The sequence below is a fragment of the Pipistrellus hanaki genome (genome assembly GCF_964339955.1).
Source record: "Pipistrellus hanaki genome assembly, chromosome: X".
NCBI classification, from domain to species: domain Eukaryota; kingdom Metazoa; phylum Chordata; class Mammalia; order Chiroptera; family Vespertilionidae; genus Pipistrellus; species Pipistrellus hanaki.
This window is the reverse complement of record NC_140524.1, coordinates 76,443,827-76,515,915: the sequence shown is the minus strand read 5'-3', so window position 1 is coordinate 76,515,915 and position 72,089 is coordinate 76,443,827. Positions and strand designations below refer to the sequence as shown.

The 72,089-nt window shown below is 37.2% G+C and overlaps 1 protein-coding gene across 5 annotated transcripts; it reads right to left on the bottom strand.

The window, feature by feature from the left end:
- Positions 1-33,167: 33,167 nt before the first annotated feature.
- Positions 33,168-71,863, bottom strand: GPR174 (G protein-coupled receptor 174). Of its 5 annotated transcripts, XM_084869726.1 has the most exons (4): positions 71,837-71,863; positions 71,547-71,681; positions 60,208-60,300; positions 33,168-36,551 (listed from the first exon to the last, which is right to left on the bottom strand). In XM_084869726.1, exon 4 carries the CDS (start codon positions 36,064-36,066, stop codon positions 35,065-35,067), a length of 1,002 nt encoding a protein of 333 aa, XP_084725852.1. In that variant the 5' UTR covers positions 36,067-36,551; positions 60,208-60,300; positions 71,547-71,681; positions 71,837-71,863; the 3' UTR covers positions 33,168-35,064. The 5 variants fall into 5 exon arrangements, with proteins under 5 accessions (XP_084725852.1, XP_084725853.1, XP_084725851.1 ...); XM_084869727.1 differs by having other exon boundaries at positions 60,204-60,300; positions 71,547-71,846; XM_084869725.1 differs by having other exon boundaries at positions 71,547-71,846.
- Positions 71,864-72,089: the final 226 nt, after the last annotated feature.

Genomic DNA, 72,089 nt, shown 5'->3' with positions numbered 1-72,089 from the left:
CTTTAACATATAAATGCCAATCGTACAAATACAAGGCATCAGTGATCAATTTACAATAAAATTTTCTCAGATGTATCCCTTCTCAAATAGCAAAATATTCCACCTGTTGTCAGTCTTTAATTTGTACAAAAGTTCATTGTCTCTGAACACCGTTCATACTATTTTAATAGCAAAGGTTGAAAGGGCAGAGTAGGACTGACTCCATTTTGTACTGTGTCCTCCAACTTGTGTAACTATAATATGTCCCCGACATGACCCCTTTCGGAGAAAAACTACAGAATGTGTTAGTTACCCAACCCACCCTTAAATCATTTAATAGAAATGCAGAAAGGCATAACTGGACCCTGGCCCTCACCCCACCAATCGGAACCAGCCAACTCAGTGGTCCGAGTATCACCCCACCACCCAACCCTAAGCCCTATAAAAAGGCTGTACTTTCAGAACTCGGGGCTCTTTGCATCCTGCCGCTACGTTGGTAGAGGCGGGGAGACCGGGCTCAAGATTGAATAAAGGCTCTTTGCTTTTGCATTGGACTTGGCTCCCTGGTAGTCTTTGGGATCTTGAAATCTGGGCATAACAAGGTCAAGATCAGAGCATGGATACCAAAGATAAAATTGCCACAAATATGGCAGATGCATGGCAGGGACCTACTCAGTTTCATACTGCATTTAAATTAATTGTAAAATAACAATTTAGCATTAATTTTCAATTTTCTACTTTGCATTCTCCTTTTGAAGCTATCCTGACAATTCCATTTAATCTTGCCAAACAAACTGGTGAAAAATTCTGTTGGCTCCAGTGCAAAATTCAACCAGAAGGTGGCTCTTTCAGCAAATACAAATCCCTTTCAAGAAATGAATCACTCCTCTCCTATACTCTTCAATGTTTGCTTTTGAAATAGGAATTTTAGGGGTAAGATAGGACAGGTTTAGGAAATATTAGAAATTTTGGAAATTATGGGGACCATGAAGGAAGCACAGGGCTGCAGAGCAGCAGAAGGTATATTTCCACAGAATGGGGGAGCTGGAAAGCTGCAACAGGTACATTTCCATAGAATGAGGAAGCTGGGAACAGCAAAAGGACTATATTTACAGAATAAAGAGAAGGAAGCCCTTCATTCAGAGGCAGAAGAAGAAAGTCCAAAGAGAATAGAAAAACAATAAGGAAAGAGGGGGAGAGGCAGGGTGAGGGTGGGGGTGGTGGAGAACCTCACATGTGAGGTTCAACCTTTGAGCCCAGGAGTTACTATAGTAACCAGTCTAAGGGAATAGTGACCAATCAGAGGGGATATCAAGGCACCAGGATCTGCAGCCTTTATAAGCCATAGAAAAAGGAACTCACTGGGACCCTTTTTCCCATCCCTTTGTGGGAGTTCATTCTGTGGGACTCTTTCTGTCTCCCCATGTGGGAGTGTCTGTACTTGTTCTTCAATAAATTTCTACCCTTACTATATCACTTTCTGTCCGTGGATTCATTCTTCGATTCCGGTGGACAAAGAATCCAGGTTCCAGTCCAAAAATTCCATATGATTTCTATAATAAAGAATATTTTAAAATAATGTGTTGGGGAAAGGCTATGTAACAGAAAATTAAACCATTGTGAATAATCTATAGATTTTAATGATTCATGGTCATGAACATAATCAAAAGCTTCCTATAAAAGATTTCTTTACACAAAAAAGAGTGTGCCTATCTATGATACTATACACTATTTAATATCTGCAAAGAAACACCATATGTAATGAACAGAAGCCCCTTAAGAAAAAAGCATAAACAAATAAACACAAACTAATAAATAAGCAACTCCCCTAGTTATTTGGTAAATTAAATATGCTAACAAGCAAAAAACATTAAAAAGATGGAATATAGAAGTGAGAGAGAATCATACTTTCCAAATCATTTTTGGAACAATTTTTCTGTGATTTTTTCTGGTACATAAGACAAGTGGATAGGAGAGTGACTAAGATGGGCTTACACTTCACGAAATGCAATATACTTCTCACCTTATATATAAATAGATAATTTGGCCTAAGCATATTAACATTCAAACCTATTGACACTATTTTTTATTTTCATATATATCTGGATTTCCATTTCTTCACCTTGAGTTTTTGTTTCAACATTCATACATTGTAAATTTTTATTTCTGTTTCTTGAAGAATACAGGGCAATTTGCCAAGAAAGAAACCAACTTAGCACTGAGTATTTGCAAAAAAAAAAAAAAAAATTAGCTGTTTTTATAAAGGCTTACGCTCTGCCCTTGAAAGAAGTTTCTGGAAAAACAATTGACATTTTAAAAACATTTTAAGAAAAATGTCTAGATATGGGAAAGTAAAGGTCACGAGGAGCACAGGGATTTAGAAAACCTAGCTTCTGCAGGCAGTGTAAACATGTTGAAATGTACAAAGATAAATGAAGCCAGGTGCATGAAAGAAAGACTGATGTCAGATCTGAGTTAGAGTTGAGTTACCAACTAAGGAGTCTAGTTTAGATTTGAGTTGGTATGAGGGCATAAAGCCAAAATACGAAGTCTTGGCTGGGAAAAAGCTAAATGAGTTTGATGAACTTAGGAACTCACTTTAATGTTTTAAATGTAAAACTGCAATTTCAATTTTAAAAGAAAGGCTTTTCACTTAAAAATGCTATGCATTTGCAAGAATAAATGCTTTCTAAAACAAATGTGAAACTGGGAAGTGGGAGAAAGAGAGAAAAAAACTGATGTCCAAACAGAATATGATGTTTAAGAATAGGATTATACTCACATTCAGGACACTTTTATTTTAACTATGTTCATAATTTATTTTTTCTTAACTAAATATTTTAATGGTTTTAAGTTTTCATTCCCTATATAGTAAAATATCAATAGACATACCTGCCATTCAAAGATGCCCTTTCCAGTTTTTAAAGTGTTTTTTAATCTTTATTGTTGAAAGTATTACATATGTCACCACCTTATTGTCTGTTTCCATGGGTTATGTATATATGTATACAAATTCTTTGGTTGAACTCTTCCCATCCACACACTCTCTGAGGTTATGAGTCTATTCCATGCTTCTGTGTCTCTGAATCTATTTTTTTCATCAGTTTATTTTGTTTATGAAATTCCAATATGAATAAAATCCTATGGTACTTACCTTTCCCTGACTGGATTACTTCACTTAGCATGATACTCTCCAGCTCCATCCATGCTGTTGTAAATGGTAAGAGTTCTTTTTTAACAACAGCATATTATTGCATTGTGTAAATGTACCACAGCTTTTTTATCCACTCATCTGCTGATGGGCACTTGGGCTGTTTCCATATCTTAGCTATTGTAAATTGTGCTGCTTTGAACATAGGGGTACATATATACTTTCTGATTGGTGTTTCTAGTTTCTAGGGATATATTTCTAGAAGTGGGATCACTGGATCAAATGGGAGTTCAATTTTTTATTATTAATTAATTAATTAATTATTTTTAATATATTTTACTGATTTTTTTTTACAGAGAGGAAGGTAGAGGGATAGAGGGCCAGAAACATCGATGAGAGAGAAACATCGATCAGCCACCTCCTGCACACCCCCCACCAAGGATGTGCCCACAACCAATGTACATGCCCTTGACCGGAATCGAACCTGGGACCTTTCAGTCTGTAGACCGACATTCTAGCCACTGAGCCAAACTGGTTTTGGCCCATTTTTTATTTTTTGAGGAAACTCCATATTGTTCTCCACAGAGGCTGAACAAGTCTGCATTCCCACCAGAAGTGTCTGAGGGATTTATTTTCTTCACATCCTCACTAACACTTGTTTGATGATTTGTTGACAGCCATTCTGACAGGTATGAGGTAATACCTCATTGTTGTTTTGATTTGCATCTCTTGGATGATGAGTCACTTTGAGCATGTTTTCATATGCCTCTTAGCCTTCTGTATGTCCACTTTGGAGAAGTGTCTATTTAGGTGCTTTGCCCATTGTTTAATTGGATTGTTTATCTTCCTTTTGTTAAATTTTATGAGCTCCCTAAGTATTTTGGAGATTAACCTCTTATCATTGGCAAATATGTTCTCCCATACAGTGGGCTTTCCTGTTGTTTTGTTGATGGTTTCTTTTGCTGTGCAGAAGATTTTTATTCTGATGTAGTCCCATTTGTTTATTTCCTCCTTAAGTTCCATTGTCCTAGGAGATGTTTTGGTAAACATATTTCTATGAGAGATGTCTGAGATTTTGCTGCCTATGGTTTCTTCTAAGAATTTTATGGTTTCATGTCTTACATTGAAGTCTTTTACCCATTTTGAGCTTATTCTTATGTATGGTGTAAGTTGAAGGTTTAGTTTTATTTTACTTTTTTTGTATGTATCTGTCCAATTTTCCCAACACCATTTATTGAAGATACTGTCACTGCTCCAATGTATTCTCTAGCCTTCTTTGTCAAATACTAATTGAGCATAATGGCATGGATCAATTTCTGGGTCCTCTGTTCTGTTCCATTGATTGATATACCTGTTCTTGTGCCAGTATCAGGCTGTTTTGAGTACAGCAGCTTTGCAGTATAACTGGATATCTGGTATTGTGCTTCTTCCAACTTTGTTCCTCTTTATCAAGATTTCTGCAGCTATTCAGGGTCTCTTTAGATTCCATATAAAATTTTGGAGAGTTTGTTCTAGGTCTGTGAAATATACCATTGATATTTTAATGGGGAGTGCATTGACTCTATAGATTACTTTGGGCAGTATGGGCATTTTAATGATGTTGATTCTATCAATCCATGAACACGGTATATTCTTCCACTTATGTTTATATCTTCCTCTATCTCTTTTTTCAATGTCCTATAGTTTTCTGAGTACAGGTCTTTTACTTCTTTGGTCAACTTTATTCCTAAGCATCTTAATTTTTTTGTTGCAATGATAAATGGGATTTTTTTTTTGTGCATGTGTTTTATTTTGTTTGTTTGTTTTAGTTTCCATTTCTAAGAGTTCATTATTGGTGTTTCAAAATGCCATAGATTTCTAATTGTTAATTTTGTATCCTGCTACCTGTTGAACTGCATTTGCAATATTAACTTGCTATTGTTGGCAAGTTTTATCCCTCTCTGGACTTTAGTTTCTTCATCTTATTATTTAAGATGGTTATAATAAATGGCCTTCCAAGTCCTTTGAAATTCTGCATTTCTAGTTAAAGTCATTCAGATTCAATTATTCACTGTATAATTGCTAGGTTTGACTAATTTTCATTTATAGCTAATGCAACTAATAAAGCCAAATATGCTAATACATTAATTTTAATTTTAGTTGGAGACTCTTGCTACCATTCTAATCATGTTGATACTAAAAAAAGGGTAATGCTTGGGTGGAAGCATTTTGCTGAGAACTGATTCTCACTGCCCATATTTAGAGATAGAAAAGGAGTAAGTATAGGGAATTGGGTTATTGTTTACTAAATCGAGTAAAACACACCCTGGTGCTACAGAAAACCAGAGAAGAACCAAGCAATACTTAGAGAGATGGAGTTATATTTTTTACACTCGGGTCCAGATGAAAATGTCTCTCAAATTCTGGGCCCCAACATGGAGAAATTTTCTCTACTTACATGTTTTTAACATCTTTGTCTCCAAAATATGGGGTGTTTCCGGCACCCTTTGCAAGTTCTTAAGGAGCCCCTATGTGCTGGGGCTTTGAGACCTCAATCAAAGGCTTGGCCTGATGCCAGCACTGATAATTTTGTCCGGGGAAGGTTTAATAGCCTCTCTGAAGTGGTAGTGGTCTTATTTTCCTTATTATTTAAGCAAGCAATCATTTACAGAAGCCAAATAGCAGGGTTAAAATTTCAAACAGCAGTTTTTATATAAGATGGATGCTTCACTGGAAGTGGCTGATTTGAAAATAAAACGTTTGACCACTAGGATTTTTTTTTTTTTTTTTGCATATATACTTCAAACTCCTTGGTCACTAAGATTTCCAGTTAAACCTGGTGTGCCTGCCCTAGTTGGCTATTGTGCTGTCTTTTTCATGAGCCTCTGGAAGTTATGCAGCTGTTAGGAGATATGATCAGTGTTTAATTTTCCCTTCTGTCTGTGGAGATTGACGCTTTGCCCATCTGAATCCACCCATATCAATATTTTTTTCTTGTGGGGATGTTCTTTCCCATATTTTAATTCCTTTGTTAAACTCTCATAATTGGGAATGAAAATAGAAGTATGCCAGTAAGTTTAAGAAGAAAAATTTATGTGATAATCTATTCATCTTCAAGTAATAGCTCTTCTTTCAAAGGACAGTTTAATGTGGAACTCATCTCCATGAAATATACAGAAAATAATTTACCTTTCAGATAGTGAACTATTATTGTAACCAGATCAGTCTCATTTTTGCCACATCTTTGTTCTATAACTTCAAAGAGAATCCAGCCTTTTGCCTTTCTGGGTAAGGGAAGTTCTTTTCTACGTACTCTATGGCTAAAAAGCAGGTGTAGAAGTGAACCCATTTGTCACAAGTAACATACAAATAATTTTCTGGAGATTTATGGACAAATATTTTTATAGTACTTAATTAATATTTATAATAGATTACCATTTATTTTTGCAATTACCATATTTTTATGTCAGATATGACTTGCTTTCCAATCATATTGTAATGTAACATTTCTTCTTAAATAAGAAATGAAGGCAGTTAAATAACTGTACATAAAGTTAAATTTAAATATATTAAAGAATTGTACATATAATACTATTTTATATATTAAATGGGGAAAAGCAGGTATGGAAAAATCATATGGTAGGTAAAAGAATGATTGAAATTTGGGAAGCACAGGATCAGATAACCTCAACATTTCTGTCAGCCCTTAGATTCTATGATTTCATCAATGTTAACTAAAAGAATAATTAAATTATGAAATTATTTTCTCTCTATCTCTCTTTATTCTCCTCTTTCCAATCAGTGCCAACTGTTTTAGTAATTTAGTGTCTGCTGAATGCTCGTTTGTTTCAAAAGCATCAGCATTGCCTTGTTCATTTTCACCAAGAGCAGCTTGCCTACTAGATGAAAGGTTGTCTTACCATATCTTGACATTGTTCTTCTCAGATATTACTTTAAGTCTATAAACACATACACTTTTTAAAAAGGATGTCAAACAGTGAGAGATAAGCCATAGGTTCTTTTTTTAGAATATATTTTTATTGGTTTCTGAGAGGAAGAGAGAGAGAGAAACATCAATGATGAGAGAGGATCATTGATTGGCTGCCTTCCGCACACCCCACACTAAGTATCGAGCCCACAACCCAGTCATGTGCCCTGACCAGGAATTGAACCATGACCTCCTGGTTCATAGGTCAGCACTCAACCACTGAGCAATACCAGCTGGGCAAGCCCTAGATTATTATTTCACCATAAACATTCATAAAAAATGCCATATGTAGCTTATGGTCAGAACAAAAGCCTCAAACAAGAGACTAGACTTTTGGACTGCATTGTGTTTTACAAGCTGAAGTATAGGTCCTCTATTATTGTGGGATATGGGCATCATGAATGGCAATGAACTATTTGAGCATTTGCAACTCAGAGTAAAACCAAAAGAACAAAAGCTCTATTATGGTCACCATACAAAAGCAATTTCAAATTTTCTTCAAAGTAAGCAACAAAGCAGAATCGTATACACATATACTATAGTGATTAATAAAGTTCTTTTTTATGTAAGTAGCACCTATACTTTTATTAACTTCTTGAGTTTCAAACAACCTAAGAAAGTATGTAGAGCTGGCATCACCCCGCTTTAGAGGAGAGATCTTTGAGAACTACTAGCAGAGGCACTTCTGATCTACCGTATATGATCTACATTGTACATTAGAGTAGATAGCATAATCATATATCCAAGGCATTTTGGCCTCTATCTAGACTAGGTTGTCACTGGGGGTAGCAGTGATATAGCATTTTAAATGATGAGGCAAAGGTAAGGGTGGGGGTCCTAAGCTCCCCCTTCAATGTCCAGAAACATCTTATAAAGCTGGCATGGACCCATACTCTTAAATTCTCCCAAGAGCTAAGCATCTCTGAAAGAATATGCTCTAGTGCCCTCATGTAAACTGGTAGAAGGAAGCATTCTGAGGTATGTTTATATAAGCATAACTTTTTACCTGCCTAGTTTATTCTAATTAAATTGATTTTTTTTCTTTTGTCTTCAAGTGATAAAACTTCTGGTTTCCTCATTAAAATAACATTTAACATGATAATAAATTTTCTCTAAACATTGATAAAGGCAACAGAGCTTTATGTATATATGTAGCAATTCTTCTGTCTCTGATAACAACAGATTTCAGAATATCACTAGAAACAAAGTGGAGAGAAGATGAGGCCAAAAATATAGATTTAAGAATAATCAGTGTTGAGGTAGCAATTGAAACAATAAGAGTAGAGGGAACCTATATTACTTATAATAATAAAGATAAATTTTAAAAAGTAGATGTGCTTGTCTAGCATGAATGGACAGCATGAGGAGAAGAAAAATGAGTCTTGGATGTAACATGGGGAAGAACAATATTTCATCGCTGAGCAAGGGGAAAGTTGTAACAAAAGGAAATAGACATGCCTTGCTGGTGTGGCTCAGTGGTCAAGCATAGACCAATGAACCATGAGGCCATGGTTCAATTCCCAGTCAGTCCAAATGCCTGGGTTGCAAGCTTAATCCCCAATAGAGGGTGTGCAGGAGGCATCGTACCAATGATTGTCATTATTGATGTTTCTCTCTCTCCCTCTCCCTTCTTCTATGAAATCAATAAAAGTGTTATTTTTAAAAAGGAAATAGATGTAAAGGTAGGAAGAAAATCAGGATAGCTATTGGCTTAAGAAAACTAAGGAAACAAAATTTCAAAAAGTGGTGGTGATGTGTGTCAAACACTTTAAAATGTAAAGGACAATGAGGACTTGAGAAATTATTTCATGTATTGATCAGGTCATTAATGACATTCAAGATAATATATTCATTAGAAAATAGGGAATCTGGGTTTTGAGAGAGACTGGGAAATAAAGATATGGATATAGCATGTAAAGCTCATTTGTAGTAAAATTTTGACTGTGGAAAAGTATAAAAATAGAATTTTAAATTGGTGAAAAGAATTATGCTGTTTAATAAAGACTTCTTACCTTAAAAATCAAAACAGAATGGTAGTCAGATGAAACAACAATGTTCATATAGCTTACATTTGTCTATCTTTAAGTTAGTAAATTTAAGTCAGTAAACAAAAACACCTAAGCATGTATTTTGCATTTGGTTATAACATAGGGGAATAGAGAAGTGAGCTCATTGGCACCTTAGGGCGGCATGCAACTATATATCCCAGTATTTCCTCCCTCGTTTGCCACCCACAATGTTTTGTGACTCTATGAAAAGATTTTAATAGTTCAAATGATACCATTTAAAAAACTGTTGTGAATGTTCTAGACATATATGTCACCCCTTAAAGACCCCTTTTTTCCGTTTTTATCTCTGTTTACAAGTTTCAATGAAAACAAGCGGTTCAGGGAAAGAAATAGTAAGTGCTGATGTGACTAATGAATAGTTCAGAGACTCTAATAGTCATGTCCAACTGAGACCAAATATCCTCAGTTGCTTTAGAAATCCATGCCTTTGCATGTATGTATATACATATACAGTGTATGCTTTATTGTTTAGAATATTTTCATAGAAGCTTCTCTCTGTAGTACTCCGTGGCAGAGAATCTCAAAATAGCAAGCTATTCATCATGAGGACCCGGGGAAAGTCTAAATAACACTGTTGGCAAGGTCTCAAGTTCCCTTCCCACCTCATACCTTCCCCTTTCTCTTCCTTGTAATTTTCCAGTCTTCTTTTTCAGGTTTAATCACCTAGTTGAATCATAGTCTTTCAATGTCTGCCAGTTCCCATTCCTTTCCTAAGTGTGGCTGCAATATCAATATACAGAATTCCCCAACCTAGGTACTAAGGCAAAATCCTTCCATCATTTCCTAGGGTGAAATGTGTACAAGGCCTGAGCAGTTGATCAGGTTATACTTCATCAGCAGCAGTGGGTAGCATTCAAGAATGTGATTCACTCATAAAGAGGATACCTTCATCTTAGCTTGAATTTTATAAGTGGATCCTCCATGGATTTAATGGCTTCTTTTCATTAGAAAATTATATGTGTTTGACATTATTAGTAATTCTCAAATGCTATTTATTAGTACTTGTTTGTTGAAATTCATTTGCTACTCAAGCATCTCAATAATTTCACTTAACTTTCAAACTTCCATTCATCTATAAATCACTGGTCCTACATTTTAATATTTGCAATTATTCTGCTTCATGTCTAGGTATTTTAAAATGGTAATATTTGACTTAACTTTTTTTATTGTTGCTTAGTTAACTCCAACCTTATTACATTACTTTACCATATAATGATTTAATGCACAGGAAATATTCTAAACACTTAATATTAGAAATTTAAATTGTTCAATAAAGACCCTTGTATCCACTTTCATGTATTAGTGATTCTGAAGGCAAATCTCTTTGGTAACTACAAGGCTCTTTAACCTGCAAAACGCGGATTCTATCTCACCTACTAATTCTCAGCACCTATAAGCAGGTCCAGGGTTGCACTCAGAAAAAAATGATGGAAGGATTTTGCCTTAGTATCAGAAATCTTCCTTTGCCCCTTGTACTGAAGCCATGGCTCAATTCTATTGACTTATATATACCTGTTATTGAGCTCTTCTGTTTAATCAACAGTTAGATCATAATACCTTTAAAATCCTTCCTCTTTTTTCCTCTGTAAGGTCCCAATTAAAATCCCATGAATATAAAATAAACAAAGCAATGTCTCAATAGTTTCTTAATTATCTCAATTTCTTGCAATAAAATGAAACAAAGAATATAAACATACCGTATGAACAAAGAATTAATAATAATAATAATAATAATAATAATAATAATTTAAAAAATTTGGCCCTTAGACAAAACCAACTTAATCTAACTACTTTGTGCAAGAACACTACCAGAATTGCCTATTTTTGGAGTGATGTATTTTTTGTCTAATCCATTATTTTACTGTATTTATGTAGATGGGCATTTAAAGAAAAAAAGATTTGTATGCCTATTTCACACATTTCAAAATGTCTATAGTCTCCATAGTGAAATCAAATCTCTCTGGAAAAGGAGTTTAAAGAAAGGTAAAAAACTTTTTTTTGTCGAAAGTCTTACTTACAAGTGAAAAGATGACCATTTGTAAATATTCAACTAGCTGAAAAAAGCTTCTTTGAGCACAGAAGAATAAGTAACACACTGGCTAAAACACTGCTTAATTTGTCTACATGAATGGTAATGCACCAACCATTTTAATCATGGATATAAAAATATTACAGAAAAATCCCAGTTTCAGCAAATTATAACAAAAGGTGCTAGACGACCAAGTTCTTGTTACGAACCAGGAAATAATAGTTTAGTGAGTGGAGGGAAGCCTTCAATATTTGCTTGAAATATTCTTGTCCCAGAATTATCCTGCACATGTATTTTCTCTTTTTAAGGAAAAGCAATCTAAAGCAAGATATAGACCATGCACAGTTTTACTAGTAAGAGGCTACCGGAGGAAGAGTCTCTGCTGAGTTCCTTACAAAGAGTTCATTTTCTCAACGAATAGTAATTACTTTTCAAATCACACATCCTTTCCAATCTAAAATATCTCTACCATTTCAATTCCCACCACCCGCCCACTAATTTAGAGCAGTAACTCACAAAAAATACCTAATTGCTTACAAGAGGAAAACAGTGGGGGTGGTTCAGCACCTACTTTTTCCTACTGGATTAACAGCACTTCTTTCCACTTGCTAACTACAATGGTGAAGAGCACAGACTTTGTTACAGACTGCCTAAGGTTAAATCCTGGCTCAAGCTCTTAATAGCAATCTGACGTTTAAAAAGTCTTCTAATGCTTTTTTGCCTTAGTTTCCTCATTTGTATAATGCAATAATAAAACATATATCATAGAGTTGTTGTGATGATTAAGAGAGGTGAAATAGTGTTTCATCTAAGCCCAGAATATTTATTTGTCTGATTGATTACAGTGAAATTCAAAGCACTCCTTGATGTGAGGCATGTTTGCATATGTTGTGTTCAACTGGGATATGCTAAAGCAGAACATTTTGTGTACTGGGTGTATACGAAGGCTTCATACAGGAACCAATCCATGTGTGTTTGTTTGCATATATGAATGTGCACTCCCTTAGCATGTCTATACCTGATGTTCTAGGCCAGTGGTTGGCAAATTCATTAGTCAACAGAGCCAAATATCAACAGTACAATGACTGAAATTTCTTTTGAGACCCAAAATTTTTAACCTTAACTTTTTCTAATGCCACTTCTTCAAAATAGACTCACCCAGGCCGTGGTATTTTGTGGAAGATCCACACTCAAGGGGCCAAAGAGCCACACGTGGCTCTCGAGCTGCAGTTTGACGACTATGGTTTTAGGCCAATTGATAAAGTTTACTATTTTTCACAAGAGTTAATATTTAAGATGATTCATATCTTTTCTCTCTCTATGGAATCTTCTACTGCAATGTTCTTTTTACAGATTCTCAGCAGGAACATGCTTTTAAACATAATTTAATTCAATTACTTTCTTTGCTTATTGTTGGTACATGTTCAAAAGTAAGCATAGCCTAGTGACATGTAAGTATTATTAGCTTATTTTTAGTTTTTCTTCAGTGTCCACACAGACTTCCACACCCCACTCCCATCCCCTATGGGTCCCCAGAGACTCGCATCTCTGTTTAATAGAAAGAAGGGGGTGTACATTTATCTCGCACTTGTGAAACAGCCCAGCACAAGTCACTATTGCCCCACCCTTGTCCCCCAAAAGCCAAGAGCAGAAAAAAAGTTGTTCCTTCTTTATTTTCTGATTTTGCCTTCTTTCATAGATAAAAATATATTTATTTAGCTTTGAAACTCCCAAAGGTTTTTCAGGTAATGTTTTATTACTGTGTATTTTTTTTTTTTTTAACTAACCACCATCCTGTTGTACATACAGAGGAAAGTAGATAAGTGGTGCCTGTTGAACAAATGGTAAAACAGTTCACAGCTGCTGTAACCAAGGTCTGCATTCTTGTGTGAATGCGGTTAAGCTGGGAAACTGAAGTGTGGGTGTCTATGGAAACAGCCGCCTAAGTTTATATGAGATGAGACATAAAGAAACTGACTTGTGAAGGGAGTGTGCTAGCACCAGCATCCTCCAGCAGTTACAAGTAATAACTCTTTGTACTACTGCAACTGGGGCTAGGAGGACCGTTTTCAAATTACCCTTCAAACAGACTCAGGTGCTAGGCTACAGCCTTTCTCTTGGATTAAAAAGGTGGTTCCGAGTACTTATGCTATAAGCCAATTTTTCTGGCTGCAATCTCTAGCTACCTATTTCCACAAAGACAATCCTTTTGACTATCATCTTTTGTAAGTGTGGCCACCCAGCTTCTTTGGTAGCTCGAGGAGCCTTCTGTAGTGGGTAATAAGAGAGGATGGAAAGAATATTAACATTATAGTTCTCAAGTCCTGGTCCACCCAATTAATAGCCATAACCAAGGAGGCTCCATAGCTTTTAGGAGCCAGACTGCCTGGTATATTAATTTAAATTCTGCAATTTTGTAGTTATGCAACATGGGAAAACTACTTAACCTATTTTTTTTTTACCACAATTTTCTCATCTATGAAATGGTTATAGTAATGTCCCATATCTCACCTCACAGAAAAAGAATGGTTAAGAGTTCATTCCTTTTTTAAACATGCCACATGATAATTTAATAAAATAATAAACATATCTGGTCTGAGTACAGATAGTCAGAATTTCAACAAATGTTATATGTCACCATCATCACCATCACCATCATGTCTATATCACTGCACAGGAAAAACCAAATAGCCTTGTTTCTCCTTAGAGGACTCATCTATAAATTGACAATAATGACCTGGGACTATTGAGACAAATCCCAATATTTACTAATTTTAAGCAAATGTGCCAGGTTCTGAAGTGCCACATGAATTGAAGGGTGATAATAATTGATTATTGATAATTATCCAATATATAACTAGCAAGTGACTACATGCCTCAGTTGAGGCCCCTTTTCTAGGGTAAAGTTGATTCTAAAATTAAGATAGGCACTATTTCCCAGCTGTTTCAGAGTAAAGTAATCCTAGTTGCCCCCTTCACTGGCATTTCTTTCATGATTCTTGTATACTTATTCACCACTAGATTCCAGAAATAGTGATACTTTCAAGAGTATCAGGTCAGTTGTCCTAGAGCACACAGCGCCTGGATAACATATCTCTTTATTCTTGGCATAACATATTATCAAAAATATTGGATGGTTTATTCTTCACGTCCTTTGATTAGCTAAGCCTGTATTATCTGGGGAATCACTAAGGAATTCCATGCAAACTTTAGGTTTGATTATTTTTTTTTCTATTTCTGTGAAAAATGCTACTGGAATTTTGATAGGAATTGCACTGAATCTATAGATGAATTTTGAGTAACATGGATATTTTCTCAATATCAACTCTTCTAATCCATGGAAACAGGGTGTTCTTTCAATTGTTTGTGTCTTCTTTTACTTTTTCAGCAGTCTTATACTTTTTATTATACAGATTTTTCATCTTCTTGGGTATGTTTATTGCCAGATATTTTATTGCTTTTTATGTTATTATTAATGGGGTATTTCTCATTATTTTTTTCAGATGTGTTATTGTTAGTGAATAGGAAAGTACCTGATTTCTGTGTATTGATTTTATATCCTGAAACTTTATGGAATCCATTAATCAGATCCAAGGTCAGTTCTTTAGTTGAGTCTTAGGGATTTTCAATATCTCATATTATCAGTGAATAATGGTAATTTTACTCTTCTTTCCAATTTGAATACCTTTTATTTACTTATTTTCCCTAATTGCTTCTAGATAGTACTTCAAGTAGGATATTAAATATGAATAGAGAGAGTGGGCACACTTTTCTTGTTCTTGATTTTAGAGGAAAAAATTTCAATTTTTTCCATTGAGTAAAATGTTAGCTGTGGGTTTGTCACATATGACCTTTATTATGTTGAGGTATGTTCTTTCTATCCCCAGTCTGTTAAGAATTTTAACCATTAATAGATATTATATTTTCTTAAAAGAATTTTTGCACCTATTGATAAATTTTATCTTTCATTCTCTAAGTGTATTGTATTACAAATACTAAATTGAGTATGTTGCAACATCCTAGCATCCAAAGATTATTTCTTGGTCATGGTGTATAATTCTATTAATGAGTTCTTAAATTTTTTGCTAATATTTTGTTGAAAATAATTGCACCTATGTTCATTGCAGATATTACCTTATAGTTTTCATTTCTTGTAGTGTCATTATCTGGCTTTGGTATTAGGGTGTTGCTGATTTTATAGAATGAGTTATGGATGTGTTCTCTCCTCTTCAATTTTTTGTGATTATTTGAAAAGAATTGGCATTAACTCATCCCAAAATGATTGGTAGAAATCACCCATTAAGCCATCTGGTTCTGCGCTTTTTTGTGTTAAGATTTTTTTTTTAATGTAGAAACTCTGTGCTTATTTGATTACTAATTCAATTCTTCACTTGATAGTTGCCTCTTCATACTTGCTATTTCCTCTTGGTTCAGTTTTGGTAGGCTGTATAATTCTAGGAAATTACCCAGCTTTTCTAGATTATATAATATTTTGTCATATAATTGTTCAAGCAGTCTTCTAAAATCCAATATGTGTGTGTGTGTGTGTGTGTGTGTGTGTGTATACATATATATGTACATACATATATATGTACATATGTACAATAACAGTTATTGCTTTTCTCCTTCAATTCTAATTTGATTTTTTTGAGTCTCTCTCTCTCTCTCTCTCTCTCTCTCTCTCTCTCTCTCTCTCTCTCTCTTTCTTTCTCTTGAGTCTGGCTAAAGATTTGTCAACTTTGTTTATCTTTTAGAAAAACCAATGACACTCATTGGTTCTTTTCTTTTTTTAGCTGGCCCTAACTTTATTTATTTCACTTATGCTCATTAATATTTCTTTCCTTTGTCTAACTTTGGGCTCAACTTGATCTTCTCTTTCTAGATTTTTGAGGTTTACAGTTTGGTTATTTATTTATAATTTTCCTAATTTTTTAAAATATTTATGTATTTATCACCATAAATTTTCCTTCAGAACTGCTTTTGCATTAAATGCATAATAGTTTTATTAATTTATGTTCTCATAATCAGTGTCTGAAAGTTCCCATTTATCCACATCTCTGTCAACATATTTTTAAATAAATATTGTTGGAAGTATTACATTTGTTTTTTTTTCCCCCATTACCCTCTCCCACCCCACCCCCAAGCCTTCACCACCTTATTGTCTGTGTTTATGGGTTATGCATATATGCATATGAGTACATTGGTTGATCTCTTCCCCCACCCTTCCAACCTCTCCTGCCTTCCCTCTGAGGTTTGACAGTCTGTTCCATGTTTCTATGTCTCTGGGTCTATTTTTGTTCATCAATTTATATTGGTCACTAGATTCCACATATGAGTGAGATCCTGTGATATTAATATTTCCCTGACTGGCTTATTTCATTTAGCATAATGCTCTCTAGGTCCATCCATGCTGTTGCAAATGGTTAAGAGTTCATTCTTTTTTAAACAGCTGCGTAGTATTCTATTGTAAATATGCATCATAGATTTTCAATCCACTTATCTGCTGATGGACACTTAGGCTGTTTCCAAATCCTAGCTATTGTAAATTGTGCTACTATGAACATAGGGATGTGTATATTCTTTCTGATGGGTGTTTCTGAGTTCTTGGGATATATTCCTGGAAGTAGGATCACTGGGTCAAACGGGAGTTCCATTTTAAATTTTTTGAGGAAACTCCATATTGTTTTCCACAGTGGCTGCACCAGTCTGCATTCCCACCAGCAGTGCACGAGAGCTCCCTTTTCCCCACATCCTCACCAACACTTGTTTTTGTTGATTTATTGATGATAGCCATTCTTACAGGTATTATCATTTTGATTTGCATCTCTCTGGTGATCAGTGACTTTGAGCACTTTTTCATATGCCTTTTAGTCTTCTGTATGTCTATTTTGGGAAAGTTTCTATTGAGGTCCTTTAGCCATTTTTCAATTGGATTTTTTTTTTATCTTCCTTTTATTAAGTTTTGAGTTCCTTGTAAATTTTGGAGGTTAACCCCTTATCAGATGTATCATTGGCCAATGTGTTCTCAAATGGAGTGGACACCCTTGTTATTTTATTGATGGTTTCCTTTGATCTCAGAAGACCTTCATTTTGATGTAGTCCCATTTGTTTATTTTCTGCTTGATTTCTATTATCCTAGTAAATGTATCCATAAACATGTTGCTATGAGAGATGTCTGAGACTTTGCTGCCAATTATGTCTTCTAGGATTTTTATGGTTTCATGTCTTACATTTAAGTCTTTTATCTATTTTGAGTTTATTTTGTGTATGGTCTAAGTTAGTGATCTAATTTCATTTTTTTGCATGTATCTATCCAATTTTCCAAACATAATTTTTGAAGAGACTTTCTTGACACCATTTTATGCTCTTGCCTCCTTTGTCAAATGTTAAATGAGCATAACGACCCCACAGCGATACAAAGGATAATGAAAATACTATAAACAACTCTCATCCAATAAACTGGACAACCTTGACTAAATGGACATATTCTTAAAAAAATATAATCTCCTAAAACTCAAACAGCAAGAATCAGAAAATATGAATAGACTGATAACTACTGTTGAAATCAAAGCAGTAATAAAAAAAAATTCCCCAGCAAAGAGAAGCCCTGGACTGGATGGTTTCACAGGGGACTTTTACCAAATATCCAAAGAAGAATTAACAGGCAAAAATCAACAAGGAGGGAGCAAAGAGACAAAAGAGTGAAAGAACCCCAGAAGAGCAGCTACTTGACATTTTTATGGAAGGAAAACTTCCCTTCCAAACAATAACATCCCTCTATATCTGCTCTCCATATCAGTAGCTCTCAACATTAAAGTTATTGCGAACTTCAAGATGTTGAAATGGCAGAGCTGGGAGAGGACATCTATGCCTTGTTCCTGATCTTAAGGGGGCTAGCCATGAACATTAGAGTGGAGGCAAGTCTGCTGATGATGTTACACAGAACTGGAATAAATTAAGCAATGCTCAGAGAGTTTGGAGTCACACTTTATTCACTGCAGTGGGCTCAGAGAAATGAATTCAAATTCTAAGCAAAGCTATAAGCAGAACTTCCCTTTTTACTAAAGAGCTAGCCCTATGTGCACTTAGTGGTTATCTCACTGCTGGCTTTGAAAACAGTTCTATCCAATTAAAAAAATACACCTGGCTTGGCATTGAGAGTATGGGCATATCTAGTCTCTGACCTACAAGGTCAGACAGATAAGTTTATCTTCCTCATTATTCAAGCAAGCTAAAGCAGGCTAGAAAGCAAAGTTATTTTATTATTATTATTATTTTAAGAATAAGAGGCCATCTAAAAAATAGAAGAAAATTCCAAAAAGTAGTTTTACAAAACAGGGGTTAGCCTTCTCATATCCCCACCTTGTCCCACAAGCTTTTCAGCTTTGAGGTACAATAACTATGGAATGTTATGGTGAACAGGAGTGCTGATCGCTCTTTTACTGCTTCCAGCTGAAAAGGACCAACGTTCAAGGTATTAACTTCCCATTTCTTCTTCTTGGAGAGGTTTGTAGAGAATTTTTCTGGCTTGTAAGACCATTTGAAGTTTAAAGGCATCTAGATGGGATGAGATAAAGCGAGTTAACAGATTTAGAAGGCATGGTCCTAGGGATATGACTATGAGTAGCATTAACAGTGTTCCTGTCAATGGAAGGAGCCATTTTCAGACCCCTTCCCCCCATGCATCTCAGGTCTCAGATAACTCCTGTCTTATTTTTGAAGCTCAACCAGCTAGTTTCTTGGCCCCATCCCTTACAATACCAGACTGGCTAGTATAAAAACAACACTATTCCTCAAGGAACAGGCACACACACACACACACACCCTTCCTCTGCTGTAAGAAAGTCTAGTCCTCTTCAATTCTGGAAAGTAACAGCTGCCAGTGAGTCAATCTGATCCTGTACTACAACAATACTTGGAGCTATTTCTTCTAAACTGTCAGCAAAGTCTTTGTACTGCTCTTTTAAGATGGAGAGGGTGAGATTCAACATTTGGTAGAGATTGTGAGGACTCAGGAGGGTCTAAGAGGCAGAGTATAGACCTGAGAGTGGTCCAGATTTAGAGAGTTTAGTAACAGTCAAAGAATTATCCTTAGCTTCATCTTGTTCCTTTGTCGTTAGGAAGCAGTAATTTTATGGTGCTTCTGTGTTCCAGCAAGGGCAGAAGAGTTCTCCTCCTGGGACTAGCCTCAGGTTTTGGCGGAACTCATAAAAAGACAAAATGAGAATTACTAGAAAGATAAAAACAATTATTATCCAGAAATACCAGAGCATCTTGCCTTTAAGAGAATATAAGAAAGAAAGATTAGTGTAAAGAAGAATTCAGCAGGGCATTTCTGAATTCTTAGGAGCAGGTTGCTCGGCCAGGTCTTCTGTCTTCTTGCGGGTGATCCACAGGGGGTGTTTCTGGTCAGAGGTCACCTTCTACTCAGGCTGGGAAGCACTTGGCTGGTGGGCTGCCTTCACCCAGGAGTGGTGTATCCAGGTGTTCAGTTCTATAACTTTGAGATCTGTGGGGGTGATTAGTATGACTGGATAGGGTCCCTTCCAAATGGGCTTAAGGGGCTCTTTTTTACAGTCTTTTCCCAAACCTGGTCTCCAGGTTTTTAAGGATGTACAGCTGTTCCTAGAGAGGTGGGTAGTTGTTAAATAACCCATCTATGAACCTCAAAGACAGTTTTTCCAAGTCCTTGTAGTTGTTTCTGGATTTATAAGTTTCCTATTCCCCCAAATCTCCCTTTGGCCGAATTAAGGGAGGGGGTCTACCATATAGAATTTCAAAGGGAGAGAAATCCACCCTGGCCTTAGGGGCACAGCATATCTGCTGGAGTACAAGAGGCAAGATATCTGTTCAGGGTAGGGTTGTCTCTTGGCATAGCTTAGCCACAGCCTACTTTAGAATCTGGTTCATGTGCTCTACTTTCCCTGAACTCTGAGGCCTGTAAACTGTATGTAGGTTCCATCTAATTCCTAAAGCCTTGGCTACCTGTTGTACTATTTCTGCTACAAAGGCTGGGCCATTATCAGACCCTATGGTCAGAGGCATTCCATACCATGGATTGTATCCTTCAGCAATGCCTTAGTGACTTCTTTCACCTTTTCAGTGTGAGTGGGATATGCCTCAACCCAGCCTGAAAAGGTGAAAAGACTAGTAGGTATTTATTTCCTCTGCTAGGGCCTATTTATGTAAAATTGACTTCTAAGTCCTCAAAAGGAGTTTGCCCACAGCGCTGAACTCCTATCCGTCCCACAGGACCCTGTTTGGCATTGTTCTGAGCACAGAAGAGGCAAATCTGAGAAACTGAGGCACACAAGGATGGAGGATAGGCAATTAGGTAGTATCTGCCTAACAACTCTTCTAGAGCAATCTTTCCTAAATGAGTAAGTTCATGCTGCTGGAAGACTACCTAATGGGCTAACTGTTCTGGGACATAGAACCTATGATATGGGAGCATCCACCAACCTTCTTTTGTTCTTTTGCCCCCTTCTTGCTGGGCCCATTTCTCCTCCTGAGGAGTGTACTTTGGAGGTTAAGGCAATTCAGGGACCAACATGATTTGTGTCGGTGCTGCTTGTTCTTTGGCAGCCTGCTTTGCTGCAGGGTCAGCATGCTGATTTCCTTCTGACACTGAGTCTTTCACTTTCTGGTGACCTTTATGCTGATGAAGGCTTTCTCCTGCTCAGGGACCCATTAAATGGGTGACTTCTCTTCCTCTTTTAAAGCTTCATAGAGGGGCTTGGACAGAACTGAAAACCCTGGGATCCAGATTCAATAGAACCCTGCTGTTCCCAGGAATTCTTGAATCTGCTGCCTGGATGGCACATACTGCCTGCTTCCTTTCAGTTCCTAGTCTTCATTTTTCTTGGGTGATTCAGAAGCCTCCTTTTTCTTGGACACTCTGTAACCTGTTTCAGTTAACAGTCTCAGGAGGACTCATGTCTCTTCCAAGCACTGAGCTCATGTGGAGCTGGCTAGTAGGAGGTCGTCTACATATTGAAGTAGAATGCACACCAAATCCTGTCCTGGGAATTTAGACAAACCAGATGCTAGTGCTCCACTAAAAAGAGTAGGGGAGTTTTTGAATCCTTGTGGAAGTCTGGTCCAGGTGAACTGCTCCTTGGCCCCCATAGTTGGGTTTTCCCACTCAAAAGCAAAAAGGGGCTGGCTGAAGGGAGCTAATCGGAGGCAGAAAAAGGCATCTTTCAGATCTAGGCATGTAAACCATTCCGATTCTGATGGGATGAGTTCTAGAAGCATGTAGGGGTTTGGCAACGCCGAATGCAAGGTTACAACAGCCTCATTAACAGCACACAAATCCTGTACTAGGTGGTAGTCACTAGTCCCAGGCTTTTTGACATGCAAGAGAGGAGTAGTCCATGGTGACTGGCATCTTTTAAGGAGTCCCCACTGAAATAGCCGGTCTAAGTGGACCTGAATTCCTAGGTATGCCTCTCTTGGAATTGAATATTGGCGGATTTTGACAGGCTGTGCCCCGAGCTTTAAGTCAATTGGTATTAGGGCAGGGTCTTTGGGCAGGCCAGGGGGATTTTCTTCTGCCCAGACCAGTGGGGATTCTTCCTCTAATTCAGGCTCTAAAGGTGAGATTTTTGACTGAGAGGCATAAAGTCTTCATTCTTCCTCCCGGGTACTGCTATGGACAGGATCATTGGAGAAGTCTCCTCACCTAGGTGCAGCTGTACAGAGCCATCTGGGGCAAAGGTGATCTCTGTCCCCATTTTGGCTAAAAGGTCTCTACCCATCAGAGGTACTGGACAATCTGGCAAAACAAGAATTCATGAATTACTCAGTGACTGCCAAGTTGGCGTCGGCGAGGCCAGCAGAATGGTCTATAGGTCTGGTCCCCAGTAGCTCCAATAATTGTGACTTCCTTTCCTGAGAGAGGTGCTACTTTCTGTGTGACTGCTGAGTGCTCTTCTCCCATATCAACCATAAAGTCCACAGTCTGGCCCCCAATTTTCATTCTGACCATGGGCTCGTGGGGGCCCAGCTGAAAAGAGCCAGGTCTGTCCTAGTCAGAGTTGGCTGCTGCCAGCCCAATAAGGTCTGCCTCAGGTGGTTCTGGTTGATAGCAACTGGGTGGAAAGGGGGGGCCAGTTTTTTTGCTCTGCCATTTGGGACATTCATTCTTCCAGTGTCCTGTTTCCTTACAATAAGCACACTGGTCCCTTCTCAGGCTTGCTCTTTCTTTCCGTCCTAATCTGTCTTCTTGCTTCTCTTTTTGGGCTGTCTGGGGGCCCGAATCTCTGAAAGCCTCTGCTATTACATTGGCACTTCTTTGCATTCTCTTTTCTTCCTCTTTCTTTCTTCCCTGTCATGGTTGGTGAAAACCTTGTTTGCTATCTCTAGAAGTTCACTAGCATTTTTTTCCTTCAAACCCTACCAGCTTCTGTAATTTTCTCCGGTATCAGGCTGGGCTTGGCCTACAAAAGCAACATTTACCATGGTTTGAGTGTCCAGGGCCTCAGGGTTAAAGGGGGTGTAGATCCAGTATGCCTCATACAGTCTCTCATAGAAAGCTGCTGGACTTTCATCAGGCTTCTGGAAGACCTCAGAGATTTTAGCCATATTGGTGGGTTTTCTTGGCTCCAGGCCTGACCCGTGGAGGAAAGCCAGCTGATATTTTTCTAGCCTGGTCCTTCTGTCTTCTGAGTTCAGGGACCAATCAGGTTCCTCATCTTTGAGGGCCTCCTTTGCTTATCTGTCTGTATCTAATGTTATTGCCGGGGCCTGGTCTGGAGCCACTTCCGAGCCTCTGTCATTACTCTTATGTGCTCCTCAGTGTTAAAGAATGCAAAAAGGAGCTGTTTGCAGTCCACCCAGGTGGGCTTCTGGGTCTGGAAGATCATTTCTAGGAGATCTACCATGGCCTGAGGTTTTTCAGAATAAGCTGGGGTGTGTTGCTTCCAATTCAGAATGTCACTTGTGGTAAAGGGCTGATAATAATAGACTGGCCTTCCTTCCTGTAAGGTACCATTTTTGCCAAGCACTTGCGCAGCCTGAATCTCCCCGAGAGGCATCTGGTGGTGCCGGTTGTTATTTGGACCTTTGATCAGCTGAATGCAGGTGCCGCCCAACCAGCTCTGGAGAGCCCAATTGAGGGGAGATGTAGTAGGGTGGTGTTTCCAGACTTTCAAGACCTTTAAGGCTAGCAGGAAGACCACTTGGAGTTTCCTGTGGCTCACATGGAGGTGGTAAAACTGATGTGACTTCCTCGGGGGGGGGGGGGGATGTCTTGTAGAATAGGGGGTTGAACTTCCTTCTGAGGGACCTGATTCTTTTCTTCTGCCTGCTTCTCTTTAGCTTGCTCCTGCCCTGCATGCCTCTCCTCAGCCTGCTACTGCCCTGCCTGCCTTTTCGTTCCTGCTACTAAAACCTTACTCTATCCCTTCTTACACATGCAGAACCGGACACAAGGTGGCAAGGTTTGAGCAATTTCTAACCAGCTGTCTATGTAGGAAAACTGATCTGGGTGTCCAGGGTCTCCTGTGACTACATTCCAGACCACCCTGACCAGTCCTTCATCTAAAGAGCCTTCCAAGGGCCAGCTGACCCTGAAGGCTGGCCATTCTAGTTCACAGAATTTCCTCAGTGTTTCAGAATTCATTTTAATTCTATAATCCCCATTGAATCCCTTTTAAAAATTTTTCAACATGCAATTGAGAACAGTGGGTTTATTCTATCCCCACCCCATCATGCTCGGTGGCAAGAGACAAACAAGGGAAGGGATGACCTGTTTTCATAGATCCTCACTCAGATGCTCGCCTGACCTCATCCCTTGGGAGCTTAGATTTATTTTAGCTAAGGTGCACCCATATAAACCCGGGGCCTGGTCACCTCCACGTGGGGGTGAGTCACCCTTATGCCATATGATAAATTGCAGAACCGCAGGTTGGGGCCCACTCAGACTCCATAACCAAAGTTGTGAAGCCACACAAAGGAAAGGAGAGGACAGGCCCTTTCCTTCCATACTCACACACATTCACCCATCATTCACTCAGAGTTTAAACAATCCACCCAATTTCTGACTAATTGCCTAAGGAAGCCCTATGGCTTTCAGGGAGGTGATTAAGCTCCCCCTTCCACTCACTTAGAGTGGGCCTAACTGACTGGGGCCCCTACATTACTAATTCTATCGACAGGTCCAGAAGTGTCCATCCACTCTCTCCAGATGCCAGCTGGGTCCTGGGCTGAAGTCTGGGAGTGCTGAGAGTCCCCCAGTTTAATTCTGTGAAGACCAGCAGAGTACGCGCCTCCCGGAAGCCTGTCCAGCACCCGTGGACCCCAAACCCGGTCCACTCACCAGAGGCTAAAAAGCCAAGCATGGGTTGGTTTTCCTGGACTCTCAGGGAACCAATAATGTTACATAGAACTGGAATAAATCAAGTAATGCTCAGAGAGTTATAAGTCAAACAATGCTCAAAAAGTGTGACTTCAGAGTCATACTTTATTCACTGCAATGGTCTTAGAGAAGATGAATTCAAATTCTAAAAAAAAGCTACAAGCAGAACTTCCCTTTTTATTAAAGAGCCATCCCTATGTGTGCTTAGTGGTTATCTCACTGCTGGCCTTGAAAACAACACAGTTCTATCCAAATAAAAATATACACCTGGAATGACATTGAGAGTATGGGCATATCTACTGTAGTCTCTGGCCTGCAAGGTCAAACAGTTAAGTTTATCTTCTCATTATTCAAGCAGGCTAGAAAGCAAAGTTATTATTATTATTATTATTATTATTATTTATTATTATTTTTTTTTTAGAATAAGAGGCCGTCTAAAAAATAGCAGAGAATTCTAAACAGCAGTTTTACAAAATAAGGGTTAGCTTTCTCAATGGAATCCTGCCAGATCCAGGAGCCTTGGGACTTTCTACTTACAGGATCCTATCATCTTAAAGGTAAGAAAAAAAATTGCTGCAGTTTATGAAGCATCTCTCCACTTGCTCCCAACACCAAACCACACTCGTGGCTAATCTGCAGATCATTCGACTTGAAATACGACTTGAAAAATGATGATAGGAAATACTGTGAGAGGACAGAAAAAAAAAATGTAGTGTAGAGGTAATGATAAGAGAATGCCAGCAACCTAGGCAGAGCTGAGGCATTGGAAGCAGTGGAAGCACCTGCCAACCCTTCCTACAAGCTATGGACAACACTACAAATCTGTTAAAATCACCCTGACTGGGACCAGATACCCTGTAGAGCCCAGCTCCATGGAGGAAGGGATAACAGACCAGAACAAGTATATTCAAGGGGTAAGCCCCACACACCGGAATACTTGGGGATTTTCCCTACAGGGCTTCAGCCAGGATGCCAAGGGCCAGACAAAGACAGCAACTCAGATTGGTCTGCACCACAGAATTGTCCAGGAGGCCTGGGACCAACACATCAACAGGCACTTACAACAGCATCAAAGCAAAATCCTGTGAGCTCAACAAACAGCAAACACAAAGTTTTCTAAAAAAAAATACATATTTTATTTCAGGGAAGAACGGTAAAGGAGAGAAAGCTAGAAACATCAATGATGAGGGAAAACCATTGATCAGTTACCTCCTGCACACCTTACACTGGGGATTGAGCCTGCAACCAGGGTATGTGCCTTGACTGGAATTGAACCATGACCTCCTGGTTCACAGTCATGCTGGCCAGGCTGTTTTGTGTGTATTTTTTCTGTGTGTCCGTATGTTTTTGTTTATTTTCTCTTTTTTGTTTGTTTGTTTTTGTTTGTTTTGGAATTCTTTCTCACTTTTCTTTCTTTTCCCCCACATTTTCTAATTGCTATCTTTTATTTTGGTCTATTTTTTTTTCTTTTTCATTCTCTTGAATTTCTGTTAATTCTTATATTTAATTCATTTTACCTCCTTTTCTTTTGCCTGAATGGAAGAAAAATGTATCGAGGTCCACATATAGCAGACCCAAAGTACCAGCATAAGAGTTTGCATGATGTAGTCAGGGTTGCAAATCACAGTCAACAACTCTGAAGGCTGAGCTCATCCACAAATGGAACAACAGCAATCAAGACACACATTCAAAGGGAGAACACACATAACTCAGACAAGGGTCATTCCTAGAGAACCCAGCTCAGAAGATCAAGGAGACTACACCACTGGGATCCACAAGAAAGCCACCCCTCCAAGACTGGGAGGCATAACAGTCTTCTCCTACACACAGGAAAAAACAAAACAAAACAAAACAAAACAACAAAAACACAAAGAAGCAGAAAATGGGGAAACAAAGAAACAGTTACCAAATGAAAGAACAGCCATAATCTCCAAAAAAAGAGAGTTAAATGAAATGGAGGCAAGTAATTTATCAAATATAGAGTTCAAAGTAATGGTTACAAGGATGCTCAAACAACTTAATGAGAACTTTGAGAAATTTAGTGCAAACTATATCAGCATGAAATAGATATAGAAACTATGAATAAGAATCAATTGGATGAGTAGACATGGCAGCAGGTAGGTGTGGATGAGAGTGAGTGGGTGAGTGTGTGTTTGAGAGGGAGAGTGTGTGTGGATGTGAGTATGGAAGGGCATCTGTTTGTGAGAGCACAAGCTTGGGGGGGGGGCGTTACTGGGGTGATCTAGATGGAGGAACTGCCACTATGAGGTGCTGCTCAGCCTGGCATTTCTCTCCACTTCAGGGGAGAGCATGCCATTTTGAGGGAGCTTCAGGGTCCCCAGTGGGATGAGGCTGTGGGGAGCAACCCTGTCCCAGCTCCCCTAGTCCACTGACAGATGCTCTAAGCCCCACTGCTGAGACCTGAAGTCCCGGCTAACACAGGCCAGTCATACTGGCTTATTTAGCCTGAACTGTGCACCTTGGAGGACCAGTTGGCTTATGTAACCAGCAGTGCAAGGGACCTGCCCCACCATATGGGTGAACTCAGTACCCAGCAGTTCCCCTTTGGTGCAGTGGAACACTTAAACAAATCTACCAACTGGCTGGCCCTGCCTCTAAGAAGAGACAGGCTTCCCTGCCATTTTGGCTAAGAAGGCACCCATCCTCACTCCTCTTTGGCAGTGGAGCACCCAGTGAGTACTCCAACACCAGTGAGTACTCAGCAACTTGTAGGCCCCACCTCCTACACAGGGGAGAGACAGACCTTCCTACCTCCTCCACAGCAGAGTGCTCAGCCTGACATAACCCCTTTGTGAGCATAGACACAGGCCAACCCTCCTCCTCAGCAAGTAGAATCCCAAGCCTTCACTAGCTCCTCTCTGAGGAGAATGACATGCCCATCCTGCCATAGAGATAAATGGGTAAGTCAACTTTCCCCCTGCAGCAGCAGAGTAGCACTTGGCCTGACCTTCTTCCCTCAACAGTGGAGTGCTGGCCCATCCCATCACCCAGACACTGGTCCAGCCTGGTCACAAGGACCTGCTGCCTGAAACTAGCACAACACTCCCAGGGCCCCTGGAAGATTGGCCATACCTCCTTGACATGGTGCACATAGCCGTGGCACCATAAGCCAACACCCCTAGATGCACAGACCTCACATTATGACCCACTGTATCTTACCCAATGCCCCTAGGCAAACAGCTTCACTGCCTGACACTGTCCATACTCCAGAAGACTGGACCTACAACAGGACCAGAAGTTCAGACACACGGCTATGACCCAATGTGACCAGTCACCTCTGAAGACACTGAACTACCAATGGGAATTCACCTGTTTCATCTAGGTCCACAGACTACTAGACTGCTAAAATGGGAAGACAAAGAAACAACCATCAAAAGAAAAGGAGAAATCACCAGAAAAGAAACGAAATAAAATAGAGGCAAGCAATTTGTGAGATAAAGATTTTAAAGAAATGGTTGTAAGGATGCTAAAACATCTTAGTGAGATTACAAGCAAATTAATGAGAATTATAAATAGCTGAATGAGGAGTAACCAACATAATTAAGAATAAGGATGAAATGAAGAATGATATAGATGTAACAAAGAACAACCTAAAACAGTGGTCGGCAAACTCTTTAGTCAACAGAGCCAAATATCAATAGTACAATGACTGAAATTTTTTTAAGAGCTAAATTTTTTTAACTTAAACTTCTTCTAATGCCACTTCTTCAAAATAAACTCACCCAGGCCACGGTATTTTTAGAAGAACCACACTCAAGGGACCAAAGAGTCACAGGTGGCTCGCAAGCGACAGTTTGCTGACCCTAGGATGATTCAACAGTAAACTAGAAGAAGGTGAGGACTGAATCAGCAAGTTAGAAGAAAAGGTAGGGAAAAAAAATACACAATCAAAGTAGCAATTGGAAAAAAGAATTAAAAAAGAAGAGTTTAAGAAAGCCTTGGGCCGGGTCCGGTTTTGCTCAGTGGATAGAGCTTCGGCCTGCGGACTGAAAGGTCCCGGGTTCGATTCCGGGCAGGGGCATGTACCTTGGCTGTGGGCACATCCCCAGTAGGGGGTGTGCAAGAGGCAGCTGATCGATGATTCTCTCTCATCGATGTTTCTAACTCTCTATCTCTCTCTTCCTCTCTGTGAAAAATCAATAAAATATATTAAAAAAAAAAAGAAAGCCTTGGGACATGAAATGAAACAATATCTGCATAATAGTGGTGCCAGAAGAAGAAGCTGTTCAAGGAATATAAAATACGTTTGAAGAAATAATGACAAAAAAATGTCCCTGACTTGGTGAAGAAAAAGGTAACACAAGTTTAGGAAACACAGGGAGTCCCAATCAAGATGAACCCTAAAAGACTCACACTAAGACACATCATAATTAAAATATCAAAGGTTAAAGACAAAGAAATAATCATAAAGACTGCAAGAGACAGACAGAAAGTTACCTGAGGGATCTCCCATTAAATTATCAGCTTATTGTTTTTTTCATAGAAACACTTCAGGCCAGAAGGAGGTGGCATGAAGTATACAATGAAAAGTATACAAAGTAATGAAAATCAAAGGGCTGAATCCAAGAATACTCTATCCAGAAAGGTTATTATTCAAAATTGAAGGTGAAATTATGAGCTACTCAGACAAAAAAGGATAAAGGAGTTTATTACCACCAAAGTAGCAATGCAAGAGGGATAAATGGACTAGTGTAAGAAAAATATATAGAAAGAGAGGGAGTAACATAGCATAAAGAATAAAAATTGCAACAAACAAATACCTATCAATAATAACCTTAACTAAAAATGGCTGAAATGCTCCAATCAAAAGATATAGGGTAGGACCGGCTCAGACACAAAGACCATGCCATCTTGAAGGGGAAATTGGATGTTATCGGAAGCCTGAAAATCTAAAACTGTGGCACCTACCAAACAGCTACAAACCCCAGAACACTGGTCCCCAATTGGCGCAAACACGCAGATTCAGAGGAGTTCTACACTTCACCATGTAAAGGTCAGATATCACCTGGGATAAGGAGAGAGAGAACTACATAACCAGACATCTGGAGAAAAGAGATCATGGGGAGACAAAGAAACAGCCCACATATGAAAGAAAAGTAGGCATCACAAGAAAAGGAAGTAAACAAAATGGAGGTAAGCAACCTGTCAGAGAAAGAATTCAGAGAAATGGTCATAAGGTGGCTGAAAAGAATGGAAGACAAATTCGACAATATGAATAAGAACCAAGAGGAAATTAAGAAGAAACAAGAAGAAATAAAAAAATGACATTGCTTCTGTAAAGAACTCAATAGAAAGCATCAAGCGTAGACTAGAAGAAGCAAAGGGCCACATCAATGAGCTAGAAGACAAGGTGGGAAAAAAATATCCAAGTAGAGCAGCGTCTAGAAAAAAAAAAATAAAAAAGCAGGAAGAGAGCCTAAGAGAACTTTGGGACAACACAAAACAAAACAACATCTGCATAATAGGGCTTCCAGAAAAAGAGGAAACTGAGCAAGGAATATAAAACCTGTTTGAAGAAATAATGACAGAAAACTTCCCTGATGAAGAGAAGAAAGAACTCACACAAATTCAGGAAGCTCACAGACTCCCAAGATTAACCCCAAAAGACCAATACCAAGGCAGGCACATTGTAATTAAACTAGAGGCCCGGTGTATGAAATTCGTGCATTGGGGGGTGTCCCTCAGCCCAGCCTGCACCCTCTCCAATCTGGGACCCCTTGAGGATGTCCAACTGCTAGTTTAGGTCCAATCCCAGTAGGATTGGGCCTAAATGGGCAGTCAGACATCCCTCTCACAATCTAGTACTGATGGCTGCCAACTGCTTGCCTGCCTGTCATCCTGATTGCCCCTAACTGCTTCTGCCTGCCAGTCTAATAACCCGCTAACCACTCCCATGCCAGCCTGATTGATGTCTAACTGCTCTCCTGCCAGCCTCTTTGCCCCTAACTGTCCTCCCGTGCAGGTCTGGTCACCCCTAACTGCCCTCCCCAGCATGTCTGATCCCCCAACTGAAAAACATGGTTGTAAAACCCACTTCTTCAAAATATTTTAACCTCCAGTCTGCTTCAGTATCTATTTCTTTAATTAAAAGTTAGGGATTAATTATTTGAGTTAAGGTTTATTCTTAAAGCCTAAAATTTAGATATCTCTAGGGAAATTAAATTAAGCTAACATGAATCATTAGTACCTTAGTGTGAATAAATTGATCAGCTTACTGATTTTAATAACAAAGGAATGAGACAGAAGACAAAACATATTGATAGAGAGGAGGGGTAGGTGAAGAAAATCACAGTATTGAATAAAAACTTAGATGGATAGGCCCGGGAAGTAGGGGCAGTCCTAGTTAAGCAACATAAGAATATGAGGATTTTTGCTAGCTTTGAATGATAAAAATGATCTGTCAAGGCTTCTTGGCTGCCTAATAAGTGGACTCTAGCTGGAACCATTTCTCTAAAAAGTTTAGTAATCTTCTGAAAATATTCTCTCTTCCGTTTAGAAAATATATGTTCTAAAAAATGGTGGCAGAGTAAGTGGGTTCTGCACATTCATGATCCCAGGGACAAACTGGAATCACAACTAAAATACAAAAAAAAAAAACACAAAAAAAGCCTGAATAATCAAAGGAAAACTCACAGGAGAGTACCTGATTCTTGAGGACTGATGTGGAGACCACACAAATACTGGTAGGAGGGGCAGAAGCATACAGGGCTGGCTGGGTGCCCACAGACAGCAACTGAAGTTCCAGTGAGTTATCTTAGCTGTGGGTGATTGCCACTGAGAACTCTGGGATATAATCACCAAGCTGGACCCTGCAGCAGAGAACACCCAAACTTAGAAGGGTACCTACATAATATATGGCTGTGAAAAGCAACAGGGGTTGCTGTCTGCCAGGGAGTGACAACTGAAAATTCAGGCACCCTCTTAAAGGGCCAAGGCACAAAATTCTGTGTAGAACCACCCACTTTGTGCTTTAGCAGGGGGAGGGCAGAGTGGACTGGAGCTGTGTGAGCAGAAGCCAGAATTGGGGACTCAGGAATTAGAACATGAAAGGCAGACACCCCCAGTTTCCTGTGCTGAGTCATTCCCTCATGCAGTGGAGAATATCTCTCTCACACAGATGTTTGGTATACCAGTGACCTTTCCTGGAAGGAGGAAGACAGTTTGCCCACCCTATCAGAAAACACCTTGCCCTGAAGCCACTTAAGATAATAATAATCACAATTAGCCTCTTGGCAGAACAATTGCCCCACTGTTAAAAAAAAAAAAAAAAAACACAAACACAACGCTCCACATACCTCAGGACTATTGTCTGGAGCCATTAAAATTGAAATCCTATCAGTTTGTAGTCAGAGGCAGCAACCCCCAAATGAAAGAACTAGAGAATTCCCAGAAGAAGATATAAATGAAGCATAGATAAGAAATTTATTTGAAAAAGAGTTCAGAGTAATGATGGTAAAGTTGCTCAACAGCATGAAAATAGATATAGTAACTATAAGAAAAGTACAGTCAAAAATAAAGGATGACATAACAAATAAAGAACACACTGGAAGGAACAGACAAAAGATAAGTGCTGAAGAGCCTGTGCAGAAAAGAGAACCTTAGTACACTGCTGGTGTGAATTCAGACTGGTATTAATACTTCTATTATGAAAAACAGTATGGAGTTTCCTCAAAAAATTAAATATGGAATTGCCATTTGATAGTGATCCCACTTCTAGGAATATGTCCTAAGAAACCCAAAGCACCAATCAGAAAGAATGTATTCATCCCTATGTTCATAGCAGCATAATTTACAATAGCTAAGATCTGGAAACAGCTCAAGTGCCCATCAGTAGACGAGTGGATAAAAAGCTGTGGTACATTTATACCAGGAATACTATGGAGCAGTACAAAAGAAGAATCTTTTACCCTTTGAAACAGCATGGTTGGACCTGGAGGGTATCATGCTAAGTGAAATAAGTTAGTCAGATAAAGACAAGTATCATATGATTGCACTCATATGTGGAATCTAAGTAACAAAATAAATTAATGAATGGAGTGTATCCAGAGACATGGAGACATGGAACAGAGTGTGGAATCTCAGAGGGAAGTTGGGGGGGTGGGGAGATAATCAACCAAATACTTTGTATGCATATATGCATAACCCCTGGACACAGACAACAGGGTGTTGAAGGCTGGAGCAGGAGGGCAGGCAGGGGGAAAACTGGAGGGATCAATGGAGGAAAAAGGACATATGTAATATTTTCAATGATAAATAATTATTTAAAATTTTTTTTAGAAGGCTATGTGAAAACAATTTTTGAAGTCCATATAGAAAACAATTTAGGCTTTTTGTTTTGCTCTTGATCAATTATAAAATCTCCAGATTGACGCACACAGTTTGAGGTTCAGCTACCTAAGAGTAATCATGGGCATCTCTTGGTGAGCACTTTGTTCCCTTAAAAAAAGAGAAATGTTCAAAGTGAGATTCATATGTTAATAAAATTAGATCAGTTGTCTCACCAAATAACAATAAGAAGTATAATCCATGCTTATGTAGAAAATAAACACATTTTGTATAGAAAACATTCTTCCTTTATAAGTACCCACAAATTCTTACTTGTAATCCCATTACAACACTGAATTATATACAAAAATGAATGACTGTAAGGTAGACAAACCAGACGTAGTTATAGTTACCCTTTTTAAAAAGACAATTTAACACTTATTTAACACATAAAAATATACAATACAATTAATAATTAGGAGAAAAATAAATATACCACAGCTAGCAGCACAAAGTCAGTCTTCTAATAGGGTATTATTTTAATAACAAAGTTCAAACAAAATTAACACTTGTCCAGAGAAAACATTAGATAATTTCTATTCATCTCAGATATTAGAATCAATTTTGATTCCACCAGTTCCCCAGCCAAACATACTAGTATCATAATACATATTTTGATTTAAACATTTTTCAGTTAGAAATCTTTGCAAGTATTGTAATATTTAGACCTCATGTTTAATTACTATTCATATCCTGCATTTATTTCCTGAATACTGTACCAAACAAGTAGCAGGCAAGGCATTGTAATGGGTGTCCAATAGTGCTAAAATCAATCTTATGCACTTTTTTTAAAAGGTGAAAGAGTTGACTTCTCCAGCAGAAAGGGAGATAACCTGAATAGACCTCAGAATGGTATGTATGAGGCAAAGCTGGATCATAAAAATTACTGAAGACTAGAATCCACATGCCTGGGTGATTCCAAACCTTACTCTGGCATGTGAATGTGGCTTAACAGTTGCCAACTAAATTAATGTAAGAAATACAATGTGGTGAAGTGTTAAGAGGTGTGCCCAAATCAACTTCATCTTCTTGCTCTGGCCTAATCTTAGTGATTACCTAGTGCACTACTTCTTTCATAGGCTCAGAAAATATAGTACTCTATTAGAGTTAACTCAAATCACTCTGGAAGCATGGTGGAAACTCTCTTACTAGGCAGGGTTTTTTTAATCTCTAGAGGTTCTTTGTAAATAGTTATAAAAGTATCTGTAATTGCCATCTATCTGCTGTCTCCTGGACATATAGAGGCAACTTGAGTCACACTATATGGACTTTTGCAAGCTATCTTCCCTGAGTATATTCAATATGGCAGCTTATACAGTAATAGAAAGTTATTTTATTTTAATATTTCTTGTCCTTACTTTTAACATACCAAAGACACAAGTTCAGATTTTCATTCTATGAACAGGTGTGACAGATGATGTTTCATATTGACACCAAAATGAAGGAAATAGCTATTTGAGTCTTCAAATGCTAGAGTGTAACCATACACAGGAGATAGAAATGGTCCCATGCTTATAGCACTTTATTTTCACAGAATAATATATGGTCCATCCCACTTAATACATAACCAAAATACAATATTGGAATATAAACTGAAATTACCAGTATAAATATAGGATGTCCCATAAATGTATATATACACTGTGAATAATTATAAAGGCAGTGTTTGTTAAAATGCATTTCATTTTAAAGATGGAGCTATCAGCTGTTAAAGTATATATACATTTTTGGGACACCCTGTAGATAACTACACTGACTATAAGTACTCAGTGTCCATTATAACAAAACTAAGTGCTTTTGATGACACCAAGGTAATCACTGCTTTGTGTTTGAGGTTCACAGATAAACTGCTGACTCTAGTTGATAGCATATGTGTATAGGTTTTCACTGAAATTTTATAGTTCAAGTCAAAGATTTGGTGACAAATTACTACATGGACATGTCAACATTAATGATGGTAGAGTATAATGCTCTAAATAGGCTCTGTTATAAAGATGTAAATTTCTCATATAGGTAAGACAGAGTATAACTAAAAAGTTCTTAGTGCCTCCTGTAATTACTTCCCAGGAGTATTAACAATGTGATCATATATATATATATATATATATATATATATATATATATATATATATATATATGTATTTCATTTCAGGCCACATTCAGTTAGCATAATTCAGTTGTCATAGTAGAAGTAGTATGTTTGCTCACAGAGGATTTCACATGAAGTTGGATGCTATCTTGCAAATCTTGTCTTGAAAGCCGTCTTCTGAACTCATTAGTGGTGAAGAAATATATGACTGGGTCAAGGCAAGAATTTAGACTAGCAAGACACAGGGCAACAGAATGAAATATCAGAATCACTCTTCTGGCTAAGCAGCTTTCAATTTCGTTGGACTTGACCAAGAAATCTAAAGGAAAACTGAAGTGATAAGGTGCAAAGCAAATTAAAAACACTGCTGCGCAGGTTAGAATCATCTTCAAGGCTTTCTTTTTTTCTCCAAGGTCTTGAGCCACAGGATATTTATCTTGCAATGATAAAACAGCCTTCCAGGTACAATAAAGGACAATCAGAAGAGGAGTGACAAACCCAATCAACTCGCCAATGGTCATCATGGCAATAGACTGGGCCAGACTGATGTTCCTGATAGGAAGATCTACAAAGCATTTGGTTCTGTTGCCTGGGGTGTCATCATTGATTCTCAGGAGAGGAAAGAGCAGACAGGCAAGGCAGATGGTCAGCCATCCAGCAATGCTTATATATAGGTCATATTTCTGTTTGGAGTTATGGAAGCGAAAAGGGTACATGAGAAACCAAAATCGTCGCACACTGATGCAGACCAAAAAATAGATGCTTGCATACATGTTGACATACTTCAGGTAGAAACAGAACATGCAGAGACCAGGCCCAAATGGCCAGTCATGATTCAAGTAATAAAAGATTCTCAGTGGCAGGGAGAGAACTTGTAGTAAGTCAGCAATGGCCAAGTTTATCATGAATATCACTGCTCGTTTGGTTTCTTTCATATAGCCATAAAATATCCACAAGGCTAATATGTTTCCTATGAGACCTGGCACAAGAATGACAGTGTATGTCACTGCATAGATAAAGTATCGAAAATCTCTATTGTCTCCTTCTGGCCCATCACATATGTTATTAGCAGGCATTTTTCTTCTCAGAGAAAATGTCTTTGCCAAATGATAGTTCAAAACCTAAATTTACAATCAACCACTGCTCTTAAAGATTAATCATCAATGGGTTAAAGAGACTGACAATAAAATAACCTCCTTCTTATTGTAAAGGTCTGAGCCTCTACACATGATTTTCAAAGAACTATCTGCATATTTCCTTTGGATTTGTCTATAGTAACTACATGGAAGTCTAGTGTGCAAGTATAGACAACAAGCTGTTATAATTTTCCCCTTTTGTTTACTCCATATAAGGCCTTCTGGGACATTACAACAGTTGATTATCTCCCATTTCAATCATTAATATTCCATGTAGCAGTTTTTCTAATTCCCATATGATGATAGCCGTCACTTTACAGGTGTTTGGAAGGTTTTCTTTTTATGGCTCCCATAGGAGAAAGGTTTGCTTTAGTACTCAGTGGGTCTGCAACTCTTCAGAGATGATCAATGTGGATAAGGCAGAACTGCAAGAGAAGAGAAAAATATTATTGTCTTGTACTTTTTGCAGAAAGAAGGAAGGAAGGAAGGAAGGAAGGAAGGAAGGAAGGAAGGAAGGAAGGAAGGAAGGAAGGAAGGAAGGAAGGAAGGGAGAGAGAGAGAGAGAGAGAGAGAGAGAGAGAGAGAGAGAGAGAGAGAGAGAGAGAGAAAGAAAGAAAGAGAGAGAGAGAGAGAAAGAAAGAAAGAGAGAGAGAGAGAGAGAGAAAAGGAGAAAGAAAGAAAAGGAGAAAGAAAGAGGGGGAAAAGCCCATGTATAGAAAAATCTATCCGTTTGAATAGGAAGTTCTGATGTGAGCAAGGGTGATATGCCACTGCTTCAATAAGCACATCAAAGCATAACTAGAAGGATTCTGAGAGATAATCTAGCCCTTTGCTATTCAAAATGTGATCTTGAACCAGCATTTCTTGAGAGCTTGTTAGAAACATAAAAGAATATCCTGCCCATACCCCCATGCCTGTTGACTCATGATCTACAGTTTAACAATAACTACAGGTTATTCTTTAAAGCATTTGAGAGGCTTTAATTTAGACTTTTGCTTCACAAACCTCACCAATCATCAGACTCTATTTCCAATTATATATAAGACCTCTTCTCTTGGATATGTCATCATCATCTCAAATTTACTATAACTATTAAAGTGAAGTTACCTTTTACATTCATTTAAAATGCCATCTCTTGTCAAACTATGTTAACTTTTTAATTAAAATCTCCTAATGACTTTTTAGCACACCAAGAAGACATATTAAAGTCCTTACAATGGCCTACATTGCCCTACATAATCTAGCCCCTGTTACTCCTCCAACCTCACCTCTGAAGATTCTCCCCCTTTTACTCTGTTCCAGTCATTCTTGTACTTTGTTATTCTTGCTGTTAGGTGAATGGACCAGGCACACTCTTGCATCAAAGCCTTTGAATTGCCTTACCAGTGTGGTTACATGATTGAGCAACTTATGAACAAGGAGGTCACAGTTTGATTCCTGGCCAGGAGGGCATGCAAGAGGCAGCCAATCAATGATTCTCTCTCATCATTGATGTCCCTATCTCTTTCCTCCTCTCCCTTCCTATCTGAAATTAGGCAGTCCAGAGATGGAAGACACTGATGATGCCTTGCCATGCTAGCAGTCAGCAGCTGTGTATCACTGCAAGTTGCCCAGGACCAAACCAGAGAGGGTCGTACCTGCATTACCAATATTTGTCCACCATCCAGAATTGAAATATCATTGCTGACATATACACATAAGGAACTGTTTGACATTGAAATTAGGTCTCAAAAGAACTGTTGGCCCAGAAAGAAACTCACTACAGACTGATTCATATGCCTTTCAGCATAACAATTATTGCTTGTCTCATTTTTTATTCTTATAAGTATATTTCCAGTGGGGCATGATCTCATTCACCATAGGGGAAATGGTGAACAACATAGACTGATGAACAAGAACAGGCCCAGAGATAAGGAGCCATGGGTCAGACTGTTGGACCTCAAAGGGAGGGTGGGGATAAAAGGGAGAGATCAACCAAAGGACTTGTGTGCACAAATATGAGCCTAACCAGTGGTCAAGGACAACAGGGGGCGTGGGGCCATGAGAGGGGAGAGGTGGGGGACTGGAATGGGTGGTTGAGGACAAATATGTGATACCTTAATCAATAAAGAAATAAAAAACCCACAAAAACTAATATATATATATATATTTAAAAAGAACATTTTGCATTGGCAGTTCTCAGTGCCTAAAATACTTTAGCCAAATTATTTTCGTTTTACTCCCTCACTTCCTTTAGATCTTTACCCAAATTATGCCTTTCATTGAGGTTTTCCTTGATCTTCCTACTTAAAAAACTGTAGCTCTCTTCCAGCATTCTTCATAACCTTTTAGTAGTATTTAGTATTAGGTCTAGTAATAATTAATGTCCTTTTCTAATACTTTTTTTAAATCGAATTTATTTAAACAATACAACAAAATTTAATCAACAATATAGTTGCCGTTGTTTTCTACTACTTGTGCCCAATGCTCAGGAAGCATTTTAATCCCTCTGTTGTAAAATTCTTGTGATTTTGATGCAAAAAATTCAGTCAATGCATTTTTGAGGCATTCTTCATTATTAAATTTTTTTCCAAGAAGAAAGTTTTGCAAAGAACGAAACAAATGGTAATCGGAAGGGGCAATATCAGGAGAATATGCAGGTTGAGGGAGAACTTCCCATTCCAACTGGCGCAGTTTTTCAGCAGTGATTCTTGCAGTATGCGGTCGTGCGTTATCGCGGTGAAGAATTACGCCCTTCCGATTAATCAGCGCGGGTTCTTTTTCTCTTAAAGCTTGGGCTAACCTTTCCAATTGGGCACTATACACTGCACTTGTAATGGTTTGGTTAGATGGTAAAAGTTCATAATGAAGAATTCCTTTAAAATTCCACCAAACACACAACATCACTCTTTTCGCATGCAAGTCAGGTTTTGGCGTGGGCTGCGGAGCCTCATTTTTGTCCAACCATTGAGGCCGCCTTTTCAAATTAACATACAGCACCCATTCTTCATCTCCGGTAACAATTTGCTCTAAAAACGGCAAATGGTTTTGACGAGAGAGGAGCGAACTGCAAATTGTGACTCTTTGATTACGGTTGTTGTCGGTCAACTCATGAGGAACCCATTTTCCAAACTTTTGGACTTTGCCAAGTGCACGCAATTGATTGGAAATTGTTTTTTGTGAACAATTTAAAGTTGTCGCAAGCTCTTGTTGGGTAATTTGAGGATTTTGCACCAAAAGAGCTTGAAGAGCTTCTTGATCAAAATTGGACATACGGCCTCGACCACTCTTGTCATCTAACGAAAAATTTCCCTCGCGAAATTTCTCAAACCAACGCTGGCATTTTCTGGCGCTAACTGCATCTTGACCAAGAGCACTACAGATGTTTTTTGCAGCCTCACTTGCTTTTCTTCCTAATTGGAACTTGTAAAGCATGCAGTGCCGAATATGCTCTTCATCCGCCATCTTCTTAGCCCTAGTTTTGCAACAAAAACCAAACCAAACACAAACTTTTTCAAGCAAAACTTGTTAATTGCACTTCACACGTTCTGTAGATACCACGTGTTTGAAGGTTATGTCAATACAAGTCAACACCAAGCAAGATTTTAAACGAATGTTAAAAAACGACATTAATCATTACTAGACCCGATAGTATTTAGTATTAGAATGGCGGATCTCTCAGCTCCTCCCCCCCCCCCCCCCCCCCCCCGGCCAGCAGGCTCCCATCACCTGATGGTGAATGGGGAACCGGGGTGGGTGGCAGGGGATGCAGGTGGCAACAGGCCAAGGATCCTGCCCTGCCAGTTATCCCACACACAGAGGATGACCTGCGGTGGGGGCTTGGGCAGGGCCACAAGTGGGTGGGACTGGCCAACTTCTCAGTCCCTCCCCATCGGCCTGCAGGATCCCATTGCCCAGTGGCAAACTGGGAACTCAGGTGGGTGGCAGTGATGGGCAGGACAGCTACCAGCAGCTGGGGAAGATTGCCCTGATCACAGGCTAGGCTTAGGGACTGAACCCGCATAGGATTTTGTGCCCCGGGCTTCTAGTATACATATATGTGGGGAAGCACAGGACCTGGTTGAAATGTCTGTAAGGAGGATTCTCCAAAAGGTCAGGGGCCCTTAGTGGGACCTTGTCAAAGGCAGCAGCCTTTACCTTGACTTTTCCAAACAAGTCTGATTCCCCAGGTGTTTTGCTAGAAATTCTGTTTGGTCTTTTATTTATTTAGTTTTAAAATACATTTTATTGATTTTTTTTTTTATAGAGAGAAAGGGAGATGGATAGAGAGTTAGAAACATTGATGAGAGAGAAACATCAATCAGCTGCCTCCTGCACACCTCCCTACTGGGAATGTGCCCACAACCAAGGTACATGCCCTTGACCGGAATTGAACCTGGAACACTTCAGTCCGCAGGTCGATGTTCTATCCACTGAGTCAAACCGGTTAGGGCAATGTTTGGTCCTTTAGACCCGACCTTATAGAAGCATATGCTTTCTCAATTATACTTACCCTGCTGATTGTATTTAGAGGTTAATTTTAGTTCAAACTGTTGTGAGAATAAAAGCCTAAGAAGGCAGGCAAACAGGGTTTTTTGCTCCTAAAGCAAAACAGCCTCTTAGCCCTCCCTTTCACAGAAACACGTATCAGAGTAATCAATTTATCTGTTGCTCAGGATCTGCTGGTGAGTCCTGATAGCTGGTGTCCTGTGTGAGAAAGCCAGGAATGCAATGAAATGTGTTGGAACTCTCAAAAATGAAGAGGAAGAAAACGGATCAGGAAATATTTATGAAAGTAACTGCATAGTAAATCATTGGAGCCTGCTTGGAATTCCCAAGTTCGAGGGAGTTCTTTCTCAGTTAAGGTTTCATAATGGGACAACAGTTGTCCACGGAACAGCAGCAATATATCACAGTGTTGAAACAGTTATTAAAAGCAGGTGGTGCCTCTGTTATAGAAGAACTAAAAAGCTTATTAAAATTGTTATAATTTATAATCTTTGGTTCCCTGATGCTGGAATGTTAGACCTTAATCTCTGGGAACAAGTGGGCAGGAATTTAAAGAGAAATCAGGCCCAGGGAAAATGAGTGCCCTAATCATCATTAAGTATGTAGGCTCTTGTTTGAGCTGCACTATGCCCACTTCATATTGAAGATCAAAAGCCTTCAGAGCAACTGGAGGATTTACTACCACCCCCTCCTCCTGAAGCAGAGTCTGTAGAGCCTGTAACACCCAAAGCCCTGCCACTGGAGGAAATATTTCCTGATCTTCTGCCTCTAGTGTGGCAAGGCTCATCAACTACATCCTCAGTTATGGGGTCCTGTGTCAGGCAAACCATGTTAGAAGCAGAGCTTTTAGCTTGCCCGTTATGCAAGATCAACAAGGTAATAGAGTTTATGAACCACTCTTCTTTAATACCTTTATAGAAATAAGGAAAAGTGTTAAAAAAAAAATAGAGCTAACAGTCAATTTACAAAAGGACTCCTTAATGCCTTGTCTGAAAATTATCACATGACTCCTTGGGACTGGCAGATTTTGGCCAAAACAACTCTGGATTCCAGTCAATATCTATTATGAAGAGCAGAATATGATAAAATCTGTGAACAATAGGCTGTAAATGGGTGTTCACTGGACACCACACCCAGGAGCCCTCTGGGCCACATTCTAGCTTTAAGTCCTGGGCACTATAATACATCTTCTGAAAGATCTATAGAAAGGACTCTGATTTATTAAATCTTGTCTGTAGATTGTGAACACCTATAAATACTGTATGTAGAGTGTCTCTGTTAATTGTGGGCTTTTTTTGTGTGTGTGTGTGTGTCTTTGTTGTTTGATTTAATTTGTTAAAAAAATAGGGCATATTTCACTTTATTAGAGACCCCAGCTACTTGTAACAGGCTGGACACATAGCAAGGATTACAGGAACTTCCCAGGAGCTGCCAAGAACTCTTAATCTTGGGGTCCTTCCTGCTCTCCCTCTCAAGACATCAGCCCCTAGAAACTCTTAGCTAGTAGAAGTTCTTATCTGTATGTAAGGTAATTAGGTTACTGATTAATATCATTTACTTGTTCTCTTATTTTTAGGGGACTCAGTTTGCACTTCACAGTTTTATAAATATAGGGATTCCTCTGTCTCTACTATTTAGACTTTATGCCACTCAGAACCCATTTACTGTACTGGGTTAGTGTGAAATAAGATCTAAGGCTAATGTTGCAGTCCATTGTTTTGTAAGTACTCATTTATTTACTGTGGTTTTTTCTTCTTCTATTTTTAAGATCTCTTCTTACATACAAGATTTCATATCATTAGTCTTCTCAAAAAGAGAAAATATGGGAAACAATTATTTAAACCCCCCAAGTATTTATCCTATAGGGCTGGACATACAGAAGTGCCCTGGAATAGTCTGCATAAGCAGCAGCAGTGTGTTGCGGGGGAGGAGCACTCTTTTTATAAAGAAAAAAAAAATTAGTACTTTTACACTAAAGCCATTAGAGGCCTGAGAGTTGCTGCAGTCCTGGGAACAAACCCCAGGACCTGATATCTCCCCACATACACACCCACCCTTTCTCCAGCCTCCTAAGAGTTTTCAAGGTCATGTTATCTCTGTTATACTTCTTAAGAATGTAAGAATAATTACCATTAGAAAAATAAGCTTATTTCTAAAAGTAAAGGGGAACAAAGTTTTTCCTGTATTTGCCTAAGAAGCAAAGATTCCATACATACATATATATGTATTAAAATAATTATGTTATATTAATCAGAAACTTAATTTAAATAAATAAATTACTTAATACTGTTTAGTACTACTAATCTATAATAATATACACTAATAAAATATAAATATGCAAATTGACTGTTACTTCACAACACACACAAGCCAATCAGGAGAGAGTATGCAAATTGACCTGGCAAAGATGAAGGTGGCCCCATGCTCAAGCTGCTCTGGGTCTCTGGGCTGCAAGCATGTAGGCATGGAGTGGCCAGGTGGGGCAGGACACCTGCTATGAGGTGGTGGGCAGGGGGGCTGAGGGAGCTAACGGGAGCAGCACTCCCAATGGAGCAAAGATTGAAGGCTCTGGCTGGAGCGAAGGCCTGGGTTCCAGGTGCCATAGGAGAACAGGTTCTGGCAGCCAGGGGAAGAAAGGCCTATTGCAGGAATCTTCATGATGGGCCTCTAGTATAATATATTTGACTACCTTCCCAGGGTTTAAATGTTAAAATTTGCTTTCACTCCTTATGAAGGAAATTTTATACTTAAGGTATATGGGAAGCTCTGTCAAATAAGAAAATGATAATTATATTATATATATACACATATTAAATAGATTCTGATATGTTTTCATTTATAACTAATTATTATAAGTTATAATATTATGGAATATTGTGTTTTACAAAAAGGACAAGATTCCATATCATTTGCATTACTCTATAAAGTATCTGAGTTTATAGAAATACCAGCAGGAAAAATCAAAAGAAATAATTTCATTATAGAACTAAATGAATAATTATATAATTTTTGCAAATTTTATTAAAAGTATTACTAATTCTTAAACTTTTAGTTTTTCAGATACAAGGAAGCATTTTAAAAGCAATTTTATAAATTATATATTTATCTCCCTATCTGTTTTTCCAAAATTTAGCCATTATTAATAAGTAACAATATGCTTCTTTACATAAATTCAATAAATCATATTTCCAATTGTAGCTATATTAACCAAACTAAAAGCTGGCAATAGGCCTGCTTATAGTAGATATGCCTTTACCACCTTTTTGAGGACTTGGTCCATCCAGCATTCAATGGGAATCCACTGCACACAGCTTGAGAGAAGTTATAAATTTGATGATGTGGGGTCTTAGGGAATCACCAGGGTGGAGCAAACAGAAAGGCCTACCAGTCATCCCTGAGGGTGGAGCAAACAGAAAGGCCTACCAGTCATCCCTGAGGTCCCAGCATAGGGCATTTTAATTATGATGTGTCTTGGCATTTTAATTATGGTGTGTCTTGCTGTGGTCCTTTTTGGATTTCTCTTGTTTGGAGCTCTCATGCATCCTGGACTTGTAAATCTATTTCTTTCACCAGGAACAATGATCCCTGTGAGCATCTCTGCCTGGGAGAAAGCTGCCCCTGAGTTCCTGCCCCATGCCAGACAATTCAGTTCCTCTTAGTATGTGTCTGTGTTCTCCAGAGCCTTGCCCTCGTGCTGGAGCTCAAAAGAAATGGGACCTTATAAGTTCAGGTCATGGTGCCGGCCTTTTAAGAGGACCAGCTGGGTCTCTAGCAGCCTTGGTGGTTTGCAGGCTGGACACACCCCCATGGAGTGTTGCCTGGCCAGCCTGGGTGAGGGGCTGAGGACTGTTTTCAGGCTGGCCAAGCCTCCCAGTGGGGACCCTCACACTATGAGAGTGTGGCCAGCCTGGGTGATGAGCTGAGGGCTGTTTTCAGGCTGGCCACACCCCTCGATTATCCAGGCTCCCAGCACTTCCTTTTTTTTCTTTCCTTTTTTTTTTTTTTTTTTTTTTTTTTTTTTCAGTGCCTCCTTGAGCAGAGGCCAGGGCGGCCAGAAGCAGGTATCTGGGATTTATTTATCTTCTGTAATTGAAACTTTGTAGCCTGTAGTGGAGGCCAGGGCTGGCCAGGTCATGCAGGAAGCTTGGTTTCCTCCATTGCTGGGGGCAACCCAAGCCTCTTGCTCCTTCAGCTCTGTGGCCACTGCCATCTTTGTTGGGTTAATTTGCATAATCACTCCTGATTAGCTGGTGGGTGTAGCAGAGTGATGGTCAATTTGCATGTTTCCTTTTTATTAGTGTAGATAGTTAAAATGTTAGAGAAAGTAGCAGATCACTTTTGATAGCACACAATTTAAAATTATATGTAGCCAAATATTTGGCTGTCAGTGACTCCATTGTTTATCACTCTGGGTATGTGTATCTGAACTTTTCATCTAAAACACAAGTCACCTTATTAGAAAGATCCATTTTATACATTAAATTTTAAGTACTTTCACTTTGTAGATGTGATGAGAATACCATAAATTATGTCACAATAAAAAAAAAAAACTGCACATAATATTTCCTGTTCTCAGTGATGACATAGCTGTGAGAATTTTCCTCAATTCTTCTGAATGTTCACCTTGTGTCTTATAACAGACAAGAGCATTTGGAAAATAAAAAAGGTTTTTAGGGATGTTATAAACTTCTAAGGTTACATAAAATAAACTAAGCCTAAGATAAGCGGATCATAATGGCCCTTTTCACAGTTTTCAAGTCCTTGCATTCATTTTTCTTTGAGAGTATGTCTTATCTACTGTTTCATAAGATTAATAAGCTGAAAAAGTGGAAATCTAAACCAACCTTATAGACTCTTATAAAAACAGCAAGAGTGGATTGGAAAATTAAACCAACCTCTGGGGTCTCACCTCAGTGTTCTTGATTTTTGGTGTAGGTAGCTACTTAATGTGGTATATATTTCAAAGGTTGTCAAAAAGCTCTCCTTTAAGAGAAAGAAATATTCTACCTGCTCTAGTTACTTGTGTTTTACTTATATTTTAGGGCAATTTTCTCCACACTATATTACCCAAAATCTATAGCATTTTGTTTTAAAGAACAAAAAGGTAATGCAGATACCTCTCAGTAGAATCAAAAATGATTGAAAATTTAAGATTTTAAACATTAAAATGCAAGTTGTAAAAAGGAATTGTTTAGCACCTAATGATTACCATAAAACTACTCATGGAACCTTCAATAATTACTCCAAAAATGCCCATAGAATATTTTATATTCTAAGAGCAAAGCAATTAGTCTAATATTGGGGATATCATTCTTAGATTTTAATTAACACATAACAGATTCTGTCTTTAGATCAGGATTTGATATAGGCATGGGAGTGGGGTATTAGACACTGAACACTGCTATGCCAGGTGATTGAATAGAATCACCCTTAATCACAGTTTTGTTTTTACTGTACCTGTCTTGTTTTCTGGTTCTTTGCTGCATGGCTTATCTGTTACTCCAACCAAACAGGATTCTGGTTGGTTACTTCTCAATCTTCTACCATTTTTTCTGTGCTTGGGAAGGTGATCTGATAAATTAGCCAGAGTTTACTTTGTCTCTCACTTAAAAATATAAGCCTCCCAAGTCCTTGAGTCACTGTTCAAGGAGTGACCACATATCAGGAACCATTACTGTGGTCCTATACTTCTAATTCCAGCATTTCAACCCTCCTGACTAGTAGAAGCAAATTGAGTCTTCTGAAAACTCTTGACTATGAGGGGTATCTTTCTGGTTATTGACACTGAAGTCTCATCCAAAAATAAACATGACTGCCCTGGATGTGTGGCTCAATTGGTTGGAGCATTGTTCCATGCACAAAATATTGTTTATTTGATTTCCAGTTAGGGCACATCCCTAGGTTGTAGGTTCTATGCATGGTTGGGGCATGTATGAGAAGCTACTGATCAATGTTTCTCACATCAGTGTTTCTCGGTCTAAAAAAAAAATGAAGTTGACTGACAGATTTATTGACTAATATTCCACTACTGATGGAAACTCTATGACAGGTACATCCTCCTGGCTTAGATGGAAGCAGATAATGTGGCACATAATTTTAAATACACTCCCCTTCTTTTGTAAGCCACCATATTTTAGAAAATAATTATAATTGTAAAGTGTTAGAGGGATAGGTATTTTTTTCTTTGCGTCTGTCTCCAAAAGGAGGATTACAGGGATGAAACACGGGGAGAGTCCTAGACTACCCTCAAAGACTCTAGTGCCAAATCTACTGTACTCATGCCAGAACGCAGGCCAAAATCTGGAATAAAGATGCCCTAGATATGAAACATCAAATTATATTGTAGGTTTTCATCAGAACTGTGGTCACATTTCTATAAGATGACATCAAATATACTGATTGAAAAAGGTGGTGAAAATTGAGTCTGATGAAACTCTTTCATAAGAAATTCTTTCTTCTTCCCACCCCAATATTTTAGGTACTAGATTCTCAAATACCTGGAAAGTTTACTCTCCTTTAACAGAGTTGAAATACACTGAAGGAACATAGACATAATCTCAAGTCAAACCTGATATCATGTAAGTCTCTAGAACTTGATGCAAACCTGGCATCATGTCTTTGGAGTTTGATGCAATATTTGACTGGAATTTTGCATACTTGTGTTCACTGAATAGGGTTCTGTTACTAAATAAAGTAATTTTTTAGTGAGTGACATTTGCAATATTTAGTTCATTTTTGATGACTTTATTTCACTAAAGTGAATAGTAATACAATTCTATATTAGGATATAAAAAAGGAGGACTGGACACACCAATCTTGTGTGAACTTGTTCTTTGGGTTTGAGAATAATATATATAGAGAGAAAAAATGGTGACTGAATAGGCAGACATATCTTTCACCTTGTCCATACCAGGGATAGACTAGAATTATTATACAACTAAATCGGAGAACATCCAACTGGAATTAACAAATTAAGAACATCTGAGGAGACAATCTATAAAAAGGTAGGGTAGAAAACAACTGGAGACTGGTAGGAACAATGGGGATATGGGTTTGAGAGAGTCCACAGACCAGAGGTAGAGGAGGAAGCTGCGTTATAGTAGTGCCAGCTCCCTCAAAAAAATAGAAGCCCAACTTTATATTTTATAGGCATATATATATATATATATATATATATATATATATATATATATATCTTACCAAGGAGGTCAAAGAAGAAATAAAAAGCAGTCTGGAAAAAAATTAAAATTAACACACAACAAACAAAACCTTTGAGACATAGTGAAAACAATCCTGAGAAGCAAGTTCATAGCACTACCGCCCTACCTCAAAAAAAACATGAAAAACTGGCAATAACTATCCAATACTACAACTTAAAGAATTAGAAAGGCCCAGAACAAGTAGAAGATATAAAATAATAAAAATCTGAGTGGAAATATTATAAGTTACATAGAGATTAAAAAAATACAAAAGATCAACAAAACCAAGATCTGATTCTTTGAAAGGATAAACAAGATTGATGGTCCTCTAGCCAGGCTCATGGGGAAAAAAATAAACAAAATCAGAATAAAAAAAAGGTGAAGTTACAACTGACCCCACAGAATTACAAAGGATTGTAATAAAATATTATGAATGACTCTATTCCAACAAACTTGCCAACCTAGTCAAAATGGGCATATTCCCACAAAAATACAACTTTCCAAAACTCAATCAGGAAGAATCAGAAAAAACAAAACAAAACTGATTAGGCTGACAACTGCAGATGAAATTGAAGCACTAATAATATTAATAATAATAATAATAATAATAATAATAATAAAACTCCCAGAAAACAAAAGCCCCAGTCTAGACAAATTCACAGGGCAGTTTTATCAAATATTCAAAGAAGAACTACCTCTACTTCTCAAACTATCCCCAAAAATTCAAGAGAAAAGAACACTTTCAAACTCTATGAGACCAGCATCATTCTAATTATAAAACCAGATAAGGACATGACAAGGAAAGAGAACTACACACCAATATCCATGGTAAACATAGACGCTATAATCTCAACAAAATTTTAGCTAACAGGATCCAGCCATACATTAAAAAGATCATGCATCAGGACAAAGTAGAATTTATTCTTAGATGAAGGCTGGTATAATATTTATAAATCAATAAATGTGATACAGCACATAAACATTATGCAAGACAAAAAAATCACATGATCATATCAACCAATGCAGAGAAAGCATTGTACAAAATCCAACATACCTTTTTGATAAACTCTCAGCAAAGTGGGAAGAGCGGGAACAGACTTCAATATACTAAAACCCATATATGACAAACCTATGGACAACATCATACTCAATGGGCAAAAACTAAAAGCATTTACCCTAAGAACAGGAACAAGACAGGGATGCCCTCTTTCACCACTACTAGTATTGTCAACATGGTTCTGGAAGTCCTGGTCACAGTGAACAGATAAAAAAGAAATAAAAGGCATCCAATTTGGAAAGGAAAAGTAAAACTCTCATTGTTGGCAGATTACATGATACAGTACATAGAAAACCCTAAAGACTCTACCAAAAAAAAAATACTACTAGATTTAATAAATGAATGCAGAAACATAGTAGGATACAAAATTAACACCTAGAAATCCATAGCATTTTTATACACTGTGCCACGCCAGCACAGCCAAGGGTGAAACCAAGTGGGGGTGATGAAAGGATTGGAAAAGACAGACAAGAGAAGGGAAGCTGGGACTCGGTGGAACACTGCTTCCTTGATGGGGACCCAGCAGCACTAATGGACTACTCTTTATTTTATAGCTAGATTCCACGAGGCAAAGTAAGGATATGGTCAAGATGTTTACAATATTCTCCTGAGTTTCTATCCTACTCAATTACATGCACCTGACCTACCTTTGTTTACTTGCAGCCTATATCACTTAGGCACATAGGGCCATGTGTTTGGACCATAGATTCAAGCTTACAACTATAGCTGTTGGCTATAATTGTGCTGGGAGGGCTCTGCCCTCCAAGCTGGGACTTGCACATGGCCGCAGAGGGTTGTGCCCTCTCATCAGTCCAAGGCTTGAACCTGTCCAAAACACTGTAGCCATGCCCCACAATACACCAATAGTGAGCTCTCAGAAAGAGAAACTAAAAAAAAAAATCCCATTCACCTTTGCAACAACAAAAAACTATGATACTTAGGAATAAACTTGACCAAGGAGGTAAAAAGACCTGTACTCAGAAAACAACAGGACATTGTAAAAAAGAGATAGAGGAAGGTATTAAAAGGTGGAAGAATATACCATGTTCACATATTGGTAAAATCATTAATATGTCCATGCTACCCAACACAACCTATAGATTCAATACACTCCCCATTAAAATACCAGTGGCATATTTCACAGACCTAGAATAAACACTCCAAAAATTTATACGGGACTAAAAAAAGAACCCAAATAGTTGCAGTAATCTTGAAAAGGAAGAACAAAGTTGGATAAATCACAATACCAGATATCAAGTTATATTACAAAGCCACTGTACTCAAAACAACCTGGTAATGGCACATGAACATGCATATAGAGCAATGAAACAGAATAGAGAACCCAGAAATTGACCCAAGCCACTACACTCAATAAATATTTGACAAAGGAGGCAGAGTTATATATTGTGGTAAAGTCAGTCTCTTCAATAAGTGGTGTTCTGAAAATTAGACATGCAAAATAATGAAAATTACCACAAATTTACAGCACACACAAGAATAAACTCAGAATGGATAAAAGATTTAAATGTAAGAAGTGAAATCATAGAAGTACTAGAGGAAACCATAAGTACCAAAATCTCAAATATATTGGCAATATGTTTACCAATACATCTCCTAGGACAATGGAAACTAAGGAGAAAATAAACAAGTAGAACTACATCAAAATAAAAAGCTTCTGCACTGAAAAATAAACCATCATCAAAATAACAAGAGAGCTCACCACATGGTATAACATATTTGCCAATGATACATCTGATAAGGGGATAATCTCAAAAATATATAAGGAGATTATACAACTTAACATAAGACAAACAATCCAATTTAAAAATGGGCAAAGGACATAAATACACACTTTTCCAAAGTGAATATATAGAAAGCCAAGAGGCATATAAAAAAAAATGCTCAAAGTCACTTCACTAATCATCTAAGAGATGCAAATCAAAGCTACAATGAGATATCACCTCACACCTATCAGAATGGCTATCAACAACAAATCAACCAATGACAAGTGTGGGCCAGGTTGTAGAGAAAAGGAAATACAGTTCACTGCTGATGGGAATTAAGAGTGGTACAGCCACTGTGGAAAACAGTATGAAGTTTTCTCAAAAAATTAATAATGGAACTTCCATTTGACTCTGTGATCCCACTTCTAGGAATAGATCCCAAGAAATCAGAAACACCAATCAGAAATAATGTATGTACCCCTATGTTCATAGCCACACAATTTATAATAGCTAAGATTTGGAAACAGCCTAAGTGCCCATCAGCAGATGAATAGATAAAAAGTCAAAAACAAAAACAAACTATGGTATATTTACATAATGGAATAGTATGTGGCAATAAAAAAGAAAGAGCTCTTATAATTTGCAACAGCATGAATAGACCTGGAGAGTAGTATGCTGAGCAAAATAAGCCAATCAGAGAAAGATAAATATCACATGATCTCACTCATATCCTGAATCTAATGAACCAAATAAACTGATGATCAAAATAGATCCAGAGATATAGAAGCATTGAACAGACTGTTAAACCTCAGAGGGAAGGCAAGGGAGGTTTGGTGGGGTAGGTGGGCAGGTAGGTGAGTAGAGATCAACCAAAGAACATTTGCATACATATAAGCATAACCAATGGACACGGAAAATAGAAGGGTGAAGACCTGGGCTGTGGGCCAGGGGCAAGCTGGTAGAGGTCATTGGGGGCATATGTAATACTTTCAATAATATTATAAAATAAAATAAAAAGCAGAAAAAATATATATGGTTTTTTTTTCTTTCCTTTTTTGCAATGTATAGTGTGAGTTGAAAAGTATGTATAAGGGTCAAAACATCCGTTTTTGCCCAAAATCTTTTGCAAATTATTTTAGAGAAATACTAAGAGCTTCTACTTTGGGTTGACTCAAAGGATAGAGTGGCAACTTATAGTTAAAATAAATAGAGAAGCAAACAAAAAATCTCATCTGGCAAATGCAAATTTTTCATGCCTTTCTAGCACAGTTTCAGTAATACCCAGTAATATTTCCGGAGGAACAAAATTCATATTTATCTCTATTTGCAACATTTTGACATGAGTAATAGCCCTACTTCCTTTTTTGTGTTAAATAGCATAACTTTTTTTTTTATTTTACACTACCATATTTCTGCAGATATCTTTATCAGATATAGTTTAAAACATATCAGGCACTTGTGAAAAATCCTCCAAGTGTCCACATTATGATGACCTGAAAACTAACATTCAAATCTCCATTTTTTCTTTCTAGCCAGATCTCAAATTATACTTTTCAAAATGCTCTAGGCTTCCACACTGCCAGGCTATCCTTGAATATATCATTTACCTTGATGTCTCTGAGTGTTTTTTTTTAATATATTTTTATTGATTTCAGAGAGGAAAGGAGAGGGAGAGGGAGAGAAACCAATAATAAGAGAGAATCTTTGATCAGCTGTCTCATACATACCTCACATTGGGGATAGAGCCTGAAACCACCAGAGTATGTGCCTTGTATATGGGAATTGAATCTTGACCTCCTGGTTCATTGGTTGACTCTCAATCACTGAGTCATGCTGACTGGGCAATCTCTCTTTGTTGTTGTTGTTGTTTGTTTGTTTGTTTGTTTGTTTGTTTGTTTTAACCTGCATGTTTTTGTGTCCTGGTCCCTCATTCCTACCTTGCCACTTTGATAGGAAAATTCTTGAAAAAATAGATTTTTAAGGATCTCATACCTTCCTCCAAGTCTTCCTTGAGTCACTCAATTTGAAATTACCTCTCTTTCATTAGACTTCCCACAGCATATTGCTTATATCTCTCCTGTAGCCTAATGTGTTTCATCCTGTCTGATGGCATAGTTAGTCATCTATATATCCATTAGATTACTAGTATAAGCTCCTTGAGAGTAGGGACTTTGTCTTAATCATCTATAATATGTATCTCTCACAAAACTTAGAACAGACCTATATTAAATAGCTATCTATTAGCAGACATTTAGGAAATATCTGTTAAATAGTTAGTACAAATCTCCCAGCATGTCTTCAGAACCATTCTTAAAATTTTCCAGTTCTGTGTAATTTTTGCAGTTTGTCATTTAAATACTCCTTAAGTTATAAATCTAAACACATATTTAGTAATTTCTACTATTGTTTTAATTATTTATATTGGTCACTGAAAAGCATTTGGAGATTGCAGAGGCTACTTTTTAAATAACTTCCCATTTTTATATACTGAGAATTGTAACTATTTTTCTTTATAAAATTATCTATTTTCTCAATAGGAAAATTTGCTCTTCCTTATTGATAACCTGCCAATGAATAAAATAAGTGCTCTGAATGCCATTCATTGAACTAATTAGAATTTCCTCAACGGTTACCCCCAAATAATCACCATATATCAACTTAAGTGTTTGGGAATAAAATTGAAGAAACAAAGAGAAAACACATCTTCACTGCAACAGTGGGTTCCCACATGCGTAATGTCCATTTGACATTTTAAAAATTGCCCAACTATAAATTAACCATATTTATCTGCAATCTATGATCTCTAAGGCATAGAGCAAGACTCAAAACACACTTGTTGCCTTTTAAAAAAACTGAACTCTTGAGAATATACATTTAAGAACCCACATGGTATGATAAAAAGAAGTATAAATAAAAATCAGTTTTAAAAAGGTTTCAACTCCCCACCACACACACACACACACACACACACACACACACACACACACAAATGGAACACAACACACTTCTTTGTGGCAATGTGGTGCTATTTTTACTTTCTCTACCACAGCCTGCTGCCTTTTATGGCAGGAAATGACAAGTCCTTCCCCTACATAACCAGAGAACACAGCAAGTACCTGAAAGTATATTGAACAGGCACTGGTCTCCCAAATGTGCAGTTGTAAAAATATATATATTTTTTTATTAAATTTACCTGCTTTGCTCACTTTTATTTCTGACATAAGCCAAGAGCTTACCTCACTATGTCATTATCTACTCAGAGAGCAGAGCTGGACTTTTGGACGTCTTTAAGCCTTGGAAATTAATTTGGCTCAGGGTGAGCTTAGACATAATTTAAGCATAAGTTTGTTATTTATTTCTTTACTAGAGGCCTGGTGCATTAAATTCATGCATGGGGGCGGGGGAGTCCCTTAGCCTGGCCTGTACCCTCTCCAATCTCAGACCCTTAGGGGGATGTTCAACTGCCTGTTTAGGCCTGATCCTGCATGGGGCCTAAACGGACAATTGGACACCCCTCTCACAATCCAGGACTGCTGGCTCCTAACTGCTCGCCTGCCTGCCTTCTTGATTGCCCCTAACCCCGTCTGCCTACCAGCCTGAATACCCCCTAACTGCTCCCCTGCTGGCCTGATTGCCCCCAACTGTTCTCCCCTGCTGGCTATCTTTTGGCAGCCTTCTTGTGATGACCATCTTATGGTGGCCATCTTGTGGCGACCATCTGTGACAACATGAGGGTGGCCATCTTGTGGCAGCTATCTTGTGATAATGTGAAGGTGTCGCACAAGGGCATGAAGACTACCTAAGCTTTTATTATTATAGATAATTACTTTCCCTTAAATGCATTGTTTTAAAGGCTAAAGAAAATGGTGTTTCTAAATATATATATAGCATTACATCTTTATAGTAGAAAAGTTTAAAACCAAATATCTACACCCCCACTTCAAAATATGAGAAGAAGAGTGAATTAAACTTAAGCAAATGGAAAGTAGTAAATAATATAGATAAAAACAAAATAAATTGAAAAGAGAAAAACAATTGAGCAAATCAATAAAGCAAAATTTGGTTTGTTGTTCTTTTTCAAAGTTTAATACAATTGGCAAATCTCAAGCATGGCAGACAAAGAAAGAAAAAAGAAATAAAAATCAGCAATGTCTGAAATGAAACAAAGTATATCACAAAAAAGATTATAACTATAAAGAATAATAAGAAAACATTAGAAATATCACTATACATAAATTTAATATCTTAGAAGAAGTGGACCCATATCATTAAAAGCATAAACTACCACCACTAACCCAATATAAGATAAATCATTTTAAGAACCATATTACTAATAAAATATTTTATCAAACTTTTAAAGAATTAATATCAATTCCTTACAACCTGTCAGAAAATAGATGAGAGAACACTGCTCAACTCATATTAGCAAGCCAGTGTTATTCTGATATCCATGCCAGACAAAGACTGAACACAAATAAATAAATAAATAAATAATCCAAGCTAGTGTGGCTCGGTGTTTGAGCATCAACCTAGGAATGAGGAGGTAATGGTTTGATTCCCAGGTTGAGGGCTCAGTCCCCAGTGGGAGATGTGCATGAGCCAGCCCATCGATGATTCTCTCTCATCATTGATCTTTCTATTTCTCACTCTCTTTTTTCTCTCTAAAATCAATAAAATCATATTTTAAAAATGAATAAAACTATAGGCCAATATTTCAGTAAATATAGTTGCAAAAATATATATGTAATCTATCATTTATTTAGACAAGGCTTCACAGATGACATTTTAAGAAGGTTAAAACAAAAGGCTAGTATTCTTAAGGGCAAATTTATCTAAAACTGAGAAACTTTTCTTTCCCTTCTTTCCCGATATTAAGACTAACATATATATATATATATATATATATATATATATATATATATATATATATCACTAATAACTTAAAGTTTTATTTTTAATTGAGTTTTATTATATATTTTTTATAAAAATAAAAAAGTTTTATTTTTATTGCTTCACCAACCATACAGGTTTCAAATGTACAATTCAATAAAACTTCATTTGTTCACTTCATTGTGCTCTTGTTGCCCCAAAGTCTCCCCTGCCCCTGATTATCTTCTCTGCCTCCAATTTAGACTACTACTTGTTTCATATAACCTTCATTGTAACATTGTTCTGATCTACATTATTTTTTGTTTAGTCCTAGCTCTGATTTTCTTAATTACTCTCACAACCTCTCCAACAGACTATGCCATCAACATATCCTACATACCACACCAAGTTATTCATTACCCCAAAGAATCTCCTTTGCTTGGGAGAATGAATGGTATTCTTTATTTGGAACCTTTATATCTTGGAAAAGTCATCCAAGAAACACAACATCTCACACACACACGCACACACACACACACACACACACACACACTAGTACATATCATCTTCCTGAACTCCATCAGTGGGTTGAAAGTTTAGAACACGGGATTCCCCATCGTGATAATATTTTTAAAAAAAATAAACTTATTAGAAAGAAAGCATCCAACTGAGTTTGCCTTCTCTAAGCTGTCACTTTGATGCGTTTTTTAAATTTTTTTAAATTTTATTAATTTTCTTTAAATCCTCACCCAGGGATATTTTCCCATTGATATTTTTAAGAGAGAGTGGAAGAGTGAAATATCGATCTGAAAGAAACATATCAGTTGATTGACTCCTGCATGAGCCCCGACCAGAGCCTGGGCCAGGGAGGAGCCTGAAACTGAGGTATGTGCCCTGGAATAAAATCTGGGACCCTTCAATCCACTCTGATGATCTATCCACTGAGCAAAACTGGCTAGGGCAAAGCTGTCACTTTGAAAGGCTACAAGCTTATTTCAATTATATTCCTACTATTCAGAAAAATTTTGGAATTCTCTTTTAAAATTCTACTTTATAGCCTGCATCATATACTCCACAATAGTCTCCATGGTGAGAAATCTTTGTGTGGTTTATTTTTGTTGTTATTGTTAATCCTCATCTGAAGATATTTTTTCCATACATTTTTGAGAGAGAGAGAGAGAAAAAGAGAGAGAGAGAGAGAGAGAGAGTTGCCTCCCGCAAAGCTCTGCAACCTAGGTATGTGCTCTTGACTGGCAATGGAACCCTCAACTGTTCAGTGCACAGGCCAGTGCTCTAACAGCTGAGTCACAGTAGCCAGGGCCAAATCTTTTTTATTTTAAGGGTAGTTAAATTTTGGGATATAATCAAATGTCGTTTAGAACCAAGACTGAACAATGAAGTTAAGGATGAAGAAAACGGTAAATGGATAAATGGTGGTGGAAGGGGACTTGACTTGGGGTGGTAAACACACAATATCCAGAAAATGTATTGTAGAATTGTACACCTGAAACCTGCATAATTTCATTAGACATTTTCACCCCAATAAATTCAATAAGAAAATAAAAATATAATTTGTGTTCAAAAGCAAGGTATGTTAAGGTAAGACCATACTGTATTGACTCATTTTTCTTTTTAAAAAAGACTCATTTTTCATAATAAGCTCAAGCCCATATCAAAGATAACTCCAAAGAAAAAGTTATGAGAACATTTGGTGAAATACAGCATCACTAGGGTAAGCAAATATATTTGGAAAGTGATCATTGGAGGTAAAATTTACTAGAAAATATAAATATTGGTGTATTTATTTAAATTAGTCTTAGCAAAGGCAATTTAGTGTAACGAAACTACGAGATTGAGAGTAAGAAATCGAGATCTTCCAACTCTCTCATTGACTGTCTTGTGATGTTGTGCAAGTCAATTTCTCTAGGCACTCATTTCTCCTTTTAAATATGTAGGTTAAACCAACTAACCTTTAAGGACTCTTTTAGCTTTAATATTTTGTCATTTTACTCTAATTTTTAAATAGCCCTAGTATTTAATGATATATACATGTTCCCATTTACATGCATATATAATTATGCAATTCTATGAAAATATTGTATAAATAATTAGGCCTCATTTGTATTTGGCAAAAGTATGGCCTCTGCAGCCAGTCTTTGCCACTGACTGCTGGTGTGACTTGAGCAAGCTACTTGGTACAAATTGGTAGTTACAAAATAGTCATGGGGCACAGCCAGTGTGCTTGAGTGTCATATCATGCACTGAGAAGTAGCAGGTTCCATTCCTGGTCAGTGCACATACCCAGGTTGCAGGCTCCATCCTCAGTAGGGGGCATTCAAGAGGCAGCCAATCAATGATTCTCTCTCATTAATGTTTCTATTTCTCTCTCCATCACCCTTTCTCTCTCTAAAAAAAAAAAAAAAAAAAAAATCAATAAAAACATATTTAAAAAAACAGTCATGGAGATATGAAGTTTAGCTTAGGAAATATAGTCAATGATATTATAATAACTATGTATTTTGCCAAGTGGGTACTTAGATTATTGGGGGGTCTTACTTTGTAAATTATATAACTCTTTAAGCACTATGCTGTATACCTGGAACTAATATAAAATAATATTGAGTGTCAACTTTAATTGAAATTAAATAAAAAGATTCTCTAACTAAACAAACTCATTTGCAAAATGAGATAACAGTGTCTACCTCTATGAGTATTTAATAAGTTAACATTTCTAAGTTTTGCTAGTGTTATATAATTGTACTAATTAAAATGAATAAATTCTTATCATTTTAAATAGTGTAAAATAATTATATGCATACATAAATTCTGGTCCCCAGAAAATGATTGCAATCAATATTTCCAGGAGGACACAATTCAAATTACATAGGTATATTTTTATCCTTATTAATGAAATATATTTATTGTTATTATTTGTTTTGTCTTTTTGTTTGTTTGTTAGTAGTAGTGGTTGTGTATTTCTCATTCTCTTAAGCCTGAGTTTGTATAATGATTAGAAACTTTACAATTAATAACAAATTAAAATGCATTTGAATTTACTCTAGTTAATTTGAATTTTGTATCACAAGAGGGATTCAGGCTCAATCAGCACTTTAATTCGTTAATACCTTAGAGGTATAGTTCTTTACTTGAGCCAACCCATAATTACTTTTGACAATAGAAGTATGCTATTAGTTCTGTAGGCTACTCCACCGAGTATTAAACATTAATTTAGGAGTGTTATAAGCATGGTATGCTTCAGATAGGTGCCTGATTTTTTTCTCCTTTTTTCACTGAGCTCTCCTAATATACTTATCTTGATTACATCTTGGAATAAATATTTCAAGTGATCTTGAACAGAAGCTCTTTTCCTTTTTATGGAAGAATTCAAGTAGAAAGAAAAGATGGAGTAGCTTCAATTTGTCTTCCAGATATACATAAACTCTTATATAAAACTAGAGACCCAGTACACAGATTCGTGCACTGGTGGGGGTGTGTCCTGCTGGGATTGGCCCCCTGTGGGAGCACGGCTCATCCCAGTTGATCAAGCTGCTGTGGACCCACCCTGACCACCAAGGGGAAGCTCCTGTATTGAGAGTCTAATCTCTGGTGGTCAGTGCACATCATAGCAACTAGTCAACTGGTCATTCTGCCTTTTGGTCGCTGGGATTTTATATATTTAAGTTAAGCATGCACACTCTGTATTAACATACACAGAGTACTGTACTATAAGGAATTATATTATTAAAATCCTGACTTCTTCATTAGGGATATAACTGAATGTGACTATTTTCTTCATATTTAAGTGATATATGCAGTTATTTTGCTCATGATTTTTTAAACTGAGCTTAAATATTAGACAAATCCCCTTTCAATATTTAGATATCTGAAATGGTGTTACAGTAATACAGTTCTCCTAAGAATAAGCACCCATGAAAAGGAGCCAAAAACAAACTTAACAAATAATTCCTTTTCTAAAAATCTACATCTTCAAATTTGTCCTTAGATGGTGTCTTAAGACTCATTGAATTTTTAGATTACTAATCCATGAATAGACAATTGCCTAAAATCCATGTGATTCAACTATAACTACTATAGCCTTCCTTCTCAGCAATGCCATCTACTTCCTCAAAACACACACACACACACACACACACACACACACACACACACAAACACACACATTATTCTCTACTGTATGATGAGAGTGGCCAATATGTGCTGAGATTTATATATGTTAAAAGATTAACATTGAAATCATTTGTGTAATATGTACATAGACTTAGTTTCAAAATGGGGATAGAGGATTGGATAAGGTGAGTGACACAAAATTTAAGGAGTTGCTAAAACACTCAGTAATAAAGATACAAATATTTTAGTGCAATGTTTTTTTAATCATAATTAATGCAAATCCATGATAGTCATAATATTAAAGTAATAAATACAGACAAAACCAATATGACATTTTTTACTTTTCCCTCAGGTTTCAATATAACTTGTAGGACACTATTTTTAAAATATTGTATTTTACTAAATACTCCAGAAACCACAAGCTTCCATGTTCTATAGGATTATATTAATGTACTTTGAACACCTGCCCATTAACCGGTAATCTTTCCAGTGGACAAACAAATTTGTGACAGGTAACTAGTGAGGTCTCTGTCCTTGCCCAGCGCCCACAGAATGAAAGACTACTCTTTCACAGATGATATGAAAACAGAAGTCAAGATCATATTTGAGTACCTACTGTTTTCTCCAGTGCTGGTGGAACTCCTTAGTCCAAGCAATAGGGTCTCCTGAAGAAGCCATGGCGAATCTGGCTGGATTAATTTATTCATGACTGAAAGAACATAGAAGAACTGTGTACAATTGCAGATTAAAGATTTTCACAGAGGGCTTTGAAATTGCAACGGGTGGAAGCTGAGACCCTCAAAATGTATTACCATTGGCAAAAGAGAGTATGAAGAGAATTACTTAGCCCTTAGTAGTAGCAAAGTAGAGTGAGTGGGAATTCCTTTACCATTTGCCATATCTCTTTTAATTTGCAGCCTTGAAAAGGGTGAGAGAAGGTAGTAATGTCAGTGGCAAGGTTCACAAGCCACTGACTGCTCAAAAGGAGCTCTTAAGTATGATGACTTATCTTAGAAAAACCCTGCAGCTTCTAGTCAAACTCACAGTACAGTTGAAGGGCAGTCAATAGACTTTTTTTTCTCAGTTGGGGAGCCTTTCTGAGGTCTCACAACTGCAACTCTTTCATTGGTTTGTGAATGTACATGAAGGGAGATCCAGTTGACTACTGGATGTCAGCAAAGCTAGTGCTAAGAGGTAAATTATCTTCTACACAAAACTGCTTTATAGGTAGGTACCTTTGCAATGTTTGTAGATGGCTTCCTATGTGGGGTTATTTAGGGGCATCAAAAATCATACCCCACTTCTCTCTGCTCCACTTTATCAAATTATCTCTTATCAAGGCTTGGCCTTATCTCTAATAATCCTATCTAATAAAAGAGAAATATGAAAATTGACCATCACTCCAAAACACAAGATGGCTGCCCTCATGTGGTCAAAGATGGCTGATCCCCATGTGAACACAAGATGGCCACCACAAGATGGCCAGCAGGGGAGGGCAGTTGGAGGGGACCAGGACTACAGGGCAAGGCAGTTAGGGGTGACCAGGCCTGCAGGGGAGGGCAGTTAGGGGCAAACAGGCTGGCAGGGGAGCAGTTAGGCATCAATCAGGCTGGCAGGGGAGTGGTTAGGAGGTGATCAGCCTGGCAGGCAGAAGCAGTTAGGGGCAATCAGGAAGGCAGACAGGTGAGCAGTTGGGACCCAGCAGTCCTAGATTGTGATAGGGATGTCTGACTGTCTGTTTAGGCCCAATCCTACTGGGATGGAGCCTAAATGGGCAATAGGTCATCCCTGAAGGGGTCCCAGATTGGAGAGGGTGCACAAAATTCTAATAAAATGAAAATTCTACAAGAAGGATTTTTATATTAATCCATCAACTGCAATAAATTATATAAGCTATTTTTCACCATAGAAAGTGGGTGGGAGGAAATACAAAATGAGATACATTTTACTTGGTAAAAGTGGGGAAATATAGGAACCTTGAGGGGGGCAATCTGAGTTGGTGAAACATAGTAAAATTATCTGAAAAGCCAGAGTTTATCATAACAGTTTACAGGGAATTATATAAAAGGGAAGAGATGACAATTAAATAGAAGGCAGGCAATCAACTTAACAGTCTAAGCAAATTTGCTTCAAGCTAGTCCTTTCAACAATCTCTACATCATTTCATTTATTATATTTTATGGACAAGAGTTAGGCAAGATATCAAAAATTAGGTTTTGGTTTAGGAGTCATTTCATCAATTTCTTCTAGAATAGCCATATATACTAAAGTGATTCTGTTTTACTTGCATTTTGTTTCATCTCCCAAGACAGGCCACATGGTAGAAAGCTGATAGAAAGTGGGTATACGGGGAAAGAGTACTAGTCAGAGACATAAGCTTCTAGTCTTGACTTTATCACTAATTAATGGTGTTATCTTGGGCATGTCTGTTATAGCACTAAGCTTCAGTCTTTCATCTGAAAAAATGAAGTTGTACCAATTTATACCTCAGATTCCTTTGAGTTCTAATAGTCTAAGTAGTAGAAAGTTTGAACTGGTAGATAAGCCCACTGCTATATAAAATGTGGAAAAGATATGAAGAAATACTACCTTTCATTTCCAATTATTTATCAACTCAGGTCTTATAAAGAGTTCTCACACCACAAAAATAACTGCCTAGTTTCTATATCCAGTTTAAGACCCCCAGTCTCAGATGCCCCTTCCTGGTAGGTACAGATTTGTTCCTGTCATGTTCCCATCAAAACATTCCTTAGGGCCAATGTATCTACTTTCAAGTTCAAAACCACTGCTATTTAATAAATAGATTTAAGCTAATGCATTAGTGACAGAGAAGTGGAAGATTTTATCCAGGATCTTCAAAGAGAGTGTGTAGGCCTTTTCTCAGGAGCCTTATCTTAAAAATTAATGGAAACCAATTGCAGACCCAAGCAGAAAGGAGGAAATTAGGGGAGATGCTTTAAATAGGTTGGATTCCTCATATCATACACTGAACCCTGCTCATCAGCCTACACATGGACAAGTTCAGTCAGAGCATACTTATTGAGTTCCTAGAGCAAAACGCTGTTTTCATTGACGAGCACAAAGTTGACATAGATAATTATTCTATGGGACGTTTTATAATGTTTCAATCTCTTTTAATGTTTAGGTCTTTGCAAACAAATTAACTAAGGACTAGAGAAAGTAAGGAATTCATCCTGAGTTACATAGCTAGTTAATGGCAGAGTGTATTAGAGTCTAATTTTTAATTCAAAAGCTTGTGTTCCCTTATCCACATCACACTTCCTCCCAACTCCACACTTTATAATATGTGTGTGGATATTTCTCTTTCCCACCTATAGTTACACCATTTGAATTAAGCCTTACTTATGTTACTAAGTGTATGGAAGCCAATGGTTTTTCTATGTGCAGAAAAAAATCAGCACCTATATATGCCTCTTCCTTATCTCTCCTTACATACAGAAACAGAGGCACATGGATATCAATTTCCACTGGCATGAAGGACTAAGAGAAAATAACTAAAATAGGACAAATGTTATTTTTCTCTTTGCAACCCCTTTCCTGCTGCTACAATTTTCTAAATAATCAATATAGGAAAAATAAATGAAGTTATGAGATGAGCAATGTCTTGTTGTAAACCAAGTCACTATGTTGGATGTTGCTGGAGATTAAAACAATCAGACAAACAAACAGCATGCTCTGTCTCCTAAAAACCTGTAGACTAACATCAGGGACACAACACACAAAGCAAGAGAGAAATGAGTAAAATCAATTGCTAAATTGAATAAAGTCAAATGCTAAGCTCCATAGAAAGCTGCCAAATAGCCAAAACAGGTTTGGCTGAGTGGATAGAGCATCGGCCTGCGGACTGAAAGGTCCCAGGTTCGATTCCGGTCAAGGGCATGTGCCTTGGTTGTGGGCACATCCCCAGTGTGGGATGTGCAAGAGGCAGCTGATTGATGATTCTCTCTCATCGATGTTCCTAACTCTATATCTCTCTCTCTTCCTCTCTGTAAAAAATCAATAAAATATATTTTTAAAAAAAGAAAGCTGCCATATATTTAGGATACAAACCTTAATGAGGTTGGAACATTTCATATGGCATTTCTAAAGATAGTGATTTTTTTTAGTTCATAAAATTCATTCTTCCATTTCTCATGTATTCAGCTGAAAGCCTTATGCATTTAAGCTGCAAGCTTGATCAAGAATAATGCCTCCATATACTAGTACTGAAGGAAATCTGGTAGATGCAACTTAATTTTCCAAGTGTGATTTCAGTCCAATTACAGATAGTATTTTGCAAATTGTACAGAGGAGCTCTGTCCAAAAGAATGTAAAGTACCTATGAGGCATTAGTATGGTTATCCATTCCCTTGAAGGAGAGATACCCTCAATCATATGACTAGAGAAACTGAACAATGAGGAGGCTTACTGCCTTGTTCAGGTTAATACCCCTAGCCAGTATTAGAGAAGCATAATTTGAAGCTCAAGCCTGTGACCGTGCCTATTAAAAGTATGACTTCAAAAAGAATTAAGAAATGGATGTCACAAGGCCCTTCATCTATTTTCTCTCAGACAAGAAAGCATAGACATGGGGTGGGAAGATTGCAGAGAGCAGGAGGATGTGAGAGTAACCAGCATTACCAGGAGATAAATTATGCTAAAACTTTGTTCCTGTGTTTGCTTTCATTTTTAACCCCTATTTCTATAGCTGTTTGGGTTAACTCAGTGGTTGGCAAACTCATTAACAACAGAGCCAGATATCAACAGTACAATGATTAAAATTTATTTTGAGAGCCAATTTTTTAAAAACTTAAACTTCTTCTAATGCCACTTCTTCAAAATACATTCGCCCAGGCCATGGTATTTTGTGGAAGAGCCACACTCAAGGGGCCAAAAAGCCACATGTGGTTCGAGCCACTGTTTGCCAACCATGGGGTTAGCTAAACTTAAGTATGAGAGTTAAATTGCAGTTAATTATCTTTGCAATGTAGTCATGGATTTCACTCTGAACCTGGGATGGGAATTCCATATCTCAAGTTCTTGGTCTTAAGGAAAAATTACTCATAAATATAAATATAGCTCTACACGCTTATGTTTGGTGTGTAACATTGTGTATGTGAAAAATATAATAATTCTCCCTCCAATTCTGACACTATATAGGCAATATAGAGTACAGTAGGAGGCCAGTTGACAAGTATTTATATAAATTGACATATACATCAATTTATTTCCCCAGACCTATGTAGGGGAATTTCTTTGTATACTTGCCTTGTGTTGATTTTAACTTACATCTAAATCACACATTCTGTTCTAGCCTGTGATAAAGCCTTACATGTGGAATTCAGAACCTTTACTCTAATCTTAGCATAACATAGATTATGTTAGGTATAAAAACCTTTCTTTTTCCAAATGTCTAATGTGATATTCCTTTTGCAACACATCAATTTAGTGTGGTCATGGCAACTCTCTGTTTAAGGCAAAATATGTTAAGTTATCAACACATATTTCTAAATCCCTACTTTATAGTCAGATTTAATATGTTCTACTTTATCCTCTCCAAGTAATAAGCTCCATGTGGGATAGAGCTATACCTTATATAACTCATATTATTATCTATTCTGCGCTGAAAAAAATAGTAAACATACTATAAATACTGGTTAAAGAGAATTAAAATGTTTAATTTATTCTTTCTATGATTCCCCTTTTTATCCACTTTATTCCGTATTTTATGTGTTTTATCACCATTTTCTTTTCTAAGTCACCCACCCTAAATCAAGTAAAAATAAAACCTATTTTTAAATAATTGTATACTGATTCTCTCTGTTATAAATTCTCCTGGTTCTCAAATGGAAAAGGGAAAAGTAGTGAAATATGGCTTTATCATATAGAGACAGCATGGCATCATGGAAAGATCTTTGGCAACAAACAGAACTGAGTTTGAAAGTCAACTAAGGCAGTTAGTTATACAACTTTGTGAAAGTTAAGTTCCTTAACAATGGTCTCTTCATCTATCCTCTATAAAACAGGGGAAATTAAATATAATTATTATCAAAATATAAGAGATCTTGCTGAATGCATAGTATTTCATCAGTGCACAATAAATAGGAATCATTATTATCTTTCAATATAAGGAAACTCAAAATCAAAGTTATAGCCAGTATTAGATATGTATTTAAAATATTTCTAACAATTTCTCAAATGTAATGCCACAATAAAAAGATGGGGAAAATATTACCTCTCTATCCACTTTATTAAAGTAACACACATATTGGAGATCCCACAGCATCTGGGGAGGAGTCAGCATGATTAACCATCATGCCCATATTCTTGGTTTAACCGAGGTTTTTACTCTGATTATATATGTTTGGCTCAAGTTCCAGTAAGAGAGTAACTTACAACCCAGGGTAATAAAAAGTAATATATTTTCCCTATTGGAACATGTCAAAAAATTTTTCAAATGTACTGATTCCAAGAGATTATGCAGCTTTAAATTTCATGAGTAATTCCCCAGGAAGGAATTAGACACACAGATGACATTTTCTCAATGTTTAATTAGTACAACTTTAACTGAGAACCAAAATGGTTATTAACAAGTACTTCTATGTCAAATATGACCCATGACATAGTCTTTGAATTCTGAGAAATAGCACTGTTATCTTTGCATATTGCAAAATGTCTTGGTGCTTTGCTTAATCAAATTTCATGGTCCAAAACTGAGGGAAGTTCACTGTATCCTCTGTGACCAAAAGGATCTTTCGTCAAGTGGCCAGAGCAGAGCTGAGTAGCCCAAAATCTAATGGATGTTCCCCACTCAGGATCTTTCCCTGTTTCATCTGGATTGGTTATTAACACTAGTCACTTCACAGCTTGTCATATTCAAACTGTGCTTCAGTGAGGTATCTTTATTATATCCACTGATAAGAAATTAAACAATTTTCTTCTAAGTTATGATAAGCTTTTGGAGGTTATAGAATTTCAAAGGGAAAGGCATTATTTTCCCAGATGCTTTGATATGGACTGTGCCTGCTCTTGATAAAAAAATATTTCCATTGTTAGTTGTTCTTCAGAGAGACTAATGCTAGTTCAAGTGACTGGAATTTTTATATCAAATTAGTTTTATGAAGAATTAGAAATCAATAACTCTTAGTTTTGACTCTCACATTCTTAAAAAAAAAAAGACAAGCCTGTTAGTAATTTCATAATTAAAAGATATTAAGATGAAAGGGAAACAATTTTAAACAATAATTTAAAACAATAAAACAACAAAATAATCAGATACTGATGAAAATGGACTGAAATATAATAGATAAAAGGAAGCTATTATTATTATTGTTAAAATGTGGAAAGAGCCAAAGAATCTTATTTAATTTTAGAATATTAAATAACGGAAATATTTGTTATAAAAATTGATAGTGCCCAAGAAAATATAGATTTAAAAAACACCTTTGCAAGTTCCTATCACCCAAGCCAAAAATATTATTTCTAAACCTACAAATTTAAACTATTCAGGTAAGTTCAGTAAAACAGTAACAGAATAGTTCTCTGTCTACTGAAAAAAGTTTGTTTATTGGACATGGATTATACTCTTCTTCTAACTGCATTAACTGAATTACTTGGAAAATCATTAACTTATCTCTGTGAGAGGCATGTGTGAACATAATTTCATATCTTAGAGCATTTCTAATAGAATTATTTATAAAATATATTCAGCTTTGTTGAATCAATTTGCTTAAAGATAACACCAGTGTTTAGTTTTAGACTCTACAAGTATGTCTAGTACACATCCTTGATTCTTACATATGTACAATATATATCAAGTTGGTAAATGTTCATTAGTTTAAAAAAAACTTCACTTTTCCTTGAAGAACAGAGAAAGAGATCTTAACTTTTTATAGTTAATTTAGGATACACATTGTTTCTGTAATTTAAAGCCACTGTCTTACTACTTGCCTCTAATCAGAGCAGCTTTGTTATATCTGTTGATGTGACATTAATAATAAAACACAAGAAAACATTTCCTTTTGCATTTTTAGAATTAAATGGGTTTAAAAAAACACATCTGATAAATAATAAATCTTCTACATGTCATTGATTTTCAGCACACCTTTTGGTCTGGCACTGCAACATAAAGTAGCCACTGGAAATATCTGGGTTGGGGAGCACTTTGTAAAGTAGATAATTGTCTAACCACTATTCTGTACACCTGAAACTAGTTCAAAATAATATTGAATGTAAAAAATAAATTTGTCTTAAAAATGTAAAATCAAAAAAGGGTAGCCACACAGGATAACACATTTTTAGTTTTAAAGAAGCAATTCATAGATTAATTTGTGTCATTTAAAAAATATTAAGCCTGGCTGATGTGGCTTAGTGGTGGAGCATCAATCTATGAATCAGGAAGCATGTTTTGATTCCCAGTCAAGGAACATGCCTGGGTTGTGGGCTCAATCCCTGTAGGAGGTGTGCAGGAGGCAGCACATCAATGATTTTCTCTCGTCATTGATGTTTCTATCTCTCCCTCTCCCGCTTTCTTCCTCTCTGAAGTCAATAAAAAAATATATATTTTAAAACATTAAATACTCCAAACATTAAATAAGCATCATTACAGTTACCCTATAAATAACTTGTAAAAAATTGTTTTATCATATAAAATTAAATCATCAGCATGTAAAAAAATATCTGGTAACATGTTTATTAATTTACGAGAAATAGCCAGATCTGATCTACCAAGTAAAGCAGAAAAGAATTTTAGCTAAGTAATTGTAATTAAAACAATATTAAAGCCTTTTTTCTGTTGCTGAGAATGTGTAGAAAACTTTGCCATTGTCTTCCATAAATAGTGTGAGATTGACTAAAAGTGTTTTGGAAGAAAAAATATATTATCAAGAAGTAAGGAAGGAGTTGAGGGGCTTTATACTTGGCAGCAGACATTTGCATATATCTTCAATGCTTAGGGAGATAGTAATTAGGCTGTTGGAAATACAACTGAACTTGAATGGGCAGCGTTAGCTCATGCTCTGGGCACAACTCAGGCTTCTATGTGATACTAATTATGGCCAATAGTGTAAACTTTGATTTCCTCACTAGATTATTAAGAGTCAGTGAAGTTTCTGGCCCATACCCAAATCTCCAGAGTCTATACAGACTTTATTTTGGTTAATATCCTGCACTTTTGATTATTTGTCAGGAACTCTGTCTGCATGTTGATATATTACTAATGCTAATGCAGTTATTGCTTAAAATGAAAGTGACATCTGTGAAGCACATCCCTGACTCCTAATTGCCTTCCAGTGATTATACCAAGAGAACTCACTTTAATTTTCTAATTGCATATACCACCCTGTCATATAAACAGTGACTATAGTCAAGCCACCAACTGTGGCTTCCTCTTCAGGATTCACATAGCACCAACTAGTATAATATTATGCTTCCACACACTATCTTAAGTCCCATATCCATGCTTTTGTTAGGCACATACCCTGTAATCTTGACTGCCTTCTGAAGTCTGAAATCTCCTACACCTCAGGACTTCCTGAATACGATCTCTTGTCTTATAGCTTGATCAAACTGTTGCCCTGCCACTCAATATAGCACCTAAGGATTCAGTATATGGCCAGGTCTATATTACTGTCGTATTACAACACTTAGTGTTTATCAATTTGCATTTGGGGATTTTTTTATGTGGGCACAGTAGGGAAAATTATCTCCTATTCTTGCAATGAAACAGTGGTAAAAAACCCAAATCAAGCTTTGCTACATTATCAGGGCTCTTGGGAACAGCCTTAAGTGTGTCACTGTCATTGAAAGGCTCTTGAGTGATTTCAATATTACATCTTTTAACATTTCCCAATGAATAATGCATTTCTCTCTTAATCCTCAAACATTGTTAGGCAATAAGAGTGAAAAAATTACTGGATGAGACATCAAGAGACCTAGACTCTAGCCTTTTCCCTGGCACAGATTCAAAGAAGTACTTGTCCCTGTCACTATAACTCTCTGAGCCTTAGGTTTCCCAACTAAAACGAAAGCTGTCAATCTATGTTACTTCCCAAAGCACTCTTTTTTGCCATCACTTCTGTGAATGATAGGATTTGAATCTTTTTCTGATCATTTTCCATTCTCTAGCTTGAGGTCTGGAGACTGACTCTTTTTTTTTTTTTTTTTTACAATAGTGAAACAAACTTTAATGGCGAGATGGAGACTGACTCTTGACACCTATGGCACACAGAAACATTTTTGAAAAACCACTTTAGTGGGTAAGGGAAACAGGACTATCTGTGGTATCTCCTCACAGGAAAAGGTAGTGGTCAGAAGAAGAAGTCAAATTCCCTTTCTGGTTCAGTGCATCTGGTTGGTGCCAAAAGTGTCTATGACAGTAAGGCAAAAAGCATTTCAGTTACCTAGTACAAAGGAAGGCAATTGAGTTCATTCTAATGGTCTCTAAGTGGAAATTCAGGGTGGTTTTCGGAGAGGTCAATGTCCTACTTTGTGTTTATTCACTTATACAATAATCAGAACCATATTGCACTGGCCCCAGCAAAATAAATACATGACATGATTCCTGTCTCACAGAAATATTACTGCATATATTTAGCAAAATAGAGCAGTGCGTGTGTTCATAAGTGCAGAGAACATGTTCTATGATTTAGAAAAATACCCCCTCTGACACAAACTTCTTTTATATAATCTAAATAACATTTGCTAGTGTGGCTGTGGAATCTTTCCCTGGGCTTCAAAACTTAAATCCTATCTATAAGATTGATGCCTTTGCCACCATACTTGAGATTTACAGTACTTTCAGAAAAGAAATGCTCCTTGCTGAATGACCCAAAACTCTTTAACAAATAATAGCTCTGCTAATTGAATAAAATTATAACATTTTACCACCTGGAAATATTAGAGCAGTAAGAAATAAAGTTTTTGCACAATACTGTTGACAGCAGAAAAAGAGCCAGGAAAGTCATTTGAGACTTAATGCTTGATCATGTTGTGCCATGGAAATCCATCTTTTCCTTTCTTATAAACTCTGAATGCAGTTCTTAGAAGTTACATGCCATTGATAGCCTCATCTTTGGTTTAAAATTAGAAGGCACCTTCCTTAATATTTTCTCTTTGAGCGCAAAAGAGAAACAACATGCAAGTCAGGAAACAATTTCACTTACATTTTTAAAAAATAAGCTAAGTCTATTATAAGTTTCTAAAATGTAAATTTAATCCAATATCAGTTTACATGTTGCTGTTTTTAGTGTACTGACTATTCTGATATAGCTTATCTATGATAAATAAAACAACTGTGCCTACTGTTTTTCTTATTTCCCATCTCTCAAATTATAAATACTTTATTCTTCTAGATTGTTTTCTTTGAAGGCAGAATCTATACAGCTAACATTGATTACAATTCACTTTTACCATAAAATATGTAACTTATACAAGCTGACAGGAATATGTATTCATGTTGGTAAAGGTCCTGAGGTATTACAGGTCTCTTATTTTTAATCAGAGCTTATTTTGAAAATAACAAAACATAAATTTAACCATTTTAATCACCCAGCAAATAAAAATATTATCTTTAAAGAATTATAGAAAAGAGTACATTAAAAGCACCCTGCATATTTGTGCAAGTAACTCTATTTAATAGAGTTGGTTAAATTACAAATGTTCACAGGGCTCTTTTATATAATATCAATTGAGCAAAACGTCATAAAAGACCTCTCCATATCAAACTTACATTTCTATAAGTTTACAGTTACTCCCCTCACCCATCTCAGGCAGCCAACAATATAATTATTTTTGTTTGTACAAATACCAAGGAAATTATATATGGGGATAGTCCAGCTTTATTATATTCACATCACCCTTAGATATAACAGAACCTGATATAAAGAGAACAATACTGTATATCAATGTGAAAGGCACAAATAAGTGCTAATTATGCATTAAAAAACTGGGACCTACCATTTCAGTTTCTTTGTTTTCTTCATAGATCTCTAAAGAATTCATACCACAGCCACTGCAACAAGGATGCTACTGATGTGTATATCAATTCCAGCTCTCTGTTCTAAGAACAACAAATCCAATCCTGCTTCATTACTAGAAAAAAAGAGAAAAGAAAACAAAAGAAGGAAATGAAAGGAATGATGAAAGAAAGAGGAAAGAGAAAAAGACAACAAAATGAAACAACAACAACAAAGCCAAAAGAAAAATTAAGAGAGGAAAAGGGGAAAAAATTAAATTCTCAGCATTACCTAACCACTATCATCTTGGAAAGCATGCTAGTGAAAAGTCAGAGTGAAATATGCAAATTACTCTGTGCACACTGCACATTTCCGTTTTCCAGGGGGCAGCACCTCACTCTCTCTCATTAATGATGCAGGGTGCAGGGCTACAGTATGGGCTGTACATTTAGTTTGAAAAGCTTCACACTCTCATTTCTATTTATAGGGCTAAGTGCATTATCTTCCAATCCTGTGACTGCACTAAATATTGAGTATTTTGTAA

Excerpts from the sequence above, each read along its gene's own strand:
- GPR174 (XM_084869726.1), bottom strand. The coding sequence starts at position 36,066 with ATGCCTGCTAATAACATATGTGATGGGCCAGAAGGAGACAATAGAGAT.